General features: G+C 35.9%; 10 protein-coding genes, 1 non-coding gene and 1 pseudogene across 13 annotated transcripts; 5 read left to right on the top strand and 7 right to left on the bottom strand.

Annotated features, from left to right (window-relative positions):
• Window positions 1-13690: 13690 nt before the first annotated feature.
• LOC108838926 (uncharacterized) lies at window positions 13691-14896 on the top strand. The gene has a single exon (XM_018611787.2). The coding sequence runs from the start codon at window positions 13715-13717 to the stop codon at window positions 14768-14770; it is 1056 nt and encodes a 351-aa protein (XP_018467289.2). The 5' UTR covers window positions 13691-13714; the 3' UTR covers window positions 14771-14896.
• A 7994-nt stretch (window positions 14897-22890) lies between these two features.
• LOC108851085 (uncharacterized) lies at window positions 22891-23949 on the bottom strand. The gene has a single exon (XM_018624510.2). It carries the CDS (start codon window positions 23947-23949, stop codon window positions 22891-22893), a length of 1059 nt encoding a protein of 352 aa, XP_018480012.2.
• Window positions 23950-28811: 4862 nt separating this feature from the next.
• On the top strand, window positions 28812-30412 carry LOC108851846 (uncharacterized). Its single transcript, XM_018625314.2, has 8 exons — window positions 28812-28967; window positions 29051-29110; window positions 29208-29313; window positions 29437-29479; window positions 29557-29717; window positions 29831-29887; window positions 29981-30059; window positions 30172-30412. Exons 1-8 carry the CDS (start codon window positions 28897-28899, stop codon window positions 30183-30185), a joined length of 591 nt encoding a protein of 196 aa, XP_018480816.1. The 5' UTR covers window positions 28812-28896; the 3' UTR covers window positions 30186-30412.
• A 1479-nt stretch (window positions 30413-31891) lies between these two features.
• On the top strand, window positions 31892-35006 carry LOC108849628 (protoheme IX farnesyltransferase, mitochondrial-like; annotated as a pseudogene).
• A 1146-nt stretch (window positions 35007-36152) lies between these two features.
• LOC108852710 (RING-H2 finger protein ATL67-like) lies at window positions 36153-37199 on the bottom strand. Its single transcript, XM_018626205.2, has one exon. It carries the CDS (start codon window positions 37001-37003, stop codon window positions 36371-36373), a length of 633 nt encoding a protein of 210 aa, XP_018481707.1. The 5' UTR covers window positions 37004-37199; the 3' UTR covers window positions 36153-36370.
• A 262-nt stretch (window positions 37200-37461) lies between these two features.
• Window positions 37462-38605, bottom strand: LOC108853736 (late embryogenesis abundant protein At1g64065-like). Its single transcript, XM_018627172.2, has one exon. It carries the CDS (start codon window positions 38196-38198, stop codon window positions 37536-37538), a length of 663 nt encoding a protein of 220 aa, XP_018482674.1. The 5' UTR covers window positions 38199-38605; the 3' UTR covers window positions 37462-37535.
• Window positions 38606-38738: 133 nt separating this feature from the next.
• Window positions 38739-39744, bottom strand: LOC108848373 (desiccation-related protein At2g46140). The gene is made up of 2 exons (XM_018621725.2): window positions 39271-39744; window positions 38739-39174 (listed from the first exon to the last, which is right to left on the bottom strand). Exons 1-2 carry the CDS (start codon window positions 39519-39521, stop codon window positions 38907-38909), a joined length of 519 nt encoding a protein of 172 aa, XP_018477227.1. The 5' UTR covers window positions 39522-39744; the 3' UTR covers window positions 38739-38906.
• Window positions 39745-40558: 814 nt separating this feature from the next.
• On the bottom strand, window positions 40559-42426 carry LOC108849287 (uncharacterized). 2 transcript variants are annotated; one of them, XR_001949157.2, is made up of 7 exons: window positions 42178-42426; window positions 41971-42036; window positions 41544-41618; window positions 41331-41460; window positions 41103-41228; window positions 40691-41001; window positions 40559-40607 (listed from the first exon to the last, which is right to left on the bottom strand). XR_001949157.2 is itself a non-coding variant. In XM_018622834.2 (6 exons), the coding sequence occupies exons 1-6, from the start codon at window positions 42351-42353 to the stop codon at window positions 40858-40860; spliced, it is 717 nt and encodes a 238-aa protein (XP_018478336.1). In that variant the 5' UTR covers window positions 42354-42426; the 3' UTR covers window positions 40654-40857. The 2 variants fall into 2 exon arrangements, 1 of the variants encoding a protein (XP_018478336.1); XM_018622834.2 differs by lacking the exon at window positions 40559-40607 and having other exon boundaries at window positions 40654-41001.
• A 76-nt stretch (window positions 42427-42502) lies between these two features.
• Window positions 42503-42575, bottom strand: TRNAE-CUC (transfer RNA glutamic acid (anticodon CUC)). Its single transcript has one exon. It is a non-coding gene; the product is annotated as a tRNA-Glu (tRNA).
• Window positions 42576-42711: 136 nt separating this feature from the next.
• Window positions 42712-44982, bottom strand: LOC108851511 (sphingoid long-chain bases kinase 2, mitochondrial). Its single transcript, XM_018624950.2, has 12 exons — window positions 44717-44982; window positions 44525-44601; window positions 44376-44429; window positions 44239-44298; window positions 44090-44167; window positions 43954-44000; window positions 43826-43866; window positions 43656-43740; window positions 43456-43570; window positions 43253-43375; window positions 43070-43170; window positions 42712-42980 (listed from the first exon to the last, which is right to left on the bottom strand). The coding sequence occupies exons 1-12, from the start codon at window positions 44934-44936 to the stop codon at window positions 42851-42853; spliced, it is 1131 nt and encodes a 376-aa protein (XP_018480452.1). The 5' UTR covers window positions 44937-44982; the 3' UTR covers window positions 42712-42850.
• A 3524-nt stretch (window positions 44983-48506) lies between these two features.
• LOC108855818 (protein BPS1, chloroplastic) lies at window positions 48507-50267 on the top strand. Of its 2 annotated transcripts, none has more exons than XM_018629730.2 (2): window positions 48507-48664; window positions 49084-50267. In XM_018629730.2, the coding sequence occupies exon 2, from the start codon at window positions 49095-49097 to the stop codon at window positions 50118-50120; it is 1026 nt and encodes a 341-aa protein (XP_018485232.1). In that variant the 5' UTR covers window positions 48507-48664; window positions 49084-49094; the 3' UTR covers window positions 50121-50267. The 2 variants fall into 2 exon arrangements, with proteins under 2 accessions (XP_018485232.1, XP_018485233.1); XM_018629731.2 differs by lacking the exon at window positions 48507-48664 and adding an exon at window positions 48696-48950.
• Window positions 50268-50407: 140 nt separating this feature from the next.
• On the top strand, window positions 50408-52374 carry LOC108851815 (mitogen-activated protein kinase 12). Its single transcript, XM_018625283.2, has 6 exons — window positions 50408-50695; window positions 50794-50923; window positions 51045-51182; window positions 51257-51589; window positions 51675-51858; window positions 51945-52374. The coding sequence occupies exons 1-6, from the start codon at window positions 50529-50531 to the stop codon at window positions 52109-52111; spliced, it is 1119 nt and encodes a 372-aa protein (XP_018480785.1). The 5' UTR covers window positions 50408-50528; the 3' UTR covers window positions 52112-52374.
• The last annotated feature ends 660 nt before the right edge of the window (window positions 52375-53034 follow it).

The following is a 53034-nucleotide window of genomic DNA, read 5'->3' as shown; positions in this document are numbered from 1 at the left end:
AAAAAAAAACAATCATTCATTGGGATTGAATGAATAAATAAAATTCATTATGAGTTTTCATTTTAATTGGATTATATATATATATATATATTGATATTTTGAACACCAATGGTTGACATATTTAATTATCTAAATAAATAGTTTAGAGACTGTCTTTGTAATGCTGATGTTCTAAAACTTTGAAATACCTAATGCCAATAAGCCGTAGCTGTTCTTTCTGTATTTTGCTCTCTTTTTCTGAGTTTCGCAGGGCTCACCGACTGGATTTTGGATTCTTTTTTTTCTCCGGCCAGATTTTTTGTTTTATTTACTTTACACGAGTTGGTGTAGCCCATAAAAAGCGAAAATAGTGGTGCATACTCCATAAATCGTTAATTATTTTATTAGATTAGGACCATGTTGTCAGATAACGCCAACTTTGTTTGTATGGGTTCCCCAATGCCAAAACTCTAGTTTATTAAATAATCCTAATAGGTTTTATTGGGACGCAAATTTTGCTTTACGATAAACCAAACCTACAAAAGATTCGCATGTGGGGAACAAGTTACATTGACTGTATAAATCTTGATTTTTGATCGATAAAATGATGCATAACGCATTGCCTAGCTTCACCAGTCAGTTTAGGAAAAGCCAACTTCTAGAAGGCACGTTTGTTTGACAGGTGAAGAAAATCAGAATTAATAAGATGTTATAAAGCTTTTTAATTATGTTCCAGTGTAATGTTTTTCTTATTTTCTTGTAATGGTTTATTGGAATATATAAGTAGTATTATTGTTATAGTGTTACTTTGTATTATTATTATTCAGAATAATTTCATTTTGTATTATTCTAAAACTGCTTATAAGTTTAAAAATGTTTCGCTTCCATATATACATTTCTGTTTTCATGCACCTTGGATCATCACTTGAACAAAAGTTAAAAGCAGCAAAAAGAAAACAGTATTTTAAGTGATTAATGATTCAGTAATCAATCACTAATACACATATATTGGTTTTTGTTAATGAACCTCACTAATTTTTTAGAAAAAGTGCGAGAAAACGCAGAGGCGTTTTACGGCCTAGTCAAAAACTGGCGGTCCTCGTATAATTTCACTAAAACATTTGAGGCTAACTAACATAAAAATTATTGTGGATGAACATTTTATCCGTTAAATTCGATTTGATTAGTTATTCATTTTAATCTGATCTGAAAAATTCAGATATCTATAAGTATTCAAAACAAAACAAATAATAAAAATCAATATCCATTAAAAACAAAGCAAATCACAGATACTAAAAACTTTAGGGCGAAATATCTGATCCGCTCTGATTTTTATAAAAATAGATTTATATCTATAACTAAATATAGAGTTTTAAATGCATAGTATTACATAATTATTATTTAACATATAATTTATTAAATTTTATTTTAAAATTTACTTATAAAAATATTAAATTAAAAATAATATTAAATCTTTATAGAAAAATACAATTTTTCTAAAAACATTTATTTTATAAGAAAAATTATTAATTTTAAAAATTAATATAACATATAGTTTTTATTAATTTTTACTTTATATTTTATTACATTAAAAATATTTTTTAAAAATAAGTTGATATTATATTTTTTAGATTTACTTCTATTGAACAAAATGGATGAATTATCCGTAAACATCTATGAATATTCACGAATATCAAAAACAAATTCTAGATATCTATATTTTTGCAAAACAAAATAGATCGGAAAAAAACAATTCACGAATACTAAAAATATACTACTATCTAACACGTGTCCATGCCTACAAGTTATTATAGTCCCACGAATAAGTAAACGACACAATTAGTTCAATAACTACAGTTATTTATTCTAATAATCAATACCTATTGATGTCTCCATCCATTTGTCGTTAGCTCACCGGATATTTTTTACCATATACTGTGGTCCCATGGAGGCATGTATGTTACGTTGTCTCGTTTTACAGACGTCTTATCTATATGCATGTTAAGCTTTACTATCACCTAATCAAATCACACATTAGATATCCGAGTGTTCCATGGAATATGCTTACCAAAAGGAAAAATATTACTCCTTCCGTTTTGAAATAAATGACGTTTTGGAATCTTTTTTAGTTTCAATATAGTACTTGACGTTTTAGTGAACAATGCAAAATATGTGACAAATGGCTATATTTACCTATATTTATTCTACTCTTAGAGCATCGTTAGTGTTTAGTTTCCGAAGTAGGGTTTCTTGTTATTACTACATTAGTTTTAAAAATAAATAAATTTTATACTTAAAACTAAAAATAGAAGTATCATTAAAACACAGACACTTGTTTTCTTGGTCTCTCTTTAAATGACAAGGAAGTCTCTTCACGGAGGAATTATCCCCTCCCCTTCTTACTCTTTCTCTCTTCCATTTTTTATTATTTTGATAATTTTTAAGGTGGAAAACTTGTCTAAAACACAAGTGCTGCGAATGCTCTAAAGGTTTCACAGCTCAAAAGATATGATAGTCAATTAATAAAAGAGGAAATTACATCCAAAGACACAATTTGAATTTTCAATATCTTAAAAGGACACATTGCTACTTGACACACTTTCTACCTACATATTTTACCTATATAACCCTAAACCAACTAGAATAACTATTAACGTATCTCTAACTATTAACCTTATCTCTGAAATAAACTATTTCTTTTCTAAAACAAATAACCCTCTTTCTTCAAAATATCTAAATCTAGAAAAGTCTCACAAATCAGATCTTAATTCATTTCTTCCTTTCGACATCTTTTCACACATGAGAGGTAAGAGAAATTGAACCTTAACCCATAATCTATTTTTTTTCCTTTCGTCATCTTCTCGATCTGAGTGGCGAACTCCGATCGACACTGCGACAACGAACTCTCGTGAAGTGGAAGAGGAAGATGGCGCCATCATCTTTCAAACACTCCAGCAACTTTTAAGCTTAAGATTTTATGGATAAATGCTTCTAACATATCTGTGTGAGATGTACACTCTGTTCGTGTGTATTTTGTGGACTGAAAATCTGTAGATGTCCATTTCGGAGATATGTGAGGTGCGGATACGACTGCTGTGGACAGAGGATAGGTGGATGTGATCGGTGTGGCCGACAGTTGTGTGGATGTGATGGCTGTGGACATGAAAGTTGGGCAAGTCAAGTGTGCAGTGGTCAGATAAGAGGTGGTCAGATGATATATGGATAACAATGAAAATCCTGCAACACTACCTCCACCTATACCAAAGCCTACAATATCAATGGTGAGCTCCATTGAGGAAGACGGTGCCATCATCTTTCAAACATTCCGACAACTTCTGAGCTTAAGATTTTATGGATAACCGCATCTAACATATCTGTGTGAGGTGTACACTCTGTTCGTGTGGATTTTGTGGACTGAGAATCTGTAGATGTCGATGTCGAAGATATGTGAGGTGCGGATATGACTGCTGTGGACAGAGGATAGGTGGATGTGATCGGTGTGGCTGACAGTTTTGTGGATGTGATGGTTGTGGACATGAAAGTTGGGCGAGTCAAGTGTGCAGTGGTCAAATAAGAGGTGGTTAGATGATATATGGATAACAATGAAGATCCTGCACACGTCTTCCATGTTCTGGGTATTTACGAGATTCATATAAGATGATAGTTTCTATATTTTGTAAATATTTGTATTTCTTTTCGTATGATACAATTAGATTTTGTTTAGATATTTTTTGTTTAGAAACTATTAGAAAGATCTATTAGTAAAAGGGTTAAAGCCGTTAAACTAAATTAACAAAACTTTAAACATGTAACTCCATATTATACAAGAATTATTTGGAAGCCACTCCCCCATCATTAGCCAATATGCCACACAACACTATCTCCACCCAGACCAAAGCCTTCAAGATCACATTGGCACTGCTGCAAACATCGGCATCCGTACACCCACTGACCACAACACTCCCGATCACAACAACATTCCCCTAACCACGAGTCCCATCCACAACACATCAGACCACCCAAGCACCATCCTAAAAGGCTAGCATATCCCTAACCATTAGATCTTATGTCCATAAACAGATCTAACGTCCCAAAACAACTTTTGTTCTCTCATATACCTATTTTTTAGTTAACACCTTTATTATTTAATGCAACTGGAAACAAATTTAGTTATGACTCTCTAACTTCACGTTGTTTCCCCAAAAGAAATCCTCTTTTCATTACACAAAAGCAAGATCAATTTTGTCTCAAAAAGAACAACTATCAAAATAATGTGTGCTATTTCACAATGTGTCTTTCAGCCAAAACAAAACTCATAAAGTGTTCTTTTATGTAACTCTCTCTTAATAAAAAAGGTAGAAAAGGTAATATATTGCATGTCTAATTTGTGTGAAATCTTCACAGCGTCATATAAGAAACAGAAGTATAACTTTTTCCTTATAGTTGAATTCTACATGCTATAGATCATTTTTATATAACCTACGAAAATATGACCTACGAGTTGAATATACGTAGTACTTTATATGTATATTAAATAATTAGATCAAAATATGTAGCATATAAGAAACAGAAGTATAACGTTTTCCTTATAGTTGAATTCTACATGCTATAGATCATTTTTATATAACCTACGAGTTGAATATACGTAGTACTTTATATGTATATTAAATAACTAGATCAAAATATGTAGCATTCTTTATATTAGTGTTCTTACTGTGTAACGTGGAACTCATGTAGTTTGATGTTTTCCATCGGTGTAATTGACATGTAAATTATATATATGAGAGAAGAATCAAATACTAATGACCATGTGAGCGATCACTTTCACACGCAGTCTTTAATGGCGATGGGCTTTCAAATGGGCCTGCACAAGAAGTTAACATAAGTGTAGTCCAGCCCAAACTCAAGTTGCACGCAGAAGAAGACGACAAAGGGCAACGGCTACTCACAGCTCGAGGTGCGCTCCTCGTACGGTGACGCCAGCTAATAAGATTCCTATTTTGAACAGATTTAGCTGTCTAGGTTCATGCGCGGTTGGGTGCTGACCTTGACTGGATGGATAAGGTTGTTAGAGTGCTATATATGCATCTCATCTATTGTATTGAACGTTGAGGAAAATATATTGGAAAGTTCTTGAAATCCTTCATCTCTCTAGCTTAACAGCTATTGTCTTTATGGTATCAGAGCACACGGTGCTTTTCTGAGCCATGGAGGACTCTGATTCCGTTTCTACTCCGTCACTGAGTATTACTCAGTGTGTCACGCTCAAGCTCAAGTCTTCCAACTATCTCTTGTGGAAGACTCAGTTCGAATCCTTTCTTTCCAGTCAATCTCTGCTTGGCTTCGTTGATGGCTCCTCTGTTCGTCCTGCTCCGACAACAACAGTCCAGCAAGGAGATGAAGTCATCGCTCAAGCCAATCCAGAGTTCCTCAAATGGGTTCGCAAAGACCAACTGGTGATGGCCTGGCTCTTCGGTTCGCTTACAGAAGAAGCTCTGCGCTCTGTCTACGGCCTACATTCTGCTCAGGAGGTCTGGTTCTCCCTTGGCAAGAAGTACAATCGGGTTTCAGCCACAAGAAAACTCGATCTGCAGAGGAAACTTCAAGGGATGAAGAAGAACCAAAAGTCCATGTCTGAGTTCCTTGGTGAGATTAAGGGGGTGTGTGACCAACTTGACTCGATAGGCTGTCCTCTCTCTGAACAAGAGATGATCTATGGCGCGCTGAGTGGGTTAGGAAAAGAGTATGAATCGATCTGCACTGTCATTGAGCATTCGATGGACTCTGTTCCTGACATGCGGTTTGAAGATGCAGTCTTTAAGCTGGTTAACTTCGATGACAAGCTTCAAGTTTACAGTCAACCAGCTGAAGCTAACCCTCATCTTGCGTTCAACGTTGGTCGTGGTTCCTACAACAATCGCGGCAGAGGCAACTACAACCACAGAGGAGGCTATCGTGGTCGTGGCAACAACTCTTACTCTACCAGAGGACGTGGATTTCAACAGCAGTTTCCTGGTTCTTCAGGCAACAACGGCTCTGCAAAACCTACTTGTCAGATCTGTTACAAGTATGGTCACTCCGCTGCAAAGTGTCACAGTCGTTTTGATCAAGAGTTTGTCTCTCCTGAAGCTTCTCATGCTGCGTTTGCTGCAATGAAACTCTCTGATGGAGAACAGATGACCGGTCAAGAATGGTTCCCTGACTCTGCTGCAACAGCCCACATCACCAACAATATGTCTCAGCTGCAGTCCTCTCAACCATACATCGGTCAAGATCAGGTTATGGTTGGGAATGGTGATTTCTTGCCTATAACTCACATCGGCTCCATCCCTCTCCATGTTCCTCAAGGTATACTTCCGCTTAACGATGTCTTGATATGTCCTCAAATAACAAGATCTCTGTTGTCGGTTTCAAAGTTAACCAAAGATTATCCATGTGAGATTACGTTTGATGATGAGTCTGTGTTTGTTAAGGACAAGGTCACCAAACAGGTGATCACTCAAGGAAAGCGACATAAAGATTTGTATCTGTTGAAGGATGCGAGGTTCCAGGCTTTCTTCTCCACCAGACAGAGAGTCACAAGTGCTGGGGTTTGGCATCAACGTTTGGGTCATCCTCACAAGGACATCCTTCAACTTCTCGTCAACAACAACTCGATTGCAGTAAATAAAGACAGCAGCAACTCTGTGTGTGATGCTTGTCAACTCGGAAAAAGCTGCAGACTTCCGTTTTTAGCTTCAGATTTTGTTTCTAAGAAGCCACTCGAGAGGATTCATTGTGACCTCTGGGGGCCTAGTCCAATAATGTCATCTCAAGGTTTTAGATACTATGTTATCTTTGTAGACAACTTTTCAAGATATACATGGTTTTTCCCATTAAAGTTGAAGTCAGATTTCTTTTCAGTATTTATGAGTTTTCAAAAGTTAGTAGAGACTCAACTTCATGAAAAGATTCTGCAATTTCAATGCGATGGAGGAGGAGAGTTTGTGAGCACTCGGTTTGTGACTCATCTCGCTCAGTGTGGTATCAAACAGCTTGTGTCTTGTCCTCATACGCCTCAGCAGAATGGGCTCTCTGAGAGAAAACATAGACACATCACTGAGCTCGGTATTACAATGCTATACAATAGCAAAGTTCCTCTCCAAATGTGGGTCGAAGCCTTCTTCACTGCTAACTTTCTTGGCAATCAACTGCCTTCTTCAGTGTTGCCAGATAGACTGAGTCCTTTTGAGGTTCTGTTTCGTCGTCAACCAGCTTACACTTCCTTCCGGGTCTTCGGTTGCAAGTGTTTCCCCTATCTTCGTCCTTACATGCAGACGAAGTTGGATCCCAAGTCGTTGCCTTGTGTGTTCCTTGGGTACAACGAAAAGTATAAAGGTTACAGATGCTATTTCCCTCCAACTGGTAGAGTCTACATAAGCAGACATGTGATATTTGATGAAGAGAGCTTCCCCTACTCGGATCTTTACAGCAAATACCACACGGTCACTGACTCTACCTTACTGCAGTCTTGGAGGTTAGCTCATCTGCAACAAGCTCAGTCTAATGAGTCTTCTGAAGATATCCCTGAGGAACTACCCACCGCTTCACGTCCTCCTATTACCGTTGTACCAGTTGCAGTGTCTCCAGTTGCTCAATCTCCTAATGAAGATGTTGAGGCTGGCAATGATGCTCCTTCTGAGTCATCCGAGTCTGATGCAGAACCAGTTGTAGCTCCCCCTCCTCAACCTCAACATACTATGACTACAAGAGCTAGAGCAGGAATTGTTAAGCCGAATCCAAAGTATGCTTTGTTCACAGTGAAGACCAACTATCCTGAACCACGAAACCTTCGCGAAGCTTTGTTGGATCCAGGATGGAATGGCTCAATGTCAGAAGAGATCACAAACATGAAGGAGACAGAGACGTTTGATTTGGTACCTCCCAGTCCAGATCAGAAGCTCTTGGGCTCTCAGTGGATTCACAAGCTGAAACTTAATGCTGATGGAACACTGAAGAAGCTCAGATCACGCTTGGTGGCTAAAGGCAATGAACAGGAAGAAGGAATTGACTTCCTAGAAACCTTTAGTCCTGTCGTTCGTACTGCAACCATCCGCACTGTCCTGCATGTTGCAGTGACAAAGAAATGGGATATCAGACAACTTGATGTGGCAAATGCATTCCTCCACGGTGACCTCAACGAGGAAGTCTACATGACTCAGCCCAAAGGTTTTGTTGACAGTGACAGACCTGATCACGTTTGGAAGCTAAAGAAAGCCATCTATGGGCTTAAACAAGCTCCGAGAGCTTGGTTTGACAAGTTCTCCAACTTTCTTCTTGCCTTTGGGTTCAACTGTAGCTTCCCTGATCCGTCTTTGTTCATCTATCATCATGGCTCGTCGGTGATATACTTGCTCCTCTATGTCGATGATATGATCCTCACTGGCAATGATGATCATCTCATTGAACGACTTCTTCAAGAGCTAAGTACAGTGTTCAGAATGAAGGACATGGGTGATATCCACTACTTTTTGGGCATTCAAGTTCATAGACATGAAGACGGGTTGTTTATGAATCAACTCAAGTATGCTCAAGACATCCTTATTGCAGCAGGAATGCAGGATTGTGCTCCTATGCCCACACCGTTGCCAATCAAACTAGATTTGGTTCCGGGTCAAGATCAGTTGTTCGAAGATCCGTCATACTTTCGGAGCTTGGCTGGTAAGCTTCAGTATCTTACACTTACCAGGCCTGATCTTCAGTTTGCTGTTAACTATATTTGTCAGAAGATGCATCAACCGAGTGTATCTGACTTTGCTCTGCTCAAGAGGATTCTGCGATACGTGAAAGGGACGCTTGAGCTTGGGATCAGTATTAAAGCAGACACTCACTCCAATCTCCTCTGCTACAGCGACAGCGACTGGGCAGGATGCAAGGAGACGCGTCGTTCTACCGGAGGATTCTGTACCTTTCTCGGCTCAAACCTCATCTCTTGGTCTGCAAAACGCCATGAGACTGTATCCAAGTCTTCGACTGAAGCTGAGTACAGGACAATGTCTCTGGCTGCCTCTGAGCTTGCCTGGATACAGAACCTCCTTCATGCGATGGGATTACAGCAGCAGACAACACCCCTCCTCCTTTGTGACAATCTCTCGGCGGTTTGTTTGACTGCGAATCCCATGTTTCACAAGAGAACGAAGCACTTCGAGGTTGATTTTCACTACGTTCGTGAGAGAGTGGCTATGAAGCGTCTTGAAGTCAAGCACATTCCTGCCTCTCTCCAGTTAGCTGATGTTTTTACCAAGTCATTGCCACAAGAACCGTACTTCAGACTGCGCGGCAAACTCAGTGTCTCTCTGCCTCCGACACAGAGTTTGAGGGGGTGTAATGGCGATGGGCTTTCAAATGGGCCTGCACAAGAAGTTAACATAAGTGTAGTCCAGCCCAAACTCAAGTTGCACGCAGAAGAAGACGACAAAGGGCAACGGCTACTCACAGCTCGGAGGTGCGCTCCTCGTACGGTGACGCCAGCTAATAAGATTCCTATTTTAAACAGATTTAGCTGTCTAGGTTCATGCGCGGTTGGGTGCTGACCTTGACTGGATGGATAAGGTTGTTAGAGTGCTATATATGCATCTCATCTATTGTATTGAACGTTGAGGAAAATATATTGGAAAGTTCTTGAAATCCTTCATCTCTCTAGCTTAACAGCTATTGTCTTTAGTCTTGGTGATAACTACAAAAGCTTTTTTTCCTAGATATATATGTAACTCCAAATTTATGGATTTGCTTTTATGACTTTTTAATCATTTTTCTTTACCACGTAAAATCATTTTTATTTTTAATCATTTTTTTACCATATTCACAGAGTAGTGGTTAATATTTGCACTAATAACATGATCAAATATCTGATTATTAGTATTTGTAAGAAAAAAATTCATGAACGATAAAAGTACATGCACGTATCAAATGATTGATCCTTAACTATATATACTACATCTGATAATTTATCATTTCCCCTTTACTCTTAATAAATAAATCGATCATATTCTAGTGGATACATTCTTACTCCTTAGTTAAACTTAATGACTAATATTCATGAGCTTCGAGTTCTAAATCTTAGCCTTTTTTTAGAAAAGGCTTCATAGCCTGTTCTATTTTTATTATAAACTACAGTCTACGCGTGATGAATCATGCTGTCATGCATACATAATAGTAGTGGTTCGTAAAAAACAAAATCAAATGGATGAACGGAAAAAAAAACTAAATGCCATAATAATGGAGACATGTCATGACTCCATTACTCATAGGCATTAGTGTAAACTCAAAACTTCTTTTTGCACAGTGACCAAAAATATATTTTACGAAAGCGACCCCTCGGTTTCAACGCAATTCCTTTTGCGGCCGCTTTTTGTGTGTGTTTATGACCGCTTATCATCACCTTTTGATTGTTTTCAAGTCATCATCTTCTCAACGTCAACGAGGACCAATCGTGTGAACACCTTGTTCCTTCGACGGCTAGCCGAAATATTTAAAAGATTTAGTAACGATCTGTACGACATATTAAACTTTTAGTAGTAGCATCTACCATTACAATTTAATTTATACGTGTTGTATACATATTTATATGATATGTCGCTGTGTCATGTATGGATTTTAGTTAATGTTCAGGATAGCGTGGAATATTCGACTAACTGAATTAAATTTTGTTTCAAAGTTTTAATTCTAAAGAGTAGGCTGGTGGGTTTTGGCTTTATTTCCGAGTCGACATCACGATTTGTGTCGACCAATGTCAGTGCTGAACTGCTGGTGATCAGACATTTACATGTGTGTACTATACATTAATTAAGTCTAATACTCCATCCGTTTTATTTTATTTTTCATTTTATTTTTCGTTTTAGATTTACACAAACAAATTAAGAAAATATATGATTTTATATATTTTCAAAATAAAAACACAATTATCTATAAACTTAAGCATATTTCAATCAATAAAAAATAAAATAAAAAAATTTATTAATAAATTTTGCTTGAAACTTTAAAATGATATTTATTTTGAAACATAATTTTTTCCCTTCATTGACAATTAGATCACAGAGGAAATATTAAACATAAGTAAATAGTCTGGTGTTGTGAGAAAAAAAGATATAAAGGGATTGTGGATTAGGTTGTGGACGTCAAAACCTATTATTTAACAATGATTGGTTAAGGGAGATTAGGTAGATGTTACTAGTTGTTAATCATTGTTACATCTGCATGTACAAGTGTGTTCGCATAGCTTAATTATGTAACTGTTATTGGACATTTACTGTTAGAGATAAATAGAGAGAAAAGATGTCTGATTCATGTCTACTTCGGTCTTCATATTTCACAAAATAGTAACATGCATGTTCGAGTTGATGTTAAAAGATAATTAGATCTGAAACATAATATGATTGATGCAAATGATCCAACGGCTTAGACCTCCCACTAATTTGTAAAATAGCTACCTGATACAAATTATACCAATCAATCAATACCAACTATAGTCGTATAAATTAAGTATAATTTATATTAGAATTGTAAAATGACATTTTTGTAACAAAAAGTATTAGAATAATATTTATTATGAAAAGTGAGGGAGCATAAACGATCACAAAACTTAATGGTAAGTACATTAATACATTCTTAGTGGTAAGTCAAACACCATTCACATCATTTTTTGGAATGGCGCATGACATCTTTCCATGTCAAACAACACAAATGCCGCTTCCATGCAAGCATCACATACCTACAAAATTTAATTAAAACATCAAATTAGAACAAGGAATGGTTAGAGGAAAAAACAACTTGTGCGAATACAAAGTTCGAAAATTGTAAAGATCAATAGTTATCAATCATATATTACAAACCAAAGAAATCACAAATATAATACATTAATACGTGTAAAGAACTTTTTGAACTATATTGAACATATTGATACAAGTAAAAAGGCACGTGGAGAGATCAGATGGGAAATAAAAAAAGGAGCTCCCTTCAATCCAAACGAAGAGGAGAAAAGGATATACATATAAAGAGAGAAAGAGAGAAAATCTAAGAGCCCATGCAAACCCCCTTAAAGTGCGGATTCTTCAAGCTATATAAATCTAACACACTTCATGCGGGGAATCCATGAATACTTAGATTTTCGGTTTTCTTGTTTCCTTAAAACTTGTCCTCCTCGTTTTGGACGAAGGGAGCTCCTTTGGCTACACTTGCAAAAAATGTGTTCAAAATAAAAGTTTGATATCTAATATAAAACGAAAAAGAACGAAAGATATTGAAGGAGTTGTAAGATTGCGATGGATTGATGAAGCTAATGATGTGAAGAAGAAGATGTTGATTTGAAGTTGTTTATATAGATGAAATAGCAAAAACCCTAGTTCTACTTCTACGATAGATTATGGAAATATGTTATAAAAATGTAAAAGCATAGAAGAAGAAAAATGGCAGTGGATTACCAAAAAAAAGGAAAAATGGCAGTGAATATTGTCATTAATTCTAGAGTTAACATAATCTTGTTCGATAGATTCTCTTGTAATTCCTTACTATTTTTACAAAAAAATTAAGGTTTTTACACAAAGATCAAGAAAATACAATTTTTATGTATTTTATTATCTTGGTAATATAAAATACAACTAATTCAACCAATAAAAAATGCAATATTTTGTAATTGGTCAGAAATTTCAAATGACATTAAATTTTATCTAAAATTGTGAAAACATCACCTATTGTGAAACAAAATTAAAATTCTTAAACACCACTTAAAGTGATACGAAGAGAATATATATATTCAGATAATGACTTAAAGCAAGAAAATGGACTGCATTAGTCTACTAGTCCAGTTGTAACCCTTCAAAACTATGTGGAAGACTAAAGTCAAAACAATTCGATTTTGGAAAAATGGTGATAAAACCATTAATATAATTTTCACGATGTTAAAGTAAAGTATTAAAAATGTTGTAGACTGTTTTGTAATAAAAATTCACCGGATGACCATATTACCGGTTTTTATAGGTATAAACATGGTGATAAAAATTTTAAACTCAAATCGATCAGACTCATCATAAATTCAAAATAGATTTCGATCCACAATTACAATTACAAATGCTCAATTCAATAGATATATGATTATATAAAAAAAACATAACTGTATGAATATTACAAAAATTCAAATACATATACATATTTAATTTGTCAATACTATATATTTTAATTTTTATTATATAAGCTCACTCTACGTAGCGTATGTCTTATCTAGTTATGATTATTACACTTCTAACTGCAATTGGTAATAAAATATTACTTTTAACTTACAATGTGAAAGGAAAATAATAGAATGTCACAAGATGAAAAGCTAAACAACCTTTTAGCTCTTCTCGTTTTCAAATGTGTGTTGACCACTTAATTGTGGCTGTAACATAGTATCAAAAGTTTTCAGCAAGTATTAGATTACAAATGATCATCTTGTTTATTTTAAAGAACAAAAAGTGAGATATGTAAATTTATTTATTGCCTAAACCAAAAAGATACTTGTTGACATTTAAATATTTAATGGTGGGAGCAACACACCAAGAACGGATAACCAGCCCCCACTAAAGGAAACAGTGTGAAGAAAAAATATATATAAAAAACTAACTAGCTTGGTGGGCAAGGCCAATACTCTCTATTGAATAAAGGTTTTTGATGTCTTGAATTACGGTTTATAGTTCCTTACTGTACATCACTATCATCATTCATGTCTCTACTTCTCAGCCGGATCTCGAAGCTCCGCCTTGGGGAACCATCGTTGCTGACGAGATCATGTTTTCGTCTTCTCTCCAGTGGCTTCTCATCTTCCATGTTTCCTGCTTGTTCCATCGCAAGAGCTGAACCTTGTGGAGAGGATCTGGGAAAACTCGTCATTAGGGTTGATAAAGAATTTTGCGACACTTATTTGGAAAAGAAGGTGCCTCTAGAGTTAATGAATGAAATGGTGACGGTTGGTGCATCTCATGGTTGGGTAGCTACTTTAAAGGACGGCATAGTGCGTCTCCAAGATGATTTGAACCCGGTTGCATCTGACACCAACCCAAAACGCATAGCTCTGCCTCCTCTTGTGACTCTCCCTCATTGCCAAACCAAAGTTGTGACGAACGTGGCCATGTCCACCTCTTCTCCTGAGGATGAAGACTGTGTTGTGGCTGTCAAGTTCTTGGGACCACAACTCAGCCTTTGCAGACCCGCTCAATGTAAGTGGACCAACATCATGATCAAGAACCCCTGTTTCTTCTCCTCCCGTGTCATGTTTTCTGAAAAAGATGACATGTTTCGCATGCCCGGATCAGGAGGCCACCTCATTGGGTCATGGGATCGTTTCGGCAAACAACACAAGTTTCAGAGGTTGCAGTTTAAAAACCTTCCCGAGCTGACAAAGGCCAAGCGAGAGCTACTGTGTTCTTGTTCCGTGAGCGAACATTTGGTGGAGTCAAGAACCACATGCGAGACTTTCTTGGTCAAGTGGTTTAGGAAGGCGACACCAAAATGTTTGTCGAAAATGAAAACAAGAGGTTTAATGGTTTTCAAGCTAGACGAACAAGGAAAAGCTGCTTACACTCGAGATATAGGTTATCTCAACATTTTCATCTCAAAATCTGAAGCTTTCTGTGACCCTGCTACTGAGAAACCCTCTAACTTCGCTGAGCTCTTGGATTTTGATGAAATGACCACTGTCTGTTTGGATGATTACTTCATTACCAGTGGAAATTTTACATCCAGGGCCCCTTACTTTATTCCACCTCAAAATCAAATATAGATTATGTTTGTATTCTCTCTTAGACCATCTAAATATAAATCTATGCATATGCGGTTGGGAAATTATGTTATATCTCTCATCAGTCTTTCAGCTAATTGTGTTAGCAGTATTCATTCAATCATTTTTGGAATCTTGTTTACATTTTCTTAAGCTTTTCTAAATTGTTTAGAGCATACGTGTGCAAGTATTTGCTTCCGCCATGGATTTTATTTGGGCCATATCAGTGTATACAACTGTTAGCGCAGGCCCAACTTATCTAATAAATCAACTTATATCCATAATGGGCCTGTACACCCAATACAATAATAATGTATTACCGTATATATGTATATATTTCTTTTTCTGGAAAGGGCCTACCGTATATATTGTTTGCCTCCTGACTAAACAGAGGAACAAATGATGAACATACAAAATTAATAATAAGTTTTGAAACCTTCATAATTACAAGTTTAATAACATTGCCGAATCAGGATTTTTATTTATTCATAAACTTTAATAAATACCCAATATAACGTATTGTCATTGATTCCAAATTATGCAGTAAAAATCTAGACAAATTTGTATGGTTATTAGCTGTCAAGAAAAGAAGTTGACGTCCAAGTGCAACAAAGAAAACCCATGTGTATCTATGCAGTATCTCCTTGCCTGACTTCTATCACTTTTTCTTTTTGGCATCGCCTGACTTCTATCTAGGATTGGTCTACACAAGTGTAATATTAATCTTGTTTTAATTTGTAGCTTTACTTGTATAGCAAGTTTTTTTTATTAGCTTAAATAGTTTCATCGAGAGGTTATTTTTTCTGATTTTGCAAAAGGCCATGGGTCTCCATAAGACAGCCTATACTGTTTACCAAAGAAACGCTTATTATAATTCTGATAATATTTGAGATAGTCGGATGCATTAACGTGAGCATATGAATAAGAACTCTGCTCTTGGGTAGCAGTTTCTAAAAAGTCCGTCAGAAAAGTCCCAAAAAGCATAGGTGTCACTCACTCCATGAATAGATATTGGAAAACTTCTTGCATGATATATGAATTATGTGTAGTATGAGTTGAATCTGTTTTTTTTAAAGAGAAAGTAAGAGACTAACAAATTTAATATTCTTTGTAATGTAGGTGGTCTTGTTGTTTCTTTTTTGCTTCCGCCATGGATTTGATTTTTGGCCCAATCAAAGTGCAAATAACTCTTAAAATAGGCTCAATATATATGGGTAAATCAACTTCTTTCCATGATGGGCTTGTACACAATTACCCCCAATATAATATATTGTGTACCGTATACTGTATAACTTTTTAACTCAAAAAACTAAATTATAACTGAGGAACAAACGATCAATATATACTGATTCATGATTTTCTCATGTGATCTTTGATGGTCAGACACTCAGAGAAAGGTTGTTGACTGATCAGAGAAAACATAAGGGAAAGTATTCTCCATAGCCACACATGGAAAAAAACTATTCTATTTGCCACACCAAAATTCTACTTGCCCCACTTTTTTTTTTCATATTTCTCTTCTCCTTCTTACCCTTAATATTATATTAATATCTCATACCCACTATATTTTTTAAAATTAAAATCAAAATCAGACCCCACTTTCCTCTCTCCTCTCTCCTCTCTCTCTTCCCCCTTCCCACTATGTCGATCATCTCCCTCCAATTTTTTCCATAAATTCTCCCATAAAATCTCAAACCTAACAAGCGGTCCCCACACCAATCCACCTCTCTCCTTCTCACAGCTGTCGCCTCATGTCTTCTTTCTCCCATCTTGTTTTCTCTTCCCCAACCAGAAACGATTTTTTCTCATATTCTTAGCTCCATTGACGATTTTGAAGATTTTTTTGAAGGAAATTGGTACGTTTTTTTTCACGAAATTCTCATAATAATATACTACTTATGTTTTATGTATTATGTGAAACGAAAAATATCAACATCTTGCTGTAAAAATCGTGAGAGTTTTGAAAGAAAAATTAAAATAATGTTTGAAGAAGATTTTGTATTGTTCTCTATTTTTAACACGGTTTTGAAAGAAAAAAATATGAAAATTGTGTTAGACGATAATCTGGGTTGTGTAACACATTATTAGTTGATTAAAAAAACTTAAACTGATGAAAAACTAAAGTTTTAGGTAAAAATGAAAGTTTTAGGTATATTGTTATGAAAAGGGATGTTTAAGGGTAATTTTGTATATTTCTTCTTATTTTGCACTGTTTTAAACCATAATAATGCATTACAATAGTGGTAGACGATATTGTGGGTTGTATAACATCCTCTTGATCAATTATAAGTGTTAAATCGAAAAAAACAAAAATTTATAAGAACTACTAGAACGACTGGTATTACTAAAGTGAAAGTGTATTACTTGTATTACTTGTATTATTGTATCGACTATGTATCAAAGATCTTGGACAACTTAGATTCTTTAAATGGTTAACTAATCATAATTTTATTTTTTTCAGAGAATTCTATGGCTTCTCCTATTACAATCATATGTTTTGACAATGGAGAAAGTTACATCAAGGATGGGGCTGAGATTAAGTGGATCTTGGGAGAAGATCAAATCCACACTCTAGTGATGAAAACATCTGTGGAAGAGGTTACATATTCTGAATTGGTCGAGTATATATGCAGAAAGATTAAGGAAATGGAGATGGGATGGTGAAGATTAGTTACTTTCAATTGGTATTGTATTCAAACAAGCGTGAACTACTAGTACTGCTAGAACTACTATATGTAATATAGACTACTAGGAACTACTATGGCTCTAACTGGTGACCATTAAATTAGGAATATGAATGAGTAGGAAAGGAATGAATAGGAATAAAATCAATGGAATTAAAAGGAATATTTATTACTTTTGTTCCATATCAATTTTGATAAGAAATATTTTTGTTCTATGGTTCCTTAAAATTTAAGGAATGACAAGGAATCAGACGGAACAAAAATTCCCTATAAATGGTGTAATTTTTAAAGAATGAGTGGGAATGGATCATTCCCCTTGGTTCCTTATGTCACCAGTTAGAGCCTATGTATTACCCTGAACTACCAGAAAACTACTCCGTATTACTATTTGTTATGCATGTTTCTAAGAACCTTAATTTTCTTCTTATTATTTATTTTTAAAAGATGTATCTCGTAAATTACGTGATTATATGTCCATGCATGTGTTTATTTGTCAAAATAAACATAAAATACTCTTAAAATCTCAAGTTGTTAGAAAATTTCTCATTTTAATAGAAAACACCCTTATACTTCCTAGTTAATGTCTTGATAGGAAGGCCATCATGAGATGAATTTCAGAAAACACATATTTTCTGAAATTTTTTTCTGTCAATGTGTTAAATACAATCTAAAACTGTCTAAATATATTGGTATTACTAATTAATTTAGTTTAATGACGTTGTATTACTAAAAAATATTATAATTTGCAAAAATATTACTATGAAGAATGAAATATTACTACTACCTTGAGTATTACTAAGAGTAAAATAAATATCACTTTAATATTCAAACATGTTTATTTAATATTATCTTTTACACGTTTTAGACATGTATTTTTTTTTACAATGTGTTACACGTTTTAGACATGTGTCTTAAGTTTATTTTTTTTTATTTTCATGAAGTGTTGACAATGTTTTTGTCATAGTAATACCTAATAAACCTATTAGTACAAATTTTTTTCTTAGGATATGGGTTGCCTTGTCTTTAATTAAGCATGAAATTAAAAACTCAATGCTTACATATTTTTTATTTATACTTGTAAATGTTCATCATGAAATTAAAAATTCAAAGTTTACATATTTTTATTCATAATTTTATAATGTTTATCATAAAACTAAAAACCCAAAGTTGTACTCTTCCAAGATTCCAAATCTCCAACATGTTAGCTCTCTTCTGAGGCTTCAACATCTGTTCTCACGAACTCCAAAGTCTGCAGCAACAAAATAATCACTCAACAAAGTCAAAGAACACACTTATATATTCGCTATACAAACTCTTATGTTACTGAGTCACTAACAAACAACAATAGCATAACAGAAAACTAAGAGACTACATAGCAACTTAGCTTACCATCAATAGGTCTGACTAATTCTTTTAGCTTAACAAAATAGATAAAACTGATGTTTCTGAATGCTGTTTAAAAAGAACTAAGAGACCACATAGCAAACTTAGTCAGAAACTTCAAACTGCAGTCACACATTCAAATGAGACAGCAACAAGCTAGTAACAAAAAAAAAACTGAGAGAACACAATCTGTGTTACACAAGCCAAACACAACCATTCATGAGTCAGTGACACATTCACAAGTAATTCACAAGAAGTCAAGAACTTAAAACAGAGTATTTACCACATGTTAGCAGACAAAAGGCCATGACTTATGAGTGAAGGAAGGTCATTAAAGCTAAAATAATACAGGGGTTGCAACATATATTTAACAAGTCGTGACTTCGTGCAAACAGAAGAAAAAAAAGTCACTCACTATAAATAGACTGGAGAGTTATCAACTTATCATTCATCTCTTCGACAGAAGCGAGGATATCAGGTTGCTTGGGAGGTACAACAATTCTTCTGCTTCCTGCTAATGTTTTTTTAACTGATGCTGATCTTTCGCTTCTTTGATCAGATGACCTGAAAGAACCGGTTGGTGAATCCAAGCTCATGTTTGGGATCCAACCGCTGAGCCGTATCTGCTCAACCGGTTTTTAATCGGATCTTCTCAACCACAATCCTTTCAAACCCACAATAAAATCAATCAAAAATTGAAGAAAAATATACCTTTTTACACAGAAGAGCGAAAAGAGAAGATGGATTTGGGTTAGAAAAATTAAGAAATCAGAGAAAGAAAGGACAAGAGGGATTAAGGGAAGACCGGAGAAGAAGCGATGGATGCGGTGGACTTCATCATCTTCGTCGGTTCTAGGGTTTTCAGAGGAAGAGAAAAGTGGAGATTAGATTTCTGGGAAAAGAAGAAGTTGAGAACGACAGACTTTTTTTTTTTTTTTTTTTTGTAACGGCGTTGAGAACGACAGACAAAGAGGGAAAAGATAGCAATGCGCGGGTCGTCCGAGTTATAGTGGATCGAATCAAATAGTTAGGTTGGATCTTGTAAATACTTGGTTTCAGTAAGGGCAATATCGATTTTCACCATGTTTTTATTAAAATATAATAAAATTTATAATATTTTTTATTGGTGGGTTAAACTAGAATGAAGATGGGAGTGAGTGTGGCAATCTAGAATAAAGTCCAAACATAAGGGAGACATAAAAGAAAAAGTTTGGAAGATAAAATTAGTTCGTTGAACTTAAGAAGTAGAAAGAGTGAAGATGAGAGAGATAGGATAGAGTAGGAAGTATCTATTTATTTGTCTCGTAAGTAGCTAATGATGATTCGTAGCCTTGTAGGTCTAGCGGAGACTACTTTATCATAGAACAATTTTGACTTCCCAATAAACAAAACAAATTTGGAAAAGAGAACAAAATGTAATGAGACCAAAATTAGAAAATAGACATATATATGCTTTAGAAAATATGATAACGGATAGTTAAAAAAGTACTTATAAAACATTCATACGAGCACACAACTAATCTCTCTTCACTCCAAATAGAAGAACAAGAACCTTTTTAAACGATAATGGGCATATTAATACGGTTGTTCAAAAAGCGCATATATTAATACATGCAAACCCATGTGGTATCTATGCAGTATATCCTTGACTGACTTCTATCTAGGATTGGTCTACACAAGACTCATGTGGAATATTGATCTTGTTTTGTAGCTTTACTTGTGTAACAAGTTTTTTATTATTAACTTACATAGTTTCATCGAGAGGCTATTTCTTTCTGGTTTTGCAAAAGGCCCAGACTCTCCATAAGACCGTCTATATTGTTAACCAAAGAAACGTTTTATCATTTTGATAAAAAAGTTTCCAAAAATCCATCGGAAAAAGTCCCAAAAAGCATAGCTTTGCTGTCGCTCCATAAATGAATATTGGGATCCTACTTATTACAAGATATTTGAAATTCTTATGAATTTATTTGTGTATTGTAGTAGCTAATGGTAGGTGACTTGCAAGCCTTGTAGTATCAGAGGAGACTACTTTATCATAGTACGATTTGACTTCCCAATAAAAAACAAATTTGATAAAGAGAACAAATGAAATAAAACCAAAATAAGTAAATAGACATATATTTTTTGGTCCAAAAGTATGGTAAAGAAAGTATAAAACATTCGATCACACAACTCCTCTTCTTCCAGTCTTGTTAACGGTTTAGCAGAGTACAATGTACCAAACTCTGACAACATCACCTTTTTACCATTATATAATGATGGAGATCGGTTTATTCACTCCAAACAGAAGACCAAGAAACAGAAGAAGAAAAGAGAGAGAGAATGGTGAATCACAAGGTGGTTTTCAAGACCTTTGTGGATGCAGTTTTGAAGAGGATGAGACTTGCTGCAAAGGATGACAGTTTCGACTGGAAGACTTTGGGCTTTGCTGGGGCTCAGAAAGTTGCTAACAAACTTCGGGCGCAAGTTATCGAAAATGAAGACCAGACTAAGTTCTCAGTCTCGTGCAAGCAGTTCCGACATGAGTTCAAGGTGGAAGACACGACCTTCCATTACACAAGGGAGGATGAGAGTGGGAAGATGAAGTATCAGTTCAAGGAGTTTGATGAGCTGAGGTCTGAGTTCTGGAAGATGAAGATGGAGGAAGCGCATCTTGAGAGCATGAAGGAAGAGCTGGAGAGGAGGAGAGCAGCAAAAGCAATGGAGGAATTTAAATGGAGAGAGACCTTAAGGCGTAATCCAAAATCTGTCAAGCTCAAGAAACAGAGGAAGAAGGAGTTAAGGGGACTCATCAAAAAGTACCCTAAAAGAGGGGCGCCAAAGTCATCAGCCTCGTCGGGACCAGATGGGACGGAGACAGAGTCGTCAGCGGCAGAGGCGTCCGGTACTGAGTCTTCGGGGGCAGAGAAGACAGAGGCGGAGGAGACGGAAGCAACGGAGAAAGAGACGTCGGAGTCAGACAGCGAGTGAGTGATAGCAAAAGGTAAGGTGATGAGACTAATTATAATTATTAGGATTATTATTGTGTTTTAGGATTATTATTGTGTGTTATTATATCCTGGCTTTGACTCTATTATATGTTTCGATCTGAACATTAGATGGATTTCTAGGTTATATTTTATCTATGTTTATGTGACACCCTTCCTTAAGATACATGAAAGGAAGAGATTAGATCTTAATATGTGAACAATAGATGGATTTCTAGGATTATTCTCCCGACGAGGACATACTTAGACGTTTTACTCTCACCACCGTAGGATTAATAATGAAAGGTTTTGACCTTTGTCTTGCTTACCTCTTTGATATTTGAAACCCTAAATCCATCCACCGTTAGTATTAGTAGTCGTTATTCACACCGACCGATTGTTGAACAGGAATCAAGGTATTCGTTCCAACAAATATAGAATATGACATTTAACCCAAAAAAAAAGAAGAATACGACGTTAGTGTTGATGTGGCACTAACATTAAACCTCAAAAGATATATGAAAATTTTAAATTAGAAAATGTGTGATTGGGAATAATATAGAAAATGTTGATCTCTCGGCATGACTCTGAATATCAGTCTCTCGACAATACGTTATATTGGGTGTTATTAAAGTCAATGACTAAATAACAATCCTAAGTCCGCAATGTTATTAAACTTTTTTGTAAATTATGAAGATTACAAAACTTGTTATTAAAACTTTGCTCATCTTTTGTATTTTGTTCGTCTGTTGGTTTAGTTTGAAGGCAAAAAAATATAACGATATATTGTTTTGGGTAAAAATGTGTGGCCATTATGGAAGAAGTTGATTTACTAAATATATTAGGCCTATGGTAATAGTCGTATACATTTTGTTATTGGCCGAGAGCAAATACCTTCGCACATATGATCTAAAGTTCTAAACAATCTAGAAAAGCTTAAGGAAATGTAAACAAGATTCTTAAAATGATTGAATGAATACTGCTAACATAATTAGCTGAAAGACTGATGAAGATATAACATATTTTCTTCAAGCGCATAGGCATAGATTTTATATTTAGATGGTCTACGAGAGAATACAAACATAAGCTATATTTTATTTTGAGGTGGAATAAAGTAAGGTGCCATGGATGTAAAATTTCCAGGGCCAATAAAATAACCATCCAAACAGACATTGGTCATTTCATCAAAATCCAAGAGTTCGACGAAGTTAGAGGGAATTGAACCAGCAGGGAGACAGAAAGCTTCAGATTTTGAAATGAAAATGTTGAGTTCACCTATGTCTCGAGTGTAAACAGCTTTTCCTTGTTCGTCTAGCTTGAAAACCATTACACCTCTGGTTTTCATTTTCGACAAACATTTTCGTTTAGCCTTCCTAAACCACTTGACCAAGAAAGTCTCGTCTGTGGTTCTCGACTCCACCAAATGTTCGCTCACGGAACAAGAACACAGAAGCTCTCGCTTGGCCTTTGTTAGCTCGGGAAGGTTTTTTAACTGCAATCTCTGAAACTTGTGTTGTTTGCCGAAACGATCCCATGACCCAATGAGGTGGCCTCCTGATCCGGGCATGCGAAACATGTCATCTTTTTCGGAAAACATGACACGGGAGGAGAAGAAACAAGGGTTCTTGATCATGATGTTGGTCCATTTACATTGAGCGGGTCTGCAAAGGCTGAGTTGTGGTCCCAAGAACTTGACAGCCACAACACAGTCTTCATCCTCAGGGGAAGAGGTGGACATGGCCACGTTGGTCACAACTTCGGTTTGGCAATGAGGCAGAGTCACAAGAGGAGGCAGAGCTATGCGTTTTGGATTGGTGTCAGAAGCAACCGGGTTCAAATCATCTTGAAGCCGCACTATGCCGTCCTCCTTCAAAGTAGCTACCCAACCATGGGATGCACCAACCGTCACCGTTTTATTCATCAACTCTAGAGGCACCTTCTTTTCCAAATAAGTGTCACAATATTCATTATCTATCCTAATGACGAGTTTTCCAAGATCCTCTCCACAAGGTTCAGCTCTAGCGATGGAACAAGCAGGAAACATAGAAGATGAGAAGCCATTGGAGAGAAGACGAAAACATGATCTTGTCAGCAACGTTGCTTCTTCAAGGCGGAGCTTCGAGAGCCGGCTGAGAAGTAGAGACATAAATGAAGGCTAGTGATGTAAAGCAAGGAACTATAAACCCTAATTCAAGACATCAGAAAAACCTTTATTTTATACAGAGTATTGGCCTTGTCCAACAAGTTAGTTGGTTTTCTAATAATTATTTTTTTCGTTGCACTATTTCCTTTTGTGGTTATCTTTCTCGGTGTCCTGCTCCTCCCATTAATTGTCAACAGGCAATAAATATATTTACAAGAGGTGACGATCATTTGAAACTTTTGATACTATATTACAGCCAATATTAAGTGGTCAACAACACACATTTGAAAACGAGAAGAGTTCAAATGACAGGGATTCTTATCGGAAAAATATAGTACTTAACTCCATGGTCAGAGGAGCAGTTCTTTTGAAAAAAATTAACATGTAAAGGGAGGGCTAAAGGTTGTTTAGGTTTTGATCTTGTGCCATTCTATTATTTTCCTTTCACATTTGAAGTTAGAGTTAAACTTTTATTACCAATGGCATTTAGAAATGTGATAATCATAATTATTCAAGATAGATATAAGAATGATAATTCTTTGAAGAAAAAAAAAACAGATATAAGAATGATATTATCACATGGAATCAGTGGCGGAGCCAGCCGTAAGATTCACCAGGGGCAAAATAAAATTCTAGCTTAGAATCATGGGGGGCATCAGAAGAAATTTTAACACTTAATCATAAAATTTTCAAATAATTAATGAAAATAATTACTTTTTCAATAATCCATATGGGGCAACTGCCCACCCTACCACCTCTCTACCTCCGCCACTGCATGGAATCATTCATAATCTATACTAATAAAATATGCTTTTTTATCTCCTTGGGGAAAAAATGCCATGTGGAATTTTCTTTTTAATAATTAAAATATCTTCTCAACTTAAATTTAATGAATTTTGGTATTAATTGTGAAATAAATAGGGTGAGGGGAGGTTAAACTTTTATTTTTAATAATTAAAATATTTTCTCAACTTAAATTTAATGAATTTTGGTATTAATTGTGAAATAAATGGAGGGAGGAGAGGTTAAACTTTTCTTGATACATGTCCAAGCGTTTATAAGAGTGTTTTGAATCTGACTCAGATCCGTAATTGAACTGATAAATCTGTGACCCAATAGAAATCGAGTTTGGGTTTTATTGCGGCACTGGTTGAACCAATAGATAATTTTTATTTTTACTATTTTTAGTAAATAAAGTAGGCTTTTTTATCTCTTTGGGGGAAAAATGCCATGTGGCATTTTCTTTTTAATAATTAAAATATTTTCTCAACTTAAATTTAATGAATTTTGGTATTAATTGTGAAATAAATGGGGGGAAGGGGAGGTTAAACTTTTCTTTTTAATAATTAAAATATTTTCTCAACTTAAATTTAATGAATTTTGGTATTAATTGTGAAATAAATGGAGGGAGGGGAGGTTAAACTTTTCTTGATACATGTCCAAGCGTTTATAAGAGTGTTTTGAATCTGACCCAGATCTGTAAATGAACTGATAAATCTGTGACCCAATAGAAATCGAGTTTGAATTTTATTGTTGCACTGGTTGAACCAATCGATAATTTTTAGTTGATGTGATCTGGTGTTAGTTTATTTTTGTTATTGACAATTTATTACAAAATGTTTTAATTCTGGTTTATTTTGGATTGGAAAATGTCTTGATTTTTTTAGATGTCATAATTCTTATGTTACAACTTTTTTAAATAGTCTAAAATATTTCTTAATATTTTGTATGTACATTTAAAATTCTTAACTTTAGTTTTTATATATATTTGTTTTCATAGCTAATATATTATTATATAATAAAACTAATTTATTTATTAACCCGCAATTCATCTGCGGTTAGTCCAATGATCCAGTGATTAGGTAAATCATTTGATTCAGTGTCCGGGTCGGGTTTCAAAACATTGGTTTATAGGATTTTTTTGTATTTGATGTTGACGATGGAGAATATAGCCTCTGCAATTCTCCTTCTTTAACGCAATCGACGTAATCATTCATATAATCAATCCAGAAATCACATTCATCCCACCATCTCCTATTGAATGCTTCTTTAGTTCCTGCTTTCTTAGTTTCATTGTATATGTATAGATGGTGTGAGAGTTCACACGATACTCCCTTTACTTTTTCCAATTCAATCATTGTCGAATTTCCAGTTTCATTGCTCGGAGTTAAAGACAAATCAGTGTAGAGATGTTCAAATTAGGCTACAACAATTTGGCAAGCTTGAAATGTTAAGAAAGGAGAAAGATATTGGGGTTGATATGTTGTTGATTAATGGGAAGGTACACCGAATTCTTATTTCAGTTTAGCAGTTAATGATTGCTTACTTTTAAAGTAGCAGTTTTCTTATGCATCATTTCCTTTATCAGTGGTCTTTCTATATGCGTTAATCAATTTTTTCAGGTTTAACACTTTTAAACATTTCTTGAAAGAAAGCTCAGTCTATGACACGAGTATTTAAGATTCCAACTAAAAAAAACTTTTTACGACTATTAATTTTTATTCTATTTTTATTAAATCGATTATTAACAACTACTTATGCTATTTTACTTTGAACTAAATAACTTCAAACAAAATAATATATTACGGTCGCTAATCATTATAAAAAGATCAGAAAATATTATTTTTTACATATTTTTATTTTACATATTTTCTTTACTAAGATCATATAATAAATTATAAATTTAAGTAAGAAAAAAACATACAAATCCGTCGCGTAGCGCCGGAATATCACTAGTAATCAATATAACCGGCAATATATATTCATCTCGTTAAAGTATAGTAATATTTTGAGAAAGTGTAAATTAAAGTATATTAAATGATATTAATTAGTTCAACTTTATAGAGGCTTTGTTAATTATATCTTGATCGAGTGAAGCTTGACAATAATATTTGGACTCCGGTATACACTGATTTGGAGGCCGTGGACATGAGAAACCAATTAACTATCTTGTCACATACTCCCTCTGTTTTTATAAGATCCATGTTTTAGATTTTTCACACTTATTAAGAAAAACATAAAATTTTAGTTACCAATGCATTGTTTTTATTAATTAACAATTCCCCAAAATTTTGAACCAATAAAATTTTAATAAATACAATTATATTTTTGAAAATATACAATTTTTCATTAATTAATGTCTTGAAAATGTAGAAAATGTATCTTTTTGAAACAAATTTTTTTTCTAAAACATGAATCTTTTAAAAACAGAGGGAGTATTTAGTCAAAAAAAAAAAAAATCTTGTCACCAGCGTACTTGAACAATACGAATAAGAATACAATACAATCAAACCAATTATTACACTCGTTCTGAAATTTAATATTAAAAACGTAAATGATAAAACATAAATTAATCACGGGACCTTGAATAATAAGAAAAGGTATATAAAACAAGACAACCTATATTAATACGATCATTGAAACTGCCCCACGACATCTTTAGTAAAGAGAACTAATGCCGCTTCTATGCAAGTATCACATACCTACAAATTTTCATTAAACACGCCAAATTCAAATAAGGAATGGTTAGAGAAAAGCAAATTGTTTATCCAAAGCTGAATATATTTCAAGGGGAAAAAACTGGTACAAGGTTCACCAAGATCTATAGTTATCAAACATATTCACAAACCAAAGAACCCATAAAATATAAAGAACCTTTTTGAACTATATTGTACTGGTGTTCTAAAAAAAGGAATTATATTGTAGATTTTTATACATGCAAAAGGTATAGACACCAGAGGAAAAAAAGAAAAGGAGCTCCCTTCAATCCAAACGAAGAGAAGAGAAGGATATATATAAAGAGAGAAAGATAGAAATATCTAAGAGGTCATGCAAACCCCTTAAAGTGTGTTAACCTAACACACTTCATATGGGAATCCATGAACAATTAGATTTTCTGTTTTCTTATTTCCTTAAAACTTTTCCTCTTCGTTTTGGACGAAGGGAGCTCCTTTGGCTACACTTTGCAAAAGCTAGTGATCAAAATAAAAGTTTGATACCTACTATACAAAACGAAAAAGAACGAAAGATATTGAAGGAGTTGTAAGATTGCGATGGATGTTGAAGCTAATGATGTAAAGAAGATATTGAAGCTGATGATGTGAAGAAGGGGATGTTGATTTGAAGTGGTTATATAGATGAAATACCAAAAACCCTAGTTCTACTTCCACGAAAGATTATGGAAATATGTTATAAAAATGTAAAAGCATAGAAGAAAGAAAAATGGCAGTGAATTTTGTCATTAATTAGAGAGTTAACATAATTTTGTTCGATAGATTCTCTTGTAATTCTTATTAACATTTTCCAGCTAATTAGACAAAGATTAGTATTAATTAGACAGTAATAAAAAAATTGGGTATGAAAAGTATGACCGACCATCTCCGCACGAACCATTACTGTCTCATTAAAAAGGTGATTATTAGATATAACAAAAGGTAGACATGAAAATTACTAGTACATATGTGTTATATTATATACATTATAATTTATACATATGGTCTCCCTCCATGTAGTGGCCTGTGGATGATTAACTTCACGTAGAGTTACTGCTTGTATTTTAAGATATCACTTTGACTTTTGCGTATTCATTCACTTTGGTGTAGTCTATAAAATATTAAAGAAGGATATAACATTGACAAATTGAGAATTGTTGCGAAAAAGAAAAGTATGAACAGATCATCGGGAATGGTCTAGGGCCTAAAACTCCAAAATATATTGGGCCTCTACTTAGAAAAATTAGAATATGCAGTTTTTTACCTTGCTTTTAGAATTAATATGGGCCATCAAAATAAGGCCCATTATTCTCATCATCGGGCTTATACTTGGGGGAGTTATTTGAGAGTTAGTCTTCAATGTCTGTCTTCTGTTGCTCATTACCTTTTGAACAATACTAAAACCTCTCTCCATCTCTGTGCTTCGTTCTAGGGTTTTCTGTAACTCCTTGATTCAAAGATGGGAAGGGCAAAGAAGCCTCAGAAGTTTGCTGTAATGAAGAAGACGATAAGCCACAAAGCTTTGAAGCAGTAAGTTAAAACGACTCTTCTTCCTCGAAAGTTGATGGTTTTTTTCTAAAGCTAATTTGTTTTTTTTTTTTAATTGTCTTAAGTTACAAGGAGGAGGTTCTGAATCCGAACAAGAAAGACCTCACTGAACTTCCCAGAAACGTGTAAGCTTAGAAATTTAGCTAACCCTTTTGCAAAGTTGTAATCTTTTTATGTGTTTACTAATCTTAATTCGATTTCTTTTTTTTTGGTTTGGATCAGACCGAATGTTCCATCAGGAATGTTCTTTTCTCACAACACTAATATGGTTCCTCCTTACCGAGTTTTGGTCGATACTAACTTCATCAACTTCTCAATTCAGAACAAGGTACATATCCTCCTATTGTATACAGAGCTATGCTCTCGATGTGTGTACTGTCAATAGTCTTCACTGGAATCTTCGTTTTGGTTTCTAACTGATATCCTTGCCTTTTTTATTGTATTCAAATAGATTGATATTGAGCAGGGAATGATGTTCTGCTTGAACGCAAAATGTGAGTTCCTTCAACCTTTTGGTAGGTGTGTATGCAGAGATTCTTACTCTCTTTTTGATCGTGTTACGGATTTGAAGGCACTCCTTGTATCACTGACTGCGTCATGGCTGAGCTTGAGAAGTTAGGCCAGAAGTATCGTGTCGCTCTTAGGATTGCCAAGGATCCTCGCTTTGAGAGACTACCTTGTGTACACAAAGGGACATATGCTGATGACTGTCTCGTTGACAGAGTTACTCAGGTAAATATGCTTCCGCTTTGTCTTGCTTTGTATCCAGACTCTTTATGGAGAGATGCTCTCTAGTCTTTTGTATGTTTTCTTTGATATACTTTGGTCTTGTTTTTTATATACAGCATAAGTGTTTCATGGTGGCTACTTGTGATAGAGACTTGAAGCGAAGGATACGAAAGGTGAAAGAACAGTTTGATTACTGTCAATACTTTTTTTTTTTTTACTGTCCATTGCTGAAATATTTTGTGCGGTATCTTTTGATGGTTTGTCAGGTTCCTGGTGTGCCTATCATGTATTTGGCAGGCCGCAAGTACTCAGTAGAGAGGCTGCCTGAAGCAACACTTGGTAGAGGTATATGCATCTTTTTGGACTGTTGTTACATCTCAATCTAATGAAACTTTGGTATCAGCTTTTGTAAGTACCCTTATTATGGCTGTTTATTATTATTATTATTATTGTGCAGCTCCAAGATATTGATTTTTGAACCGAGACCCGTAATGGACTCCGAGAAGCTCTGAAGCCCTAGTTAGGTGTTGGTTTAAGCCGAGTCGAATGTTATGTTATATGATGTCTTGAGCGATTTTGGCTCCCCTGTGTTTGTTAATCTGCTTGAATACAAACTTAATTAATAAGTTTATAGAAATCGTTTGTAATGCCCTTTACCACTTCAAGACTTTTTTTAAAAAAAACACATTATTCCTTCATCTATTTACACAGTTCTGTGAATCAAGGACCATAATCATGTCTTGATTGACATGCAAGAAAGTGTATTTTTTCAAAAAATGGAAAAATGCATTTTTTCAGAATTTAAAATATTAATTAGAGTATCCCTAGAAATATAAGCATATTCTTCTATGAAGCAAAAGTTTTGATCTGCGGGCTAGTATTAAAGGATTCAACTTGCTTAAAACATTTAACGTGTTGTAGCATTCTTTTAAATTGCATATGTCATCCAATGGACAAGGCAACCAAAAGACTCTAGATTAATGTGTTGTAGCATTCTCTTAAATTGCATTTATTATCCAATGGACAAGGCAACCAAAAGACTCTAGATTGATGTCTGAAAAGACTAACCATTAGTAGTAACGGTAACATTATTTTCCTGATCTATATATATATCTTCTTCTTCATTTCAATCTAAACTACACTCCACTACACTCCACTACCAAGACAAACCCTATAACTCTCTGATCAAATTCGAGGAAGGAGAAGACGGATCCGTTGCTTAGAGAGGGTAGATGCGGCGGAGAGAGGAGGAAGGGGGAACATGAAGTGCGTTTGCGTTGCTGTGTACGTGCTTCTCAAGAGGCGTTTCTCAAGAAACGAAGTGAGAAAGGTTGTGATCTCGGAGATGGAGATGGAGATGGAGATGGAGATGAGATAGAAGGAGAAGAATCATTGGAGACGGAGGACAAGGGGGGTAAAGTGGTGGAAGAAGAGTCACGGCCCTGAACCGGGTAAAGTGATGAAGGAGGAGGTTAAGATCACTTCATTGAAATTCAGAACTGAGGTAAGACTTTCTTTGATCAAAAATATTGAAAATTTTATGGATTTATTTGTAGAAATTGAGTGAGACCTGACTGTTGGTTGGTATTTTTGTTTCTCTGCAGCAAAGAGTTGAGGTGAAAGAGGAACAAGTTTCGCCAAGAAGATTCAAGAGATAACAGATGGTGGAAGAAAAGATGAGAATCTCCACTGCTCAAGGTATCTAATTTGGTGTCTTTTTCAAATCTTTTTTTTTTTTTTAATTTTGGGGAGATTCTATATTTACTTGGGTTGAAGAAAGGAAGAAGCTTATGTGTATATTGTTAGTGTGGAAACAAAGTAGAAACTTGCGTCCTATCATTTGATTGATCGAGGTTATGTTCCATTTTTTTACATTTATGAGATCACTTTGTTATTTCTATCAGTTCTTGGAAGATATTCAATATTTACTTAGATTGAAAATGGAAGAAGCTTATGTATTCATATTGTGGTAGCATTTAGAAACTAGAGTCCTGTCATTTGATTGATCGTTAGAGAAGTTAGGTTCCATTTGAATTTTTCACTTGTGAGATCATTTTGTTATTTCTATCAGTTCTTGGCAATTGCTTAGATTGAAAAGGGAAGAAGCTTATGTGTATCTTCATTATGTGAAAACACTTTTTGAGATCATTTTGTTATTTCTATCAGTTCTTGGTAATATTCTATATTTTCTTAAGATTGAAAAAGGAAGAAGCTTATGTGTATATTCATAATGTAGAAACAATTAGGAACTAGCATTGTGTCTATTTGAATGATCGTTAGTGAGGTTAGATTCCATTTGACTTTTATACTTATGAGATCACTTTGTTATTCCTATCAATCATTGGCAATATACAGTTTTCCCCTCTTGTTTTAAACGCTTTTTTTGAAAAAATTGCTTGTTTGCAATAATCATGTGATGATGTTTGTTTGTTTCCTTGTGCAATCATGTGATGAGGAAGAAGCTTGTGAGTATGCCGGCCAGATTGGAGATGGTCAGGAGGAGAGCTGATGACAGAGATAGCTGTTTGATGTGGAAGCAGAGCACCATGTCACAGAAGATCAAAGGGTTACGCTTCTGGACAAAGGTGGTACGGAGGAGGACGAAAAGAAACGTTCGGTCACGCGGGGGGAATGGACTGATATTAGGATTATGAAGAATCCACAGACAGAGAAGAGCAAAGGTTACAACAGCCTTTGTGCATCCAATGGTAATCGTCTACACTTTAAGTTTGTGTAGCTTTTGTTTACATTTGTATATTTTTGATGATTCTCTTGGTCATTGGGACTGCAGGCAGATCAATGTGTGATGTAACCGCAAGATAAGATAATGATACCATCCCTCCCTCTTCATTGCTTAACATATGCAAGACATTGGACTTCACAACTTTGTAAATATTCTTGACCATCGGCTCTTTCATGTGTGTTTCCAATAGAAGGAGAAGCTGAAACATGGATGAGATGAACTTTGGTTCGAGGAGGACAGCAGCAATGCCACCATGAATCGATTCGACTCGAATGTATGCCTTTCTTTTTTTTTTTTTTTTTTAATATTCACAAACGGCTTCTTAAGGAAAGATCTGATGTTTGGACTGGAAATGACTTCAAATGTTTCTTTGCGTGCATGTTTGGGAGCTTTCGAAAGCTCGACTCAGGTATCTTTCGGGCTGATTCATTCGATCGTTGCAGCATGCTCGTGGTTGCGACATCTGGCACTGCTTTACATCCTCGGTACGGGGAACGCTGCGGCGGTTGACTTAGCGGGTCTTTGTTACACGTGTGCTGGCACCATGATGACTGCTGCTTCTGCTAACTCCTTGAATCAGATTTTTGAGATAAGTAATGATGCTAAGATGAAGAGGACGATGAAAAGGCCCTTGCCTTCAGGACGTATCGGTGTCCCACATGCTGTTGCGTTTGCTACTATCGCTGGTACTTCTGGTGCTTGTTTGTTGGCTAGTAAGGTGGGTGAGACTGTTTTGTTTCTGTTGTGGATTTTAGTTTCTCTGTTATTATAAGAGATTAATCTTATTTTTTCATTGGCTTTTACGGCAAGGTTATTGCAGACTTATATGATGGCGGCTGGACTTGCATCTGCTAATCTTGTGCTTTACGCGTTTGTTTATACTCCGTTGAAGCAACTTCACCCTGTGAATACTTGGGTTGGTGCTGTTGTTGGTGCCATCCCTCCTTTACTTGGGTATCCTCTCTTTCCTCTTCGTTTCTCTTAGTTCATGTATTAGGGGTTTTGCTAATCTTTAATTTATGTTTTTTTGGTGTGTTCAGGTGGGCTGCGGCTTCTGGTCAGATCTCACTCAACTCGTTGATTCTTCCCGCTGCTCTTTATTTTTGGCAGATTCCTCATTTTATGGCCCTTGCACACCTTTGCCGTAATGATTATGCTGCTGGAGGGTAAGGTTAATGTGAACCATATGAGTTTTATAATAGATATAGAATGTCTCCTTCATATAGTGTTGTTCTTGAAAGTGGTCACCTGAGCTGCATGATCTCATTGCTCTAAATAGTACTAGACAATAGATACATTTTTTTTGGTGGCTAGATAACGAGTTGTTTCTGGTAGAAACTAACTTTTGTGAACATTGCAACCTTGACCACCCAAGTTCTGATGTTGTGCCGTATAACCTTGTTGTCTCAGTTACAACTTACAAGATGCTGTCGCTGTTTGATCCATCAGGGAAGAGAATAGCAGCAGTGGCCACTTAGGAACTGCTTTTACATGGTCCCACTCACGGTTGATAACTAGCGTGCGCCTTACAAACCAACAAAACACTTCAATATATAAATCGGCTATCATACAACCAGGAACTCTACGGCACGTAGAGAGAAAGCAGATTCGCGATTGGATACGCACCAATCGTAACTATGTAGGTAAGTAGGTTTCATCTTATAGGCCAGTTTTCAAAAAAAAAAAAGGTTACATCTTATACAGTTACGAGTACGTTTATATATCCGAAAAAAAGAATCACAATATGCTATAGCTAAGTTTAAATTTAAATTACATATTATTATTTTATATTGTTTATTGCATATATATATGTTTATAAAAATATTTTTTTTGTCCACAAAAAAATAGTTTTATTTATTTATAAAAGTTAAGACAGTAGTCTACATACCGAGTATCAGCCTTTAATATTTGGACCGACGACAGTAAGAGCATGATTAACCCTAAGAGCTAAAATGTGTCTCTTAATATTTTTTTAGTAATTAGTGATGGTTAAGAGCTTGTAGTTAAGAGATACCTAAATGTGTGTCCTCCATTGCAAGTTTGTTAAGTAAAGGTTCTTACAAAAATTGAAAGAACATGAGAAGAAAGAAAGAACTTGAGAAGGAACATTTGATCTTGTGAATACACTTTCATTATCCATATCATTTATACAAGTTTCTGATAATATCACCTGACTTAACTGAAACATTATATAAATAAAAACTTCATCAAAGAAACACCACACCACTGAACAGGGGCGGTCCTGAGCACAGTAAGGTGAAACATTGGACTATGGCCCCCAATTTTTTAAAAAATATTTACACTGAAAAAGGGCCCCAAATTAGCAAAAAAAAATTTTTTAGTTAAAATCTTTGTAAAATGTTTCAGGTCTCCCATCTTTCAGGAACGCCCCTGCCACTGAAACAAGACAACGGGAAAGCAACTTACGGGATGAAGAAGATGTCCTGCTACACTGTTCAGAAGCTGAAGATTCTTCTTCCTGTGAAATGTCACCTGCTTCGCCTTCACCTGCCTGTTCTTCACGTCGACCTTGTTCCCGCACAGAATGATGGGGATGTTCTCACACATGCGGCAGAGATCAAGTATTTGCTCAGGTAGACCAATACCATCTTCAGCCTGTAAAAACACATGTGCAAGAGCCAAGCTTTAAGCTTTCAAATTCATCAACAATAAGAAGAGCAAGCGTTTCCTGATCAAACTTAAAGAAATATTGCACATGATTTTGATTCCTCATTAAGCATAAAAAAAAATCAAAAATTTAGCTGCTGGACAAACAACTAAAGACAGAGTCATGGAGGAGAGAAACAAGCTTGTGCTTGCTCATCCTCTGGATACATGACACTAAACACACACACTATAAATAACAAAAGCTACAAATAAACCCAACAATATAGAGAAAGTGAACTCCCAACAACAACAAGAAAATAAGCTTGAAGCTGACATATAACACAACAACAACAAGAGACTGAGGCAGGAGAGTATATCTAACTAGAGATTCAAGAAAAAGGTTGAACTTTTAACATACCCATTCGATGCTTCCTCATCACTGAACCTTCTCAAGGTAATGCAAAACAACGAGAATCAGGGTTTCTTCATCACAAATTAAACAGAGAGAAAGACGGCGCAAGGATGCGGTGAGGTTTATGCTTTTAAATCAATCAAAAATTAAATTCAATCAATCAAATATAATTGAGTGATTGAGAATCAATCTGGAAAAAGAAGAAGAAGAAGACTCACCCGCCAACGAGCGAGGAGGACGAGACAGTCTCCATTGTTAACGTCGACGAGAGAGGAAGAGAAGAGAGAAAGAGAGGAAGAGAAGAGACAAAAGACTTCAGATCTTTTTCCATGCGACACGTGGCCATAAGAGTTGCCCCTTCCAAGCCTTACGCAAGAGGCGAGTCTTGAGCTTTCTTCTTTTTTTTAATAATTTTTTTATTATATTTATTCTAAGAGGTTTGTTAAAAGTCAGCGATAATGCTGCTCTAAGGTCGTCATCAACTACTAGCGGCAAAAAGAAAACTAGTATACAACTACTATTTTAACTCTTTTTGTACCCAACTTTAGAAACATCTATATCCGACAAGTGCCATAGATTTTTAAACTAAAGCAAGTTACACTGTTCGAAATTCAAACACAAACATTAATCATGTTTCACACATGCGACTGCGTTTTTGTTTCTGAAACGTTCATATAGATAGGGAAAACAAAAAAAAAAACACGTCAACAAAGAAAGGATAAACATGTGAAGCAAATCGTTCAAACTAAATTTCATTTCGATGATATTAATGGCAAACTCCACTTCTGAAGAAAAATTTATCTACAAATCAGTAAAGTTTGTAACGAAACGGAGCCACAAAAATAATTAATATAACCCTAATTTATTAGGCGAATGGATCTATGTTAAAATATCTCATCTTCTTGCTCTCCTCCGATCAGCGGCATACTGCGAGAGCGGCACAACTTCCGACAAAGGTGTTGACATAGGTGTAGATGTTGGTGTCGGAAGCGGCGAGTTCCGACAAACAGGACAAGATCCGTTGAGTTTAAGCCACGCGTCAAGACAGCATAAATGGAAGTAGTGTTTACACTCGGGCATCATCCTCAACATCTCTCCCTCTTTATACTCACACAAACATATCGTACACGAGGTATCTCCTCCGCCGCCAAATCCATCGGAAGACGCGGCGGAGGTTTCTTTGGAGAAGTGGAACTTCGGGTAAGAGTTTATGACGGCTTGGTCTAGTCCCACGATGACGTCACCCGCTTCGAGATCTTGGTTGTTGGCTTCGGAGATGAAGATTATGCGAGGGAGGTTAACGCTTCTGCCACCTTCCTCGGTGGTTTCAACGGCGGTTGTGCGGCGGCGAGAGTCGCGGCAGCAGATGTAGGAGGATAGGAGGACGATGGAAAGGAGGACGAGAAACCCGAGAGCTATGGCTATGGAGTAGCCAAAGCCTAGAGTTGTGAGGTGAGAGTGGTTGGAGTCGTGTGGCGGCGACGGCGGAAGTGGAGGAGGGTGGAAGAGGTAGGAGGCGGTTGACATTTGATGATTAAGAAGAAAAATGGGTCCATGTGTGTGAAGACGGAGAGAATGATCGAAAAAACGATATTTTAGAACATTATTCTATTTAATTAGTTAGAGGAAAAAGAGATGAGAGGTGGGTGGGAAATGCAGCTGATGCATTTACTACAATTGTGTGAAAACTGAAATTTGCATTTATTAATAAGGCAGGTTTTATTAATTAAGTGGCCCAACCCAAGGACTGTAATTTAAAAATATTATTGTATTCATTTTAATAGTTCAATTTATTTAATTTAATTTAATTTAATTTATATGTTCGAGCATTGTAACATACTCGTAACATACTCGTAGTAACATTGATAGGTCAAAACATACTTTACGTAGATATATTGATCGTGAGCTATACGTAACAGGATCAATGTCACAATACTCGAACACAATAAATTAAAATAAAATAAAATAAACAAAAATGACCAACAATGTTACAATCACCCATAATCAAATGACCAACAAAACGCTAAATAACGCATACCTTAATATGGAAACCGAAATCTCAAAGATCGATATTGTTCTTGCACTCGACATCTTGAATAGCCTGTCGCGAGATGTTCACAGCCATCGTGCAGTTCATTTTAACCGTAGCGTGTTTCTTCACAATGCCCATTATCTTAACCTTACCACTAATCCTAGTGTAACTCCACAAGTTAACAAGACCCGACGACCCAAGTACTTCTCGAACCAAACCAGGCTCAGACACTAAACGATCTATCCTTATATCAACCGTCATGTTCATCCTCGCCGTCCGATGCGCTCTGGCCTTTCCCGGTGGCCCACGTGCTTCACCCACCACCACTCCCTTGTAATATATATCCGTCGTGGTGTTCGAATACCTAAACGTTACATAATTCGGATTCTTGACAGACACGTCAACGACCATCGAGATGTTTGTTCCCAACAGTTGGATCTGAGTCCCTGCGGTTGAATCTTGGCCGTTGACTGTCACACCGTTCATTTCTATGATCGGGGCTTTGACTCGGAACACCGTGAATACTAAAGTCAACACGATCGTGGTTAGAATTAGAGATGTTACAATGACGCAGAGTAGGCATTTGATTTGGTTTTTACGGCGACAAAGACGTTGGAGAGTTTGTTGTTTGTCACTCGACGGAAGTGCAGCCGCCGGAGTTAGCGGACGAAAATGTTCTTGTTCCGTCATGGTTGTTTACGTGTGTGTGTGTGTGGAGGGTGGTCTGACTAATTATTTCTAGCTAATGTGATTTATATAAACCAACTTAAGTGCCTTAGTGGTCGAACATGTTTCCTTTGATTATTTGTTATATACTGTATCTGTGTTTCATAATGTAATCAATTCTTTAAGAGAAAACAAAAGAAAAGAAAGGTTAAAAGGAAATCAAAGTAATGGGCCTAACCAGTATCATTACTGGCAGTGGAAAATGAGTATCGTATTAATTTTGGTGTTGATCATGTGTGGTAGAAAGGTAGAGAAGCTGCGTATAGGTGGGGATGTCCATTGCTTTGCACCAACTATAATTCACCAGCTCTTTACAAGTTTGACTTATGCATCAATGTCCGAGTAAATAACTTTTGGATTACAATTATAGTTTTATACTTACAAGACGAAGATAAACAATCCTCCAATATGGCCAGTCTCGTTAGTTGTATATGAACTGGATCTGTTGTTTAGTATAGCATATAAGAGTCTATGCAGGTTAAATTACTCTCCACCCTTCTCCAGAGTTCAAACTGTGAAGTTTTTTTATTCTTACCAACAACATGTTCAAAGGAACACATACAGAAACCAAATAAAAAGTCCTTTATTAATTCAACAACAAAACAAGAGTACTCCACAACTGAAACATCCAACGATCGTCTATGTCGTTTACGGATCGGTACTTATTGAAAATCACTCAGAGGGTTTAGAGTTAAAGATGTCGGCAAAGGAAGGGAGCTTGATCTCACCCTGAGTAGAGACAGGGATGGTAATGTCACCAACAACAGGAAGGTCGATGGTTAGTCCGATGTCTAGTTGATAGTCGATGTCCCAGTCCAAAAACATGTCCTTCATCAAACTTATCGCTATGCTGTAAGGCACCTTAACCGGTACGTCCAGAACCGTCGACCCGTTCGCAACCAACGAACCCGGATCCGGTATCGTGCCAGAGGCTATCATCCTACACGCAACCATAAAAGCATATAACATCATCTACAAATGACGTGTGAGTGACGTCACATACAAAGAAAGAGATAATGGAGGAAACAAGACAAACCTTGTGTCACTCTTGAGGATGTAAGAGATCTGGCAAATAGGGATGGCTTGAGGGTAAGGATTCTTGACGGAGACCTTGGCGTGATAATCAGCTCCTTGAGCAGTCACACGTACGAAGTCTACGTCGTCCACGGTGGCTTCCGGAGTCGGAATATTGGCAAGCTTCTCTGCGAAGAAACCTTTGGCTTTGTCCAACAAGCCTGAGATCAACGATCCTTTCTCTTCTACATCCTTTTGCTCCGATGATGACATTCTTTCTCTGTTTTGTTTTAGACCTTTCAACTAGTTCTACTTCGAAATGATCAGATCTATATCTCTATCTAATATCTATGGCTCTGTTGACTCTCTATATAAGATTTGCTTTGTACTTAAGGATAGATAATTAATAATACCTTAATTACCGGATAAGCGTGTCATTATCCTATAGGTTGTGGTAAAAGGGGATGAATGAACTCTTTAAGAAAAATATTATACGAAAAAGGAATAAAATACAAAGACCATTCTGCATATTATATGGAAAGATCCGCTTGCCGACAGAAAATGAAAGATTCGTTTATTTTTGTCTGAATCATCATGGTCGTAACGTGTGCGCTCTTTCTTTGCTTGTCCGATTTTTTTTCACCCCCAAGAGAAAAGAATCTCATTCTACAATAAATAAATAATAAAAAATCATATAATTGTCGTTATTATTTCTTTTGAAAAATCAATAAATTATATTTTTTTCTCAAAAATATATGTAAATCCTATTCAAAAATTTAGCCAGTGTTACACAACAAAACCTTTTCTGGATTTTTCTTCAAAAAAAAAATAACCAAGGGCAGAACAAAATTTCTAAAGATTTTAATCTTTGTGTTGTAAAGTTTTCTAATCTTAGTTTTAGCTTTGCAATTGATTGAACATGACCTATTGAAATAGGTTTAATCCAACTATTTTAATACAATTACTAAAACTTCTTAATAATTATTTTAAAAAAATATTTTCTACAAATATAATTACAAAGAAAAAAACAAATATAAAAATTAAATTTTCAAAAAAAGGTGAAACAAAAAGTATAGTTTAAATATTATAATCTAGTTTCTATTATTTTCCGTGCTCTTTTTGTAACTTTGCATTTTATTTAAATAAAACAGTTTGTTAATAAACAAAAAATATCATATAATTTGTAATAGATGGTAGCTCGTATGTACACAAAAACTTGATTTTCTTGGTAAGTTGTTACCACAATGCTCGTTTCCTTGGACAATCTAAGAACTTCCTACTTCACCATACACATGTTTTGTGTGCATATATGAGAGAATCCAACTACATTCAACTAATGTACTTGCGATCAACTGGCACCTAATGTCAACAAAAAAAAAATCAGTCACGTAACCCCACACGTGTGTGCGACTAAAAAACCAGAGATATGGTTTGGTATGGACCTTATCACAGTGACCTTCACACACATAATATCCATGTGTATGTCTCAACCAGAAACATTGTTTGGTTTGGTAAAGTTCATGTTTTATTGTTTTCTATCATCCTAAAGAGAACCACCACAAGGAAAAAAAAAGAGAGAGGAGTTTTTGGGTGGTGTGGTTGACTAGTCTCAGCTAATGATCATCTTGTTGAAGAACTCAGCTTGCTCAGGGAAGAACTCTAAAAGCTCATCTTTGGTTACCCACACAAAGTCTTCGCAGTTACTTATGTTGTATTTCGATGCTGCCACTACACTGCATTTGAAGAAGAACCTCTACACAACAGCAAAAAACGAAGAAGAGAAGATTCAAAGAGTCCATCAAAACGAACTAATCAATAAGCAATTTTTATTTCTCACTCTCAGAGGAGCTTTACCTTGAAAGATGGCATATCAGGTGTTTCTTCAGTAGGTTGAATAGCCATGTGAGCCATTGGAGCATTTCCAACGAAGTACGTGTGAGTTAGGTCTCCCAAGACTGACTTCAAAGCAGATTCAGCACACTACAAAAATTACCAAACCTTTACTACATAAGCACGAGAAGAGCTGAAACAGATGGTGTCATAGATTGTGAAACAGAGGGGATGGATATAAAACCATATCACCTTGCGAAGAGTAGGCTCAGAATCGTAGACTTTTTCAGGGAAATGCCAGACAGGTTTGTCACTAGTAGCTCCAAATGGCTTGCCGAAGACCAGAAGATAGAGTTTCTTGTCGAGAGCTCTATATAACGACCTAGAAATTACAGCAAGTTTCCAAGAATAAGCGAAAGAGAAGACAAGTCCATGTTTTTTTTTAAAAGGGTGTGGAAAACTTACTTCCTATCGTTATTCTTGTCAGCCTCTGTAACTCTGGGAGCAGGGACATAGTCCATTTGATATTCACCCTTGGCTCTGTATTCACACACCCAAAGATCAACCAAAGATGGAATTAAAATGTTCATGGAAACATGATTACACTTTTAAACAACTTTTGAACAGAACCAGAAATGGTCACAGGTCCATCACCTTTTCACTATAATATACATCTATGTGCAGATATACTAAAACATTCAGGTTACAATATAACTAAAACACCTATCTACAGACTCCTTGCTTGCTGTAGTCGTAAAGTTTGGAATAATGCATTCGGACACACATGATGATATGATCTCAAAGAAACTGAACAAAACTGAAACTTTCAAAGTGATACAATCTATAATAACATAACATGTAAAAAGTAGTAGGGTAAGGGAATGAATTTTACCTGTTTTTAGCAATGTCCAAGAACTCATCAGGGTATCTACGGCGAAACTGCTGCTGCCAATTGAATCTGCAATAGAGCAAAGCAACCACTAGGTGATACAGGTTGTGTAATAAAGACCACTCCGAATATCAGAAATTTTACTTTCGCTCATTCCTAAACCACAATGATAGGAGAAAGACATAAAAAAAGGAGAGGAGAGAGCTTTACTTGAACTCCTGAAAAGCGTAAACGTTAGGATCTGGTTTTGGTATCACAACTCGCAATCTCTCGAAAAGCACCGAAGCTACGATCTTTTCGGATGAGGAGGAGCTCGTGCAATACCCTCGCAGCCTGCTCTCCACGAGAGGCCTCACTATTAGCTGTTGAGATCTCAATCTCTGCATTTCTCTCTATCTCTCCCCAAAATGACAGAAAAAGGAGCAGACTTTGAAAACGGAAGTCGATAAGATCGAACAGAGGCAGAACCCCAGTGAGTAAGGGTTTACAGAACCGGAATCCGGTTTGCAATAATAAAATACGAAAAAAAAAGATGCTCCGTTGCCGGGACTCGAACCCGGGTCTCTCGGGTGAGAGCCGAGTATCCTGACCAGCTAGACTACAACGGATTTTGATTGATGCACTATATAACTATCTGAAGACAATGTATGTACCTCGTTGGTAGGGATTCATCACCTACTTCTCAATCTAGTTCCTTCAACTGAAAGGAAAGAAAAGATATTTGTGGTTAATAGTTACCACATATAATAGTGAACTCTGATTGGTTTAAACAATGAATCAAACTTCAAATAAGGAGAATCTTTACAGACTAAACAAAAAAGAAGTTGAATGTATGATTGACTTCTTCTTCTACACTATCTTGGTAGGTGCTGGTTGTGATAATTTAGCTGATCATGTCGATGGCACCGGGTAAAACCTGAAACTTTCTAGGTAGAAAACCAAGATGTTCTCCATCTGACTGAACATAGATGCTTCCACTCTCTGATATCTCCTCAACTTCTATACTTTGTACACTACAATAAAAAAAAGATGCGACTTTTTCAAGTGTTTAGGACATATGCAGACCAAAATGTTGAGGACACATAAGAAAAAAATATCTGACCTTCTTGAGCTCACATTGTTAACCGAGAGATGCGTCCCATTGTATAGCTTATGAAGCTTCAGTATGAAATCGTACCATTTGAAGTCTTGAAGAACCACAACCTGCATAAACGTGTATTAAAAGTCAAAAACCTATTCACATTTACAACCCTAAGATTAATGAAAGAAGTGTCGTCGCACGCACCTCAAGATTTCCATTTCCTGGGACAGCGTTGGGAGTGATTTTCATTCCTCCGCCAAAGTACTTAGCATTTCCAACGCAGAGAGCGGTGACTTGTGGATATACTTCCCATTCACCTCCATTGACCTGAGGATATAATATAATACGATGCTTTCAAAATTAATTTCTATGGTGAAGAAGAGATTCTGCAGAGATGGGTTGTTTACCTTAATCCTCATGTCTCGGTTGTCATGTCCCATAAAAGCTTGGAGGGCACCGATAACGTAGCACAAGTTTCCAAATTTCTTGTACTTTGAAGCGTAAAAGCCTGCCTTTGCACTCCTGCAAGTGATAACCCATTAGAGAGAGATTTACAAATCAAGGATCAACCAGATAATCACACAGAAAATTTCAACGATATCCTTACAAATGAACATCAGCAACGTTAATGAAGTAATGTGAAGCTCTTCCTTCCTGGTCGATAACACCGACATCAACCCGTGCTCGTATCCCTGAATATTGCAGAATATGTGATTTCATATGAGACATAATTACACATCAAGTCCTAGCTCTCCTCGGATGTACTCAGTGGCATACCTTTAGCAATGCGCTCCACCGCTTCACGAGGATCATTCTTCCTAATAAAACGCAGAATAGAGTCAAAGATTGTCTCAAACACAACTCTAAGAAACAAATCACATCAGACAGAAGTTGCAAAAACTAACCAACCAAATGTCCTAGCGAAATCCGAACCAGTACCTAACGGAATCAGCTGCAAAAAGGAAATGAAACTGTAAGCTGAAACTCCGCAAGAGATGTACAAAAAAAAAAGTAAAAAAAGGTCTGATTAAAGCTACTCACACCAAGTGCAGCCGAATGGCCAGCTTCCCTATTGAGATTACCAACAGGCTTCCCCTCCCAAAAGAAGCCATTAACAACCTGTGAATAAAAAAAAAGATAGAATGAGTGAAGCTAATATTTTCTAGGCAACAAAGGTTTAGAATTTCTACCTCGTGCAGCGTTCCATCACCTCCTACCGCAATGACAGCATCTGCACCATCCCTAATAGCCTGATAGAAAGTAACAGGTTGATAAGAGAATACGTAACTCATCAAAGCGAGGTGTACAACATTTCACTGCCACTTACCTCTCTTGTAATGTCAATGGCATGAGAAGGACCAGATGTTAAGGACTCACATATCTGAATGAAACAAACAAGAAGACCGGAAAACTCATTCTCATGATATATAATACAAAAGCAAGAAAGAATCACAGAGCATAATCAAAAAAACTCACATTACAGTCTTTAGCAAGACGAGATCGAAGGTAAGGAAGCAACTTCTTCCATTCCTGAGCTGTTCTACCATTTGCTCCTAATTCAACCAATATAAAAACCTCGAGATTGATTCTCATATAAAAAATGATCACTTTAAAGCAATTCAATCGTTTCTTCGTCCACTGAGTAAGTAAGAGGGATAACACACACACCTTGAGGGTTCACGACGAAGACGAGATCACGGAGGCGGGAGGAAGAGGAGACGGCTGTGGCACCACCACCACCACTACAATGGGTGATGCGAACAGAGGAAACACGGTGCTGTCCCCTAAAGAGCGAAGGTTGCTTCGCCGTGTAAGAGCGATTTGAAATGTAGAAATTGGTTCGTAGCATTGTTGTTATGGTTGGCAACTCGGCTCCCGGAGACAGCATCGCCGTTATCAGCTCGTCGACGCTTGCAGAGACACTCTGTCTTAGCTAGAGACTTTTCTTAAAGTTTATGGGCTGATCTTGGGCTTAATCCTTATGGCCCGTAAATCATTCTGGTGAAGATCACTAGACTAGTCCTACACTCTTTGTCAAAGATGTGGGGTCGATACTTTTGCCGACCGGTGTGGTTATTGTGGGGCTCCAACATCACTACAGGCTGTCAAATGGACTTTTCAGCCCCGTTTACGCAATACTATGAATTTGTTAGACCTTTATGTTTTGACTAAAATTCTCGTAATCTAATGAGCCTCACATTTTTTAAGCAACCTGGTAAAATAAACGTGATCCAAAAAATTTGTTTTGAAGAAACCATTAGTCTTCAAATTTTTCAGATTTGTTCGTATTTGAAATAATACGAACGATTTTTTTCAATTTTTTTCAAATTAATCAAAACAGAAGTCTGTAGAACGTGGTATTACATAATTGATAGTTTTAGCCGTTAGATTTGGTTTTATAGTTAAAAAAAAAACAAAGACTTAACGCTAATCTATACTATTAAAAGAGAAGCATTCTTAAAAAATCTACTTATACAAAGTTGTTGCACCCTTTCACTAGACTTAATTTTTTTCTGGTCCTACAATTAATTATTTTAATTATACACAACTAATAACTCTAACTACCTATATATCCTTTTGTGTTACCATAATTAAAGAAAACCCCCTAATATCGTGGGATTGCAATCATTATGGTGTGTGTGGGATATTAATATCATTAAGATCACAATCATATTTAAGCTAAAGTAACATTTTATATTCTGTAGATCTATTAATAATATCAATAAATATATTATATTATGACATCTTACATTATATAATTTCAATTATTTACAAAATCAATTTTGATAAAAACATTTTTGCAAATCATATGTTAAAAATAATATGTATTATCAACTTATTTTATAAAATGTTATTACAATAAAAAATATTAAGAAAGATTAAAACTATTAAAAATCTTACAAATATGTTCTATTGAATTAGTTAAAAAAATCTACCAAGTAAATCTTAAACCATCTAAATTTAAAAAATATAATTCTTATAAAATACACAAAATATAATGAGAGTAGGTTTGTGTATTCGGGTATTTGGATCGGTTCATTTCTATTCTGGTTCTTTGGGTCCTAAACATTTGCACCCAAATAGTTTTTTGATTTTATTTTTGATTTGGGTTTAGGTAGGTTCCTTTCATGTTCAGATCGGTTTGGAATTATAATTCAAATACATGTAAAATACATATAATATTTAAATATGTAGCATGTCTATGAAGGTTCAAATTTTAAGTTCTAAAAAGATTAGAAGTAACCGAAAACCAGAAAAATTTATCTAAAACTTGAAAAATATTTGAAAATCCAACAAATACCCAAAATATATTCAAGTACCCGAAAAAGATCTGAAATACTTCCTGAGAAACCGAAAGTACTTAAACTTTTAGCTGAATACCCGGAAATATTATTTTTAAAAATCTGAAATTTTACCTTAAACTTTACAGTATAAATGAAAACTCAAAATACTAATTCATATCAAACTTTGTAACATAATATTGTACAACAATCTCAAAATACAAATTCATATATAATTTTAAACGGATTCTCTTCATCGATATAATACGATTTTGTAACATAGTAATGTACAACAATCCCAAAATACTAATTCACATCAAACTTTGTCTATAATACAAAAAACTGTGCATTCGGATCATGGTCTACATCCCGCAAGTACACTAAATATGACTGGGTCTTAGGCATGATCCAAACCCGAACAGAGACCCGTGGGTCCAAAAAAATATCCAATATATAGGTAATTTTTCCTAGACCTTAACCCAAACAAAACTTATATTTCCCGGTTAATTTCAGTTGAATTTCTTTGATCTCCATAAAATTACTGTATCATATCTAATAATGTGTTACATAAATATGAACATACAAAATTTCAAATAAGGTAATTCATAAATTATATATTTTAACAAATTCTCTGTTTTGATATCATACATAATTTGTAACATAATATTGTACAATTCCAAAATACTAATTCATATCAATTATTTATATAATCCAAAAACCCCGCGCTTTTGAAGCGCGGGTCAAAATCTAGTCTATACTATTAAAGTAGGATCCTATTGGTTTTTTTACTAAAAATACCATTTTTCTTTACTAACATTGCATATTTCATTAAGGGCAATTAAGTAATATTAATAACACATCTATATTGGGTAATTATTTTTAGATCCAGCCCACTACCCACATCATCTCTCTTGGGCCATTTGGGCAGATTAAAAAATCAGATCAAATTCTTATTTTTTTTCTCCAAGTTCAAATAATTTATTTTCAACCATTCTTAATATTTTGTGTAGTGAACAAAAATTAATCACTTAATTATTATGTTTTTTTCTTTTTTTAATATAATTTAAGCATTCATCAAAAATTGATTTTTTCATTGAAAAGTATAAATCTTTATTAAAAGTATATAATTTTTTTTATTAAAAAAATTAACCACATAATAAAATTAATTTATCAGAGTTATACCAACTTAATTCATTAAAAATAAAGTTTAATTTTCTAAACATAAATATTCATTAGACCTGGATGTTCGGGTACCCATTCGGGTACGGATCAGTTCTTTCAGGTATCCGTTTTTCGGGTTTTGAAATTAAACCCTATTCGGATATTATAAAATATCGGGTCGGGTTCGAGTCGGGTCTTTCCGGGTCCGGGTGAGATCGGTTCTCATGCATAAGAACCTGAAAATAAACAAATAACCAAAGTATCTAAAACGGGTTCGGTTAATTGTACTCAAAGTAACCAAAGTATCTGATTTGGTTCAAATAACCAAAAAAATCTAATTCTATACAGTTTTTTGGATAAACTTTTATCCAAACTATCATATTTTATCCAAAAATATTCAAAAGTACCGAAAATAACTATTATAGTTAACTTATAATATTAATTTAAAATATTAAAATAATTATAAATATAATTATAACATATATTTTTAGATATATATTCACATTTCAGATATTTTCGGGTACTCATTCGGTTCTCGGTTCGGGTCGGATTCGGGACTGGTTCTTCCGATATAGCAATTTAGAACTCATACGGATATTTACCCTGGGTCTGATCGGGTTCGGGACTCTAACTTTCGGGTCTGTTTCGGGTTGGTTCTTTGGGTCCGGATATTGTACTCAGGTATATACTCATTTAAAATAAAACACGATAAAGAAAGATAAAAAGCTTAAGTCTTTTATAAAAAACCAATATATAAAAATATGATATTTATTAAATATTTGTCAATTTAAAAAAATAAAGGAAAATAAACCCGCGCTTTGAAAGCGCGGGTCAAAATCTAGTGACTTGTTTTATAATCCCACGAAACCGTCTCGTTTTGGTCTTTCGACAAAGATAATTTATTTATTTAGCCGTCCACTTTCTATAAGAGTTTTTTAATTCTATGCACAGAGCTGTGAAATTATCAAAGGTAACCACCATTCATAGTTGTACACGTGTGAATTTGTGATTTGTGCTTTACACCACAGTACAGTTATCCTTATAAACTGACGTCGGAGACCTCCGCCATAAGTTTTTTCTCACCTAAAACATATAACGAAGCATTAGAATTTAGAAGGTCATTTCCACCACACTTTCCTCGTTTGATTTCTTCATTTCCAACAACTTTAAATCCGTAAGTTTCCTGGAAATTGAGTTTACTTTTAGATGTTTGTTCTTCTGGAAATTAAGAGTTCCCTGCTCGATGTAGATTTTTGTGTGGATAATTAGTTTCTAGGGTTCTTCGAATCTCTAAAGATTGAAACTTTATCCCCTAAATAGCTGAGTTCTGGCCATCTTTAAGTGTTAGATTAAGAATTATATCAATTTATTACGGTTTGTCTCCATGTGGGATTCTTATAATAAAACTGAAAGTTTAGTTTTTGATTTAAGATCTACAAAAGTTGTCAGCTTTTTGTAAGGTTTGAATCGTTCCTCTATTACAACCCCTATATGTAGCAAGAAGAACACATGATATACCTTCAATTGCTGAAATCAAATTGGTTTATTTGATTAAACATGATGCTTACAATATTCACCTCTTCGTTGTTTCAGTGTCTATCAAAATGAGCAGAGCACAAGATCCACCGAGAGGTTTCTTCCCATTTGGGAACCCCTTTCGCATCCTATCCCCCAAGGGCTCAGCTTTATCCCCGTGGCTGCTCTCTCTACTGAACAACTTCGAGTTACTTTTAGCAGAGAGGCTAAAGAAACTCATGCCCAAGTCCAAAGACGACATCCTCACTCTATCCTGGATGAAGCTAGCTATGGAGTCACTCTGCGAGACTCACAACAACATCAACACCCTCATCACCGACCTCCAGCTCCCTGTCTCCGACTGGGAAGAGAAATGGGTCGACGTCTACCTCGACATCAGCGTGAAGCTACTGGATCTCTGCAACGCCTTTAGCTCGGAGCTCACGCGTCTCAACCAAGGAGATCTCTACCTTAAGTGCGTTCTGCATAGTTTACAGTCTGGTCCTGGTGAGAAGTATCTCCAGGCTAGGTCTTCTCTCGATAGCTGGAGGCAGCATGTTAATGCCAACAACGCTAGAGTCGAAAACTGCCGTGCGGTTTTAGACTCTCTTGTGAAGTCTCTGAGCTTGCCTAAGGTCAAGAACTCTCCTAAAGGGAAAGTTCTGATGAGAGCTTTCTACGGTGTGAAGGTTCAAACGGTTTATATCTGCAGTGTATTTACCGCGGCCTGGTCTGACTCCACTACCGATCTTTTCGATTTAACTGTCTCTGATAAACCGCTGTGGGCTAAGGCTTTTGCTGATATGCAGAGTGTTGTGAACGCTGAGATCAGAGACTTGTTATCTTCGGGTAGGAGTACGATTCTCAAAGAGCTGGAGAGGGTTGATGCTAGTGTGGAGAAGCTTTACCCAATGATACAAGACGGTGTGGAAGATGAAACTTTTAGTGACTGTGTGATGGAGTTGAGGACGCAGGCTGAGAAATTGTCTCAAGGGTTAGATCAGTTACTAGAGGAAGTTGATAGTTTCTTCAAAATGACTTTAAGCGGCAGAGATGTGTTGCTATGTAATCTTAGGTCTAGTGACTCATTCTCTGGCAATGCAAATGTGGAGTAAGAGTAAACAAGTGTAAGCCTGACAGGAAAGGCAGAGTCTAGGTCTCTGAAAGTGTGCATCTGTTGAGCTTTTGTATGTTTGGTTTAAGTGTGTTGGTCTTGTCTGTACTGATTGAAATCAATACAAAGATATAAAACTTCTGTTTGACTTGTTTTTAATAAAAAGATATAATCCTTGCAATTAGTAGTAACAAATGAAATTTGCAATATTGAGAAAAGGAGTGACTACTTCTCGTGACAAAATACACGTATGTGATGATCTTTCATGTTCTTTAGAGTCACGGATCACTTGAGAGATCTTTTACAGTTGAGAAAAGCTTCTTTCTATTCACATGGTTTTAAATGTCTTCAAGAGAGACCTTAAACTTCAACAAAGGCCCTTGTTCTTGGTCTGATTCATTGCATCATCATGTCTGGAGAATCGAGCTCTTGCTCTACAGATCATTGCATCAAAGTGGTACCAACACACGGAGGCCGTTATATTCAGTACAACGTTTATGGACAACTCTTTGAAGTTTCCAGAAAGTATGTCCCTCCTATCCGTCCCATCGGTAGAGGCGCCTGTGGTATCGTCTGGTAAAGCTCTCTTCTGATATCTTTGTTCTTGATCATCAATCATCAACGCCTTCTTCTTCTTTTGAATGTTCATTTGGCTCTTGATTCTTGAGTTTCAGTGCTGCGGTGAACTCAGTGACTGGAGAGAAAGTGGCTATTAAGAAGATTGGTAATGCTTTTGACAATATTATTGATGCTAAGAGAGCTCTACGTGAGATCAAGCTTCTAAGGCACATGGATCATGAGAACGTAAAACCTAAACCTTCAATCAATCTGAGGAAAACAGAGGATACTCTGTTTCCTCTGTTTTATTTATTTCGCTTTTAATCTCCAATCAATCTGATCTACAAGCTTCGGTTTGATTCTTCAGGTCATAGCCATCAAGGATATTGTAAGACCACCGCAAAGAGACATCTTCAACGATGTCTACATTGTCTATGAGTTAATGGACACTGATCTCCAGCGTGTCCTCCGTTCTAACCAAACCTTAAGCCATGATCAGTGTCGCGTAAGTCTGATCTGTGATCTTATGGAAACTCTCTGATCTCATCTTTATTAACTTATATCTTCCCTTTTCAACAGTTCTTTGTGTACCAGCTCTTAAGAGGGCTCAAGTACGTGCACTCGGCCAACATACTACATCGTGATCTAAGGCCAAGCAACGTGCTGCTTAACTCCAAACACGAGCTAAAGATTGGTGATTTTGGGCTTGCGAGAACGACTTCAGACACGGACTTCATGACTGAATACGTCGTCACGCGTTGGTACAGAGCTCCCGAGTTGCTTCTTAACTGCTCAGAGTACACTGCAGCTATAGATATATGGTCAGTGGGTTGTATACTGGGAGAAATCATGACGGGACAGCCTTTGTTTCCTGGCAAAGACTATGTTCATCAGCTTAGGCTTATCACAGAGGTAAACAAAACAAACATCAGTTTTGACCATGTCTGAAAACTGCAGCACTCTTCAGTTAAAAAAATACACTTTGTTGAAACAACAGCTTGTAGGCTCTCCGGACAACTCCAGTCTTGGTTTCCTCCGCAGCGACAACGCAAGAAGATACGTGAGGCAACTGCCACGATACCCTAAACAACAGTTTTCTGCTAGGTTTCCGAAGATGCCCTCTTCCGCTATCGATTTGCTGGAGAGAATGCTCATATTTGATCCAAACCAGCGCATCTCAGGTAAAACCTACAACACACAACAAAGCATGCATGCATGAAGTCTTTTTCATTAGACTTATCTCAATATTTTTGTCTGTTGTGTATAGTCGATGAAGCTCTTGGCCATGCTTATCTATCACCGCACCACGACGTGGCGAAAGAACCTATCTGTCCAACTCCTTTCAGCTTCGACTTCGAGCATCCTTCATGCACGGAAGAACATATTAAGGAGCTTATCTACAAGGAGTCCGTCAAATTCAATCCTGACCATTGAGATACGAAATAAAAACATGTTTGGTGATGATGATTCCTTTCAAGCCTCTCTGTTTTCTTTTTTTTTTTGAATCTAAACTTTTTTTTTGGGTTGAATAATTGCTATGATGATGATGATGATACACACATACATTGATATATTTATCTATATGTCCAAGTAACAGCAGAGCTTCACTTTCTTTATATCAGTTTCTTATGAATGATTCATATAGTGTTTGTCTTTTAGCTCTTTGGGTAAACTGCTAATCTATATAGTCTTTTCTAGTTTTGTCAGGTTTGCACATCTTATTTTAGCCTGATTAATTAGTTTTGATAAGAGATACTAATTAATTTAAAGTTGATGTTAATGTGTAGTTAACTAGTTATGACTTGTCTCTGACCAACACGTAATAAACTAGTAGTATTAATGACCAAGGAAATCTTAAAAACCAAATACAACATCGCATCTGTGTGGTGTTAACCACGTCCAAGTATTACATCAAAACATCGATCACTTAACAACCGTTCGATTAATGTGTGAAGATAATGGCGCGTGATTTAAACTGAAGAAAAGAAAATAAGAAAAGTAGAGTCAGAATTTGTGTATATTTCGTCAAAGACGACGAAAATTCTCTTGGAATGATGCGTTTTATTCTACTCACATTTTAAATACTCGAAACAACCCTTTAAATCTCAGAGAAATTTTTCACCTACTAATGGCGGAGATTTCAATTGTGAGTTTAACAACTGTCCTCTTCTTCTTCTTCTTCTTCTCCACGGTCTTTATCAGTCTCTGGTTCTCTCAGATTATGTGTCGGACGACGACAATAATGGAAGCTTCTTCACGGTCTCGAGCTTCAGGTACCCAAAATCTCAAGTCAGTCCCTACGATACTCGTTACATCAGAGGTCTGTCTGTTCCATCTTATCAACAGCTTCCCTTGCT

The sequence above is a fragment of the Raphanus sativus genome, unplaced genomic scaffold (assembly GCF_000801105.2).
Source record: "Raphanus sativus cultivar WK10039 unplaced genomic scaffold, ASM80110v3 Scaffold0206, whole genome shotgun sequence".
Taxonomy (NCBI): Eukaryota; Viridiplantae; Streptophyta; class Magnoliopsida; order Brassicales; family Brassicaceae; genus Raphanus; species Raphanus sativus.
The sequence above is the reverse complement of the archived record's forward strand: the minus strand, read 5'-3'. Positions and strand labels throughout refer to the sequence as shown.

Bases quoted from the DNA above. Each gene is read 5' to 3' on its own strand.
- LOC108852710 (XM_018626205.2), bottom strand. From the start codon at position 37,003: ATGTCAACCGCCTCCTACCTCTTCCACCCTCCTCCACTTCCGCCGTCG.
- LOC108849287 (XM_018622834.2), bottom strand. From the start codon at position 42,353: ATGCAGAGATTGAGATCTCAACAGCTAATAGTGAGGCCTCTCGTGGAG. The intron at 42,037-42,177 runs GTAAAGCTCTCT...GCTCTATTGCAG, and splicing joins TACGCTTTTCAGGAGTTCAA to ATTCAATTGGCAGCAGCAGT. The intron at 41,229-41,330 runs GTGATATGGTTT...TAATTTTTGTAG, and splicing joins CTGAGCCTACTCTTCGCAAG to TGTGCTGAATCTGCTTTGAA.
- LOC108851846 (XM_018625314.2), top strand. From the start codon at position 28,897: ATGGGAAGGGCAAAGAAGCCTCAGAAGTTTGCTGTAATGAAGAAGACG. The intron at 28,968-29,050 runs GTAAGTTAAAAC...AATTGTCTTAAG, and splicing joins AGCCACAAAGCTTTGAAGCA to TTACAAGGAGGAGGTTCTGA. The intron at 29,111-29,207 runs GTAAGCTTAGAA...GGTTTGGATCAG, and splicing joins ACTGAACTTCCCAGAAACGT to ACCGAATGTTCCATCAGGAA.
- LOC108851511 (XM_018624950.2), bottom strand. From the start codon at position 44,936: ATGCTGTCTCCGGGAGCCGAGTTGCCAACCATAACAACAATGCTACGA. The intron at 44,299-44,375 runs GTAAGTGGCAGT...ACTTTCTATCAG, and splicing joins CCATTGACATTACAAGAGAG to GCTATTAGGGATGGTGCAGA. The intron at 43,741-43,825 runs GTATGCCACTGA...TGCAATATTCAG, and splicing joins GGTGGAGCGCATTGCTAAAG to GGATACGAGCACGGGTTGAT.
- LOC108853736 (XM_018627172.2), bottom strand. From the start codon at position 38,198: ATGACGGAACAAGAACATTTTCGTCCGCTAACTCCGGCGGCTGCACTT.
- LOC108855818 (XM_018629730.2), top strand. From the start codon at position 49,095: ATGAGCAGAGCACAAGATCCACCGAGAGGTTTCTTCCCATTTGGGAAC.
- LOC108838926 (XM_018611787.2), top strand. From the start codon at position 13,715: ATGTCTCTACTTCTCAGCCGGATCTCGAAGCTCCGCCTTGGGGAACCA.
- LOC108851085 (XM_018624510.2), bottom strand. From the start codon at position 23,949: ATGTCTCTACTTCTCAGCCGGCTCTCGAAGCTCCGCCTTGAAGAAGCA.
- LOC108848373 (XM_018621725.2), bottom strand. From the start codon at position 39,521: ATGTCATCATCGGAGCAAAAGGATGTAGAAGAGAAAGGATCGTTGATC. The intron at 39,175-39,270 runs GTTTGTCTTGTT...GGTTGCGTGTAG, and splicing joins ATCCTCAAGAGTGACACAAG to GATGATAGCCTCTGGCACGA.
- LOC108851815 (XM_018625283.2), top strand. From the start codon at position 50,529: ATGTCTGGAGAATCGAGCTCTTGCTCTACAGATCATTGCATCAAAGTG. The intron at 50,696-50,793 runs GTAAAGCTCTCT...CTTGAGTTTCAG, and splicing joins GGCGCCTGTGGTATCGTCTG to TGCTGCGGTGAACTCAGTGA. The intron at 51,590-51,674 runs GTAAACAAAACA...TTGAAACAACAG, and splicing joins AGCTTAGGCTTATCACAGAG to CTTGTAGGCTCTCCGGACAA.